The sequence below is a fragment of the Zingiber officinale genome, chromosome 11B, assembly GCF_018446385.1.
Source record: "Zingiber officinale cultivar Zhangliang chromosome 11B, Zo_v1.1, whole genome shotgun sequence".
Classification (NCBI taxonomy): Eukaryota; Viridiplantae; Streptophyta; class Magnoliopsida; order Zingiberales; family Zingiberaceae; genus Zingiber; species Zingiber officinale.
Window position 1 is genome coordinate 17,918,173 of NC_056007.1, and position 72,089 is coordinate 17,990,261.

General features: G+C 41.2%; 1 pseudogene; it reads right to left on the reverse strand.

Annotated features, from left to right (window-relative positions):
* Positions 1–45,700: 45,700 nt before the first annotated feature.
* Positions 45,701–45,772, reverse strand: LOC122035600 (annotated as a pseudogene).
* Between the last annotated feature and the right edge of the window lie 26,317 nt (positions 45,773–72,089).

Sequence of the window (72,089 nt, forward strand, 5' to 3'; positions counted from 1 at the left end):
AAGAGGTGGATGTGGTGCCGACATTAGACTGAAGAGGGGCGCCGGCCACAAAGAGAGAAGAAGATTGTGGAGAATTAGAAAGTTAGGTTTTAGGGGCCACATCCTACTCACTTTTATAGACTTGCTGTCGGTTACAAGGAAAGAAAAGTTAACAAAATTTTGTTTAGAAAAAATCTAAACAAACTATGTTAAACCAAACCAAGTTAAATTAAACCAAACCAAGTTAAATTAAACCAAACCAAGTTAAGTTAGACTAAACCAAGTTAAGTTAAACCAAACCAAGTTAAACCAAACCCGGTTATGGATGGGTGGATGCGAGGCTTTATATATAGAGGCTACAACAAGGACCTAGAGGAGGAATTGGTTTAGGTCTCCCGATGGGCTTGGGTTTCCCGTGTTCGCCCCGAACACCCAACTCAAGTCCATCAATAATGACCCATATCACTAAAGGATTATTATTGAACTACCGCACCAATCCCATATTACAATATGGGCTCCTTCTTATCATGAGTGCGTTAATCTTTCTGTGTTTAAATTTGACTTTAAATTTAAATTAGGGTTTACCTTACCCTTTACCTTTGGAGCTCCCCCTTGACATGAGTCTCCATTCTTCCTCCACTTCTTTTCCCACATCTTCAAATGCACCAACTTCTTGAGCTCTTTCTTCTTTGGGCATTTGGTGTGGTAGTGTCCCATGTCTCCACACGTGAAGCATCTAATGTGTTTCTCCTCCTCCTTTTTCCTACAACTCAAATTAGATTCTAAATGAATTGAATTGAGTTTAGGAGATACCTCTTTCTTACCCATAGGACATCTACTCTTATAATGTCCTTTTTCATTGCACCTAAAGCACACAATGTGATCTTTTGATTTCACTTCGGCGGAGATGCTCACTAGGTTGACTTCTTCCAAGATTTCTTGGAGCAATCCCAATGATTCGTGCGACCATATGTTTTGGTGTTTGGGCAAAGAGTTTAAGTTAGGTTCACCCTTGTATTTGATATGCGTATTTGAGCTGTGCAGGTTTGCAAGATACACATGTGACTCAGGTTGATGGCTTCGGGTCCGGTGAAGGATGGAGCATCCGAGGGACTGTGGACAAGGCAGCGAGAACAAGGGCCGAGGAAAGCGACTTCAAGGCATACGCGAAGGATGACATTAGGGATGAGCCGCGGGCTTGAATGCATCCGAGGGACGAGAGCCAAAGGAAATAGGCTTGAAGGCAGAGGTCAAAGCTGCAAAGGAAGCGTTAAATGAGTCGTAAGGGTGAGGGCCCGAGTGCTGAGAGAGTGTACTCGGAGTAAAATCCTAGTTTTAGGGTTACTGTAGCAGTACTGTAGCGTTACTGTAGCAGTCGACTGCATGTTTTAGCAGTCGACTGGTACAGTCGACTGCGCAGTCAACTGGGTGCGAACAGAATGGTTCTGTTCGTTCGGTTAGTGTGGAGCAGTCGACTGCTAGTTTTAGCAGTCGACTGGTATCAAGCCGTTGGGATGTAACGGTCGAATTTCCACAGAGGGCAGTCGACTGCATGTTTTAGCAGTCGGCTAGTAGGCGGAGGTTTCTAATCCGCGACCTATATAACCAAGCCTTGGGAGCTTGGTTGAGGTTGACGAAATAGAGGTGGTTAATCTCTATTAGTAGTCTACCTGTGCCCTAGCGTTAAAGGAGTCCTTGGTGCGAGTTGTGGTGAGGTTTCTCCACCCACAAGGAGGTTGAGTTAGCCGAAGTTTGCTAGGGACTAATCCACCGACAGATTGAGGGATCGTCCACCTTACGGACACGTCGCGGAGTAGGAGCAAGTTATCTCCGAACCACGTAAACGAATGTGTTAGCGGTTTGCATTTCCTTTCTTAGTTTTAGTCTTTCTACTTGTTTGTTTGTATTTCCGCTTGCGCACTAACATTGTAGAAAGAAGCGAGGATTTGGGGGTGCCGTCTATCTAACCCCCCTTCAAGCCGGCCGCCGATCTCCCAACATGTAATATCCCGGTTCTGAGATTCTGGTTAAGTATGACTTAAAAGGTTAGATGGTACTATCCATATCATCAAGGTGCACCTTCCTTTTCGGAAGCCCAAACTTAAGAACTCCAAATTTAAGCGTGCTTGGCTTGGAGAAATCTGAGGATGGTGACCTCCTGGGAAGTTTTCTAGGGTGCGTGCGAGTGAGGACAAAGCATGCTGAAAGGACCTCCGGTGGTCTGTGGAGCTAGTCGTCAACCCGATGGGCAATTGTGGTGGCGTTCCTGGTTCGGTCCGGGTGGGGCCTGCCCGGGACGAGGCGTTACACATGCCCCATGTCTCAGCCGCTAACACAACCATGCCTAGTGTTGGCCAAATACAAGTCATGTTCAACAATCTCCACCTTGACAAGTATCCACGCTTTAGGAGAACCATGAGCATATGAGAATAACTCCTCTTGGAACGCCAAGTTTAGGTTGCCTCCCTCTAGCAGCTAGAGAAATGGATCAAGTTCAAACAATGTTTGAACTTTCTGCAGTAACTAGTTTTGTCAACATATCTGTAATATTTTCAGAAGTGTGAATCTTCTCAACTAGTATTTCTCTAGAAGATATCAACTCTCTGATCTTATGAAATCTTATATCAATATATTTTGTCCTCGTATGATACACCTAATTCTTCACCAAATAGATAGCACTCTAGCTATCACAATACACCTTGACTCCACCATGTTGAACACCTAGTTCTCTAACTAATTTGTAACCACAACACTTTATTGGCTGATTTAACTACTGTCATGTACATTGATTCAGTAGTAGATAATGCAACTATAGGTTGAATCATGAACTTCTAATAGATAGGTCCTTTTACCACAGTAAGCACATACCATATAGAAACCTTTTGCCATCTATATTCCCTACATAGTCTGCATCCACATATACTGAAACTGAAGGATCTCTCTATTGTCTATTAAACATGATGTCATAATCTATAGTATTCTTCAAGTATCTAAAAATCTACTTAACTACATCCCAATATTGTCGACAAGATTTGCAAGAAACTTGCTCACCATACTAACATCTTGCACCAAATTAGGTCTTGTACAAACTATAACATGCACCAGACAACCAACTGTACTAGTATAGGGAACCTTCGATATGTCTTGGATCTCCTCATCTATCTTTGGGCATTGTACAAGAGATAATTTGAAATCATGTGCCAAAGGTATATTTACAGAATTTGCATTTTTCATGTTAAATCTGTTTAACACCTTCTCAACATAAATTCACTGAGATAACCATAATCTCCCAAAGGCTTTGTCTTTGTGTATCTCCATCCCAAAAATCTTTTTGGCCACACTCAAATTCTTCATGTCAAATTCCTTGCTTAGTAGATACTTTAACTTGATGATCTCCTTCATGTTCTTTATAGTAATCAGCATATCATCCGCATATAGTAACAAAAAGATGAGTGAATCATTGTCAAGGCTCCTCACGTAAATATAGCAGTCATACTCACATCTTGTGTATCCGTTTTTACCATGTAAGAGTCAAAACATTTGTACCACTATTTTTAAGATTGCTTTAGCCCATAAAGTGGCTTGATTAATTTATAGACAAAATGCTCATGTTCGGGCTGACTAAAATCTTGTGGTTGTGACATATAAATCTGCTCCTCCAAATCACCATGAAGAAACATTATCTTCTCATCCATTTGCTTTAACTATAAATCATGATGTACTACCAAAGCTAACATCACTCTGATAGATGTATCTCAGACCACTGAAGAAAATATCTCATCATAGTTAATATCCTACCAAAGCTAACCTTTTGCTACTAATTGAGCCTTGAACTCCTCATCCTTTTTTGAGATGACTTCTTTCTTCTTATATGCCCACTTGCATCTTATAACCCTTTTACCTTTACGAAGATCTTCCATATCCAATGTTTGGTGCTTTTACAATGACTCTATCTTGTCTGCCATAATACTCATCCACTTGTCCTTCTTTGAGCTGCGTATTGTCTCCTAAAAAATAGTATATCTCTGCTTTTAGAACTAAGTATATAAGAAACCAAGTCCTCAAAACTATACCTAGTAGATGGTTTGATTGTACGTCTAATCCTCTCTGTGACTATAGTCTAATGCTCCATGTGCTTTGAACTAACTTCATCAAGATCATGAGTTTCTAGCTCTACCTGCACAATATCCTTTTATTTGTTGTAGTTTTCTAGTATTTATTTTTCTTCTTCCTGAGTATGCAGTAACATGACTCTTTCATCAAATATTATATCTTTACTAATCACCACCTTATTTGACTTTGAATATCAAATCTTGAAGTCTTTCACCCCTTTTTGATAACCTAGAAAAATACAATATTTTAACTTCACATCCAGCTTTGATCTATCTTCACTAGATACATGTATGTAGGTCGGACATCCAAACACTCTCAGACTAGAGTAATCAACCAGATTTCCTATCTATACCTCCTCTGACACTTCGTCATCTAGTTCTACCCTTGGTAATTGATTAATCAAGAAATATGTCATATTTACTACTTTTGTCCAAAAGTTTTTCGCAAGCCCTGCATTGAACTTGAGACATCAAACTCTCTCAATTATCGTTCTGTTCATCCTCGCAGCTACATCTTTTTGTTTCGGTGTCTTTCGAATTGTGAAGTGTTTCTTAATACCATGTTACTCATAAATTCCTAAAACTTCAAATTTGTGTACTTAATATCATTATCTAATCTCATATATTTGAGTTTCCTTTTGGTCTAATTCTTTACTTAAGTTTTTCACATCTTGGACTTTGAGAAAGTTTCTAACTTGTTATGCATGAAGTACACCCAGACTTTCTGTGAGTAATCATCGATGAAGCTCACAAAATATAAGTGTCCACCATGTGATGCTATATTGGTCGGCCCCCAGAGATCTATATACACATAGTCTAGAATTCCCTTTTTCTTGTGTGGAACTATTTTGAACTACACTCTAGTTTGTTTTTCAAGAACACAATACTTGCAAAAGTTGAGTTTGTATACTTTGACACCCTTCAATAAATCTCTTTTATAAAGTGCCAACATCGCATGATCACTCATATGACACACAATTGCATATACCATAAGATTATATTATCTGATTCAGATTCTATAGTGACAGCTCCACTTACAACTATAGTACCTAGCAATCTGTAGATGTTCCCTACTAATTTATGCCCTTTTATCACCGTCAGAACTCCTTACTAACTCTTATTACTTTGCTCATAGATTTATAACAACAGTTGCTTGTTAGAGTGTATACTAAAAGCCTAGCTTTTGTAAACATTTATTTTGAAATAAAGAATCACATTGGTCAAAAATGTCTACATGCTAAGTGTAGTTGTTCAATTAATTTATATTGTAGATAACATAGTGTGTGTTGTCATACACAGAAGATCATGTTATTGGTTCTTTATAAATTATAAACAGTAGCTCACGACTAAGATGGATAGAAACAAACCATTGGAATAGTCATAGTGTAATTTAGTATTAGTTTATCTTAACTATAAAATTACACTAGTACACTTTGAGTGTATTGAGTAGGACTATTTAAGGTAAGTTCTTTTTATACTAATTTATTAAAAGAACAAGACCTTAGTTATTATGGAAGTGTGTGCTCTTAATCCTAATATAATAACAAGCACATATATTTAGTATTTATTTCTTTGACTTATCAAAGGGTGAGATTTAGCTTGATAAATCAATATGCCCGATAAGTTGGGAAATGATATTACTTATAGTGTGCGTTGTTGATTATAGAAGGAAACTGTGTCCTAGTAATCTAGGTTGATAATGTCCCTAAGAGGAGCTCATAAGGATTGTCATGTTAAACCCTGCAGGTGGACTTAATCTGACATGACGATAAGGTTGAGTGGTACTACTCTTGGACTAAGATATTAATTAAAAAGAGTTGTCAGTAACTCATTTAATTAGTGGACATTCGACATCTTAAACACAGGGAGACAAACACACTCATAATAAGAAGGAGCCCAAAATATAATTTGGGATTGGTGCGGTAGTTCAATAATAATTCTTTAGTGGTATGAATTATTATTGATGAAATTAAGTTGGGTGTTCGGGGCGAACACGGGAAGCTTAGTTTCATTGGGAGACCAAAATCAATTCCTCCTCTCGGTCCCTATCATAGCCTCTTGTATATAGAGAATTATACCCACCACATACCCACTTCTTACCCACCCTTAGGTGGCCGGCCAAGCAAGCTTGGAGCCCAAGCTTGGGCTGGCCAAGCCAAGGGTTGAACCAAGTTGGGGGCCCGGCCATAGCTTGGAGCCCAAGCTTATTGTGGCTGGCCCTAGTTAAATTAAAAGGATTTTTATTTTAAAATTTTTCTTATGTGGATTCCATGATTTTAAAAGAGAGTTTAAAATTTAAATCTTTCCTTTTATAGCTTTCTACAAAATATTAAGGAAAGATTTGATATCTTTCCTTATTTGTAGATTAAAATGAAGATTTTAATTTTGAGAAAATTTTCCTTTTTTGTAACCATGTTCATGATTTAAAAGAGAGTTTTAAAATTATAAATTTTTTCCTTTTATAAGCTTCTACAAAAGATTAAGAAAAGATTTGATATCTTTCCTTATTTGTAGATTAAAAGGAAGATTTTAATTTTAGAGAAAACTTTCCTTTTTGGAAATCATCCACATGTTTTAATAGAAAAATTTTAATTTATAAAATTTTATTTTATAACCAACCATGAAGGGAAAAATTATTATAGAAATTTTTTATTAAAAATTTCCAGAAACAAATTAGGAAGTTTTAATTCTTGTGTTAAAACTTTCCTTGCTTGGAGCTATGAGGTGGCTTGCCATGTTGATTTAAGAAAAGGAAATTATTTTTAATTAATTAAAATTTCCTTTTCATGACAAAGAAAATAAGAAAGTTATTATTTAAATTTTTCTTATTTGCCAAGACCAAGGATTATAAAAGAGGGGGTAGAGGTGCCTCACAATTTACACAACTCTATTATATTTTCCTCCCTCTCTTCATTGGTGGTGGCCAACCCTAGACCTTGCTCTTCTCCTCTTCTCTTCTTCTTTAGTGGTCGGTTTCATCCCTCTCTTGGAGCTCTTGTTGGTGGCTGGTTCTGGCTAGGAGAAGAAGGAGAGAAAGGAGGCTTTGTTTCTAGCATCCCTTGGAGCTTGGTGGTGGTGGCCGAAACTCTTCATCTCAAGGAGGAGTGCTTTGGCCGAAACTTGCAAGAAAGGAAGAAGAAGGGTTTGGGTGGTTCTCATCTCGGTAGATCGTTGCCCACACAACGTCCGAGATAAGAAGAGGAATACGGTAGAAGATCAAGAGGTCGTTGCATACAAAGAAAGGTATAACTAGTAATTATTTTCCGCATCATACTAGCTCTTCTTTGTATGAATTCCAAACACAAGAGGCATATAATTCAAGGTTTCAAATTTGTTATTTGTTATTTGAGTTTGTGTTTTTTTGTTTTTAGAATTTGTGATTTGATTATTCTTTTTGGTTAAACCTAGGGTTATATAAGGAAATTAAATATTAGATTTCATTGAAAGGCTTTGTCTAGAAAGTGGTGGTTGCTCCCATATCCAAGAAAGCCTAGTGCCTTGACATGTTTAACCTGGAAGTCGATTTCTGAAATTAATATTTAATTGAATTTATAACATAGGTGGATTTGGATCAATAATGTTAAGCATCGTTTGCGATCCAAGTCTAAACCATTAAGAACAGATAAGTTAAATTTAGAATCAATAATGTTAAGTTCCGTTTGCGATTCCGAATTTAATTTCTTTAGAACATAATAGGTTGTTAGGATAGGTTCGACACTTGTACAAAATTTTTGTACAGTGGAACCGGTACGATCTTCCTAGGACCAACTAACACTGCTACCATCCAACATGTCCAATAAAATCAAGTTCTTTTTTAGATCTGGTACATGTCTAACATTCTCTATTCCAATGACTCTACAAGATGCATCATTTTTCATCATATCAGAACCAGAATTAACTAATCTATAAGTGTCAAACTAATTCTTTGTTAAGTATCATGTGATAAGAACGATAAATTCATGATCCAAGAATCTATTAATTGCTTTGAACTAGATAGAACAGAAAACATATCACCATCGTCACTCTCTAAATTTTCTTCCTCCGCTATGTTTGTAGACTTTGATGAACCATCTTTACTCTCTGCATTAGTTTTATTTCTCTTTGGATGATCTCTCTTGATATGACCCTTTACTCTGCACTTATAGCATGTGATCTTCTTTTTTTTCCTCGATTTAGATTAGGCCTTATTATCATTATGGACCCATATCGAGTCTTGCTTCTACCAAGTTCCTGGTTACCTCTCACCATGATCCATTCACCTTGTGATGTCTCATCACTAGATTTCTTCCATTGATGAAATCCGAATAGAACACTTGTGACTTCCTCTACCTTGAGAGTTTTCTTCTCCCACATAAGAGTTGTAACTAAATTCTTGTACATAGGAGATGATAGTAGAGAATTCAACAACATAGAAGCCTTGTCTTCATCTTTGATCTTCATATCAATCCGTTTCAGATCACTCACGATTTGATTGAAAATCATAAGCCCAAATCTATGCCCTCTAACATCCTAAGCCCAAATCTATGCCCTAGCGTAGATCTATGCCCTCTAACATCCTAAGTCCAAACAACTTATGTTTAAGATAAATCTTGTTTGTCAGAGATTTGGACAGCAATTTCTGTTAAACTACCACCGGTGATTCCTTGTTCATAACGTGATATCGCTGATTGCTACTTGGAATACCGTCCTAGTTCGTCTGTACAAAAATTTGTACAAGCATAGAACTATCCTAGATACTCATGTGCTCTACTGAAGTTAAATTTGGATTACAAACGATGCTTAACATTATTAATCCAAATTGTCCTTTAGAAGTTAAACTTGGATTGGGAACGAAACTTAACATTCTTACTCCAAGTTTAACCAATGTAATCTTCCTAAGTTAAACCATATTTATTACAAAAGTTATCAAATATCTATTTCAAAGATCGACTTCCAGGTTAAACATGGCGAGGCACTAGGCCATCTTGGGTATGAGATCATCCACCACTTTCTAGACAAAGCCTCACAAAGAATTTGGATATTTAACTTCTTACAGTAAACTAGGTTTAACTTTAGAGACCTCAATAGAAACACATTATCGAAACATGAAATCGAAAAATAAAATCGATAACAAAAACGATAACTTAAAACCGATAACCTCTTGTGTTTGGTTTTTCTAGATCTATACAAAAGATGAACTAGTTATGATGTAGAAACTAATAACTAGTTATACCTCTTGTAGCTTATAGATCTCTTGATCTTCTGTTGTATTCCCCTCCTTCTCTTGGACGTCGTGTGGGAGACGATCTTCCAAGATGAAATCCACTCAAGTTTCTTCCAAGGCTTCCAAGATCCGGCCACCAACTATCCTCCAAAGGATGCTAGACAAGAGGGCTTCATTCTCTTCTTCTTCTCCTTCAAGTAACCGGCCACCAAGAGACTCCCATAATTGATGCCGCCGGCCTCCAAGGAAGAAAACAAAAGGAGAAGAGAAAAGGAATAGGGTCGGCCACCAAGGATTAGAAGAGAGGAATAGAAGATGTGTTCTTGGGTGAGGCACCCCCTCCTTCTCTTTTATAATCCTTGGTCTTGGCAAAAAAGGAAAGTTTTAAACATAATTAAAACTTCCTAATATTCCTTGCTAATGACTAAAAAGGAAAGTTTTAAAACAAAAAAAATAAAACTTCCTTTTATACTAGTCATGGTCGGCCATCTCCTTGTGCTCCAAACAAGGAAAGTTTTAAACACAAAATTAAAACTTCCTTGTTTGTTTCCGGTAATAAATTTTAATTAAAAAAATTCTCTTTTAAATCCCTTGTAGGTTATAAAAGGAAAATTTTATAAATTAAAATCTCTCTTTTAAAACATGTGGATGGTTACCAAAAAGGAAAGTTTTATCAAAAATTAAAATCTTCCTTTTAACTACAAATAAGGAAAGATATCAAACTTTTCTCTTAAAAGCTATAAAAGGAAAGATTTAAAATTTAAAAACTCTCTTTTAAAACCATGGCTTCCACAAAAGGAAAGATTTTAAAAATTAAAACACCCTTTTAATTTAATGTGGCCACCTTGCTTGGGCTCCAAGCTTGGCCGACCATTAATCTTGGCTCCATCCTTTGGCTTGGCCGGCCCTAGGTTGGGCTCCAAGCTTGGCTTGGCTGGCCACAAAGAGATAGGTAAGAAGCTTGACTCTAAGTGGATATAAGGCTTTATAAATAAGAGGTTACAACAGGGACCGAGAGGAGGAATTGGTTTTGGTCTCCCGATGAACTTGAGCTTCCCGTGTTCGCCCCGAACACCCAACTCAAGTTCATCAATAATATCTCATTCCACTAAAGAGTTATTATTGCACTACCGCACCAATACCATATTATAATATGGGCTCCTTCTTATTATGAGTGTGTTAGTATCCCTGTGTTTAAGATATCGAATGTCCACTAATTAAATAAGTTACTAACAACTCACTTAATTAATATCTAGCTCCAAGAGTAGTACCACTCAACTTTATTGTCATGTCGGACTAAGTCCACCTGCAGGGTTTACATGACAATCCTTATGAGCTCCTCAAGGGGACATTATCAACCTAGATTACTAAGATACAGTTTCATTCTATAATCAACAATACACCATATAAATAATATCATTTCCCAACTTATCAGGCCTATTGATTTAACGAACTAAATCACACCCTTTGATAAATTAAAGAAATAAATATTAAGTATACGTGCTTGTTATTATATCATGATTAAGAGTACACACTTCCATAATAACAGAGGTCTTGTTCTTTTTAACAGTCAGTATCAAAAGAACAACCTCAAATGATCATGCTCAATACACTCAGAGTATACTAGTGTAATTTTATAGTCAAGATAAATTAATACCAAATTAGACTACAACCATTCCAATGGTTTGCCCCATTCCATCTTGGTTGTGAGCAACTATTTATAATGTATAAGGTACTGATAACATAATCTTCTGTGTGACACCACACACCATGTTATCTTCAGTATAAATTAAATGAACAACTACACTTAGCATGTAAATGTAGACATTTGACCAATGTGATTCTTATTTCAAAATAAATATTTATATAAAAAACTAGACTTTTAGTATACACTCTAATAGATATATCATGTCGTTTGTTAGACAAAGTTTGATCATTACCATCACCTTCGCTTGAAGTTCTCCTAATCTGTCTTCTCTATACTATCTGATTTCTTTTCATCTAGTGTCTTTGTCATGCCTTATTGCACCAGCAAATCTTTAACCCTTCTCTATCACAATCCGAATTTTTAGTTCTATTGAACTTCACTATATCAAATTTTGCAGAAGAGATCCGAGACATAATGACTTGTGCTCCGATACTGGTTGTTGATATTATGTCATAACAATATATAGTGAAGAAAACTACAAAGAAGAAAGCCAAATAAGAAAAGGAATCGAGAGAGGAGAGAAAACGAAAAATTACCGTAGTTCGGCGATGTGTCTACTTCACAAAATGGTCAATAACTCTCTATTAGAATTAGATTTAGAGTTATAATGATCTTATTTATACAACCCAAGCCATGTATGATATTTTGGACTAAAAATACAAGTAAACCTAAAATCTTGTAACTCCCGTTGCCTCTAGTATAAGGCATGACCAAAAAGTACCCCTAGGCATGCTCGTGGCACGAGCGTGTCTGTTTCCTCATACCCAAACACGGTCAACTGTGTTCGATAGCACAACTTAGTCGTGCCCTCCAGAATGACTGTGGGAAAGACTTCTCTGAAACTCATCAAAAACTTATAGAACTTGGCATGGCTCGGTTGTGCCTCCCAACACGACTTTATGTTGTGCCTCGTACCTTAGCGGATGACATAGCCTGGCTTGGCCGTGTCATGCCTCCCATCACGATCATGCCCCCATGTCTTAGTAGCTAACATGGGTCTGACTGTGCATGCCAGCATAGTCGTGCTCCGTGTCGGTCAAATGCAAACCATCTTCAACGAAGGGTATTAATACCATGGATCATGTGTATGACATGATAAACTATCATGATTGTTGGAAAAGAAAATGAAAATGAATAAAATTATATGAAATTAACACACCGAGGGTGAAAATCCAAGACATCAAACTTGGAATGAACAAGTTATTTGAGTAAAATATGATATCATTCATTCACAGAGTCTAATATCATCAATCCCACAATAAAATATATATAGATAGATAAATTATGGAGTGTATTTTATCATAGTATAACGACCCTTTATATGTGAGAGGTCAGACATCAAACTAGTATTTTATATTCATTGAGATTTAACCGTAAAATCTATTAAAATACAGATATCAACTATATCAATCCATCAAAGGTCAAAACAAACACATTAATGATTGTTGATTGGAACAAGCAACCATTAATTGATCCCTAGGTAACAGATCATCGAATCATCCTTCAACTTTTCCCTCATTCTCTTGTTGTTCCTATTCACCGCTGTTTGTTTCTCTGTTCTTTCTTTGTCTTTCTTGTCATAATGTTCAATTACAGTGTTCCATTTGCAATAACCAATACTTGATTAATAAATTGAATGAGTCGTTGTTTCTTAAGAAATAAAGATCCATTCGAATCTCTAAACACGGTTAGAGATAGGATGAATCTAGTTTCAAAAAATTATATTTATCACAGGACTTGGTTGTGCTCAGTAGAGCTCCTACTTGGCTTCCGAGTCATCTTGTAGTTTGCCCTCCCAACAACCCAACTTGACCTCCCAACCTCTCGACTCACCACCCAAGTCACTTGATAGTTTGATCTTCTGACTCAACCTCTCAAGTCATTTTGCAACTCAGCCTCTCAAGTTGTTTCGTGACTCAGCCTCCCGACTTACCAACTCGGCTACCCGAGTGTCTTAGCAATTCCACCTCCTTACCTCCCTACTCAGCTTCTCGAATCATTTGGGAACTCAGCCTCCTAAGACGATTAACAGATCATTTGTGGAATGATCAATTAAAAGATGATTGAATTCGCGTGAACAAATCGTTCTACTTGCATACTGCAGGCAAATTAACTGATAGACAATAATCATATGTAATAAATGCCAATTAAGCCCTTGGACCTCCGGTGATGTTCCCAAGCATCTTGAAGTTGAGACTCAGTTGTGGTGCACGGTAGAGAAATTTTCCTCCAGTGAGTAGCCATCTTGAGAACACGGGTCGTCTAAATAGACCTCCTGAGAACGCAGGCCATCTGAGAAATGTTCCTCCAGTGAATAGCCATCCAGCGCTTCATAATTTATCTGGGTGGCTAATCAAAACTTTCAGTGGGGTCAATCCGATCATCGCTAAAATTAATAAGAATTAAATACCTTGTACCAACTAAATAAAAACAATAATTTACCTAACTAGATAGGTAAGTTTTCAAAATTATCAAATCACGTAGGTTAATTTCAAAATTATCAAATTACGTATTCACTTTTTGTTTTATCCCTAGTGTAAAAATCAACCGACTGATAAAAATAAATTAGTCGAATCGATTTCTACTTGGAAATCAATTGATTGGTTTTTAACACCAGTCGAATCGATTTCTTTCTGTGCCAAATTTTCTAGTAAATCAGTCGACTGATAATGAAAATCAGTCGAATCGATTTGCTTTAGTATCAAAGTTGGTTCTGGGCAAAATCGATTGATGGACCAAGGAATCTCAAATTGGCATAAAACTAGTTTATATGTATTTGTCTAATTAATTCTCCTGATTATATGTATGCTCTCAAATATTAATTTGACCAAATATATTTAGAGTAATGATTTTTTGAACACAAATGAAAATAGTCGAATCAATTTTCAAAAAATCACCACTCTAATTATATTGAGTTAAATTTATGTTTGAGGGTATGAATATAATCAAGAGAACTAGATCAACATATAAGAACCAGTTTCATGTCAATCTGAGGACGTTTGATCTTCCCAAAAGCGGCCAATGAACCTAGACAACTCAAAATGACATGTAACTAGTTCTTATATATTTATTTAGTTCTTCTTATTATCTCCATGTTCTCAAATATCAATTTAGCTCAATGCATTGATAATAGTGATTTTTTTAACACTAAATTAGATTTTTCTAATATATTCATATTCAAAAAATCACTACTCTTAATATATTAAGTTAAATTAAAATTGAGGGCGTGAATATAATCAGAAGAACTAGACGAACATATATGAACTAGTTTCATATCATTCTGAGTTATCTAGATCTATCAAACATCAATTTGACCCAATATATTGAGAGTAGTGATTTTTTGAACACGAATGTGTTCAAAATATCTAAGTCATATTAAAAAAAACACTGCTCTTGATATATTAAGTCAAATTGATATTTGAGTGTATGGATATAATCAGGAGAACTAGACAAGCACATAGGAACTAGTTTCATGTCAATCCAAGGACATTTAGTCGATCAACCATTTTGTCCAAAATTGGCTAATGGATCTAGACAACTTAAAATGATAGAAAACTATTCATATGTGTTCGTCTAGTTCTCCTAATTATATATACATGCTTTCAAATGTCAATTTGACATAATATATTGAGAGCATTTATATTTTGAATACAAATTAGATTTTTTTAAACATATTCATATTTAAAAAATCATTGTTCTGAATATATTAGGTCAAATTGACGTTTAAAGGCATGAATATAATTAAGAGAACTAGATAAACATATAGGAACTAGTTTCATGTCAGTCTGAGTTCAACTAATGGACTAAATGTCCTCAGATTGACATAAAACTAGTTTCTATGTATTCATCTAGTTCTTCTAATTATATTCATACCTTCAAATATAAATTCGACTCAATATATCGAGAGTAGTGATTTTTTAAAAATGAATTAGATTTTTTAAACACATTCGTATTCAAAAAATCATTGCTCTTAATATATTGGTCAAATTTATATTTGAGAGTATGAATATAATTAGGAGAATTAGACAAACACATAAGAACTATTTTCATGTCATTCTGAGTTATTTAGGTCTATTAGTTGATTTTGGATAAAATTGACTGATGGACTAAACGTCCTCGGATTGAGATAAAACTAGTTTCTATGTGTTCGTCTAATTCGTGTTCAAGATATCACTGCTCTAGATATATTGGCTTAAATTGATGTTTAAGGACATGGATATAATCAAGAGAACTAGACAAACACATAAAAATTAGTTTCATGTCAATCTGAGGTCATTTGATCCATCAGCCAGTTTTGTCCAAAATCGATTTTGATACTAAAGTAAATCGATTTGACTAATTTTCATTATTAATTAACTGATTTTCTCGAAGCTTCAGCATATAAAGAAATCGATTCGACTAATGTTAAAAGTCAGTCGATTGATTTCTAAACAGAAATTGATTTAACTAATTTATTTTTATTAGTTAACTGATTTTTATATGACGGATAAAATGAAAAATAAATATATTATTTGGTAATTTTAAAACTAAATACATAATTTGATAATTTCAAAAATTTATCTATATGATTAGTCAAAAAGATGAAATAAAAATAAATGCTAATTAAATTCTGAGCAGCGGTCATCATTTGCCTTGTCAGTGTTCAAATTTTTGACCAACCTATATATATTGAGATAGATTATTAAGATTGTTTTTATGAACCTAAGGTATTTCTTAATAATTTAACAGTTCAAAATTTTTAAAGAAATGGAAAATAAATTTTCTAGCATGTTTTTTGGTGAAGGCTAACAAGAAGCCTATATATATTATAATAATATGTTAATTTTATGTAATTTTTAGTACAGAGAGATATATACAATTAACTCGTATAACTAAGAGATCAAGTTGAGGTAGAACAAAGATGATATTTCAACATTCTAGTAAACTCAAGGTGACTTAGTCAAAGTGAATTTTAAGTTTGGTTAAAGAAATAGATTGCGGTTAAAAGGGTTTTGCTATCATAAATGATGTTATATAAAAGTGAAAGTCTATTTCAATATACTTCGTGCACTCACAAAATCATTGAATCTATAAAAGCTTAGAAGTTGTTGTTTGCTAGAGTTCAATACTCTGCTTTCATGTGAGTGCGTATGTGCATACTACGAGAAAGATAGGCAATTAGTCATTCCCTTCGGATAAAGGACAACTACAACTAATGCAACAATGGAAATAAATAAAAGAGTAACTACTATCTTAGGAGTATCCATTCCATGGAAAGCAATTAAAGCCAAACGACAAACTACTCTTAAAAATTGGAATTCGAAGTCTTGGTACCATAAACCTAAACTAGTCTTCTCAAAATAAGGTCTTTGCCTCTGCAATATCATATATAAATTTTTAGACCCATTTGTGAATCTCTCTAAGGTCGTTTTTATATCATTAAACTTTGATATCAAAACTTTTCCTTTCTAACTTATTATTCTTAATCCTAGGGGTTTTATGCCCACCAGCTTGTTTGTTGAGTTAGCCTTAGACTAACTTTCCTAAGTTTTTGTTGCAAGATCTTAGAATTGGATGACGATGATAGTCTCTCATCTTCATTATTAACCCATTTGATCCTGTCCGAAATCGTAGAGACGGAAAGCTAGAGATGTGGCTGCTCTGTTGACTGGATGTAGAACACGCTTTGATCTGCAAGCACAAGAAACGTCAGTGCCGAACCAGGGAAGGGGTCCCCGATTTTGGCCCTCCGATGCTCAAGTCAGTTACCGACACGAAGAAGAAGACAGAACAATAGTAGTACACACGCAAACAGTGAATAATGCGTACCTTCGTTGGTGTACGAACCCCCATTTATATAATGCCCTGGTGGGTGACGTGTGCGTTTTTCGAGGCATGGACACGTTCTCCCATTGATCGGGGTTACGTTCCCCAATTGGTCCTGGACACGTGGTCATGGACATGTTCTTCAATTGGTCCTGGACATGTTCTCCAATTGACTGTGGGCACGCCCTCTAATTTGTCGCCATACGATCCACCTGTTGACCATAACCTGTGTTGGCGATGCTATCTCCCAAAAGGATATCCTGAGATAAGTCAGCGATCCCGCTAATCGGTCAAGCGAGATAGTCGCTCGACCCAGTACTCCTCCGCTCGGCTGGACTCGGCTACTCTTCCATCCGACGACGAGTCTTGATAGTATGTTCTCTCCCGACTAGAATAACGCTCTGGTCATCTCAACGCTCCTCTGCTCCATGATGAACTTCTGATGATCTTGGTTGCATGAGCGCTTCACTTGACCCATCCCTTTACTGGTCGGGCAAAACATGCTCGATTGGCCCATGATGTAGAGCTCCACTCGGATACCCTTTGATGGGCCTATTAGCCCTCTAGTGTTGACCTCCTTGACTTTGACCTCCATATCCTCCTTTGGCCCACACTTAGTGGGCCTCCTTTATCACCGCATCACAAGCCTTCCCCTCAAGTCTAGTCAAATGAGGCTGCAAGTCTGACTGACTGGACAAGTAGTGCATTTGATAACCTCCACCAATCGAACACTCTCTGTGCTCTGGATACTGGTCGGCTAATATATACTAATCTTCATTCAGATGTAATGAGCAACGAAGTTTGGGCACTGACTCGGCGATTTGACTCGCCGATCGGCCATTCCTTTTTGTCTCAAACTTGTGATTGGCTCACATTACATCATCGCACTGCTTCATATGTTGGCCTGGGCGTGTAGCTTCCGCTCGGGTCATACCTCATAAGTTTGGTGTTGGATCGGCAGCTTGGTTGTACCCTAGTCGGATATCTGTGTCGATCGGGATGGTTGACACCAACACTTAGCGAATTTTTTCCTTTCCCTGTGCTCTCTCGGACGAGCACCTAGTGATAATAGCTAACGTCATCTAAATTTCTGGAAAACTGTGCAAATCCTCAATAATTATGGCCGAGCACGTGGCCATGCCTTTTAATTAAGTCCCATTAATGCTTTCCCGTAGCCAACTACCACACGCCCCACTTTCTGCCGCTGCACATTTGACGTGATAGGCGGATATCCGCTGATAATGTGATAGATGCCTTTTCAAATTCTACGGCCAGATTTTGTCCTAATTTTACGCAACCCTTGATCGGACGGCTATGGGTGATCGACCGCGAAGTTCATAAACCTACCTTTTGCTCGTCGTTGTCTTCACCGTGCCTTGCACTTTCGTCCCCGAGCAATCTCTGCGACGCCTCCTCTCCTCATCTTCGCCGACGTCCTCTTCCAATAAGGTTCCTCTTTCTTTTCTTTATCGAATCTTTGCCTTGCTTCTTCTCGCCTTTCTGGTTTTCGATGGCTGATTCTCCACAACCTCCTATGCCTGTCCCTGGACTTTGGTATACTTCCATCGAGTCCAAGTTTGACGGGGATGACATAGAAAAGATGAAATCCACTTACCATTTCCCTCTTCTATCAAGTTGTTATTCCCTCCGCTTACGACCGACCACATGAATCGTCAGTCGGCTTTTTGACCTTCTTCAAGGACCAGTTTAGTGCAAGCCTTCGATTTCCCATTCATCCCTTCTTTTCTGTCATCTATAAATATTTTCGTATCAATTCATGCTGAACCCCTTTAGGTTGCTATGTGGGTAGTAGTTCTCTTCCGCCTGCATGACCTTCCCTTGACATCTCAAGTCTTCCATTATTTCTATTACCCTAAATTGTCTGAGTCGGGGACCTTCTTGTTCTAAGTCCGAGTGAGCTTAGTTTTCTTTGATAAAATGTCATCCTCCAATAAGCATTGGAGGGAACATTACTTTTTTGTTCACTTTCTCGAGTGTCCCGACTTCCCGATTGGATGGCAAATGGAAGTGATGAAGCAACCGTCGCTCAGGAGATACTGAAGCTGATCGAATTATCTCCAAGCAGCCTCCATCTTAGCAAGTTAGAAGTATCACATTCACCGGCTGCTATTGGAGGGCGTCCTTTACATGTTCGGCTTAAGCTCGATCCGAACACGGCTTCTGTCCAGCCTAGGTATGCTCTTTCTTCTCTTTATCTTTGAATCTAACTGATTTTTCTTTCTTTTTTGTAGCCCACATTCTGTTGAGGGCACGTCTCGCTGGCAAGAGCAGACTTGTGGATGTCAAGATCAATGCCACAGGGGTGGCTGAACAGGAGTGTCACGGCCTATAGCTGGTCGACAACCATGAAGATCCTCTCAGCTAGATAAGCGAGGCTCTTGCATCGATCAGCGAGGGTGGAGCGAGTCAGACGATGGCTAGTGGGGCAGCGGCCGCTACAGCTGACCTTCCTTCAGAACGGCCTTCGATGTTACCGATCGTGGTGGCTTCGGAGTCGGCCACTTTTGGTGAACTCCTGGAATGGCGCAAGAGGCATCGTGGGGAAGCTTCCTCCAGCTCTGCCACATCAGCCCTGCAAACACTCGCCTGAGCCGACTCACACCCTGCCTTTGAGTGAGATGAGACATCAACGCTCGCTCTTCTCGAGCAAGGAGCTGCAGTGCTCCATACTTCCCTATTATCCAACCGGACGTCGTCGCTATCTGGGCTACCACCGAGGACAATCTGTGTGCTATTGATCGCCTACATGCCACCTCTATCCTCGGTAGCAACATAAGTGTTTATCATCCGATCGTCCCCAATGGCCAAGTCCACGGGCAAGGTGACTTTGGAGCCCTCTGGCCTGAGTGGCCAGAGACAAATAACGACCATCATCTATTTGCCTACCGATGAATGGTGCAGTCCAAGCAACATTGCGTCTTGCACCCTCGAGCACCAGATTTGGATCCAAGGGCCGCTAGCATAAATATGGTCCGATGCCAGGGTCCGTGTGGAGATTATCTCTCTAGGGGAATTAGCGAACAACCATACCCAAATGACCACTGGGGGTATATATACTGCCTTTATATTTACTTGTTGTTGCCCGCTCAACCCTTACAATCTCCTTGTCGCTGTAGTACTAGGTTGAGAACTTGGCCATATGCTAGAGGCTAGCATTTCTGGAGCATGAAGTCCAACAAATGAGTGCCTCGAGTGGCAAGTCGATGGCTTCTCAGGCGCGTTTAGAGTAGTTGATTGCCGAGGGGATCCAATTGAGGGCCGATCTATAGAAGAACTCTGAGTTGCTGAGGCAGAGAGGAGCAAGAGCGCCGAGCAGGATTCTTAACTAGCGAGGCTTAATAAGCAGGCCAGCTCCTTTGAGGCGAAGGTCAATCCGACCAATGCCAGGAAGCTCCGAGCCATTGAGGACTTGAAGATCAAGAACAAAGAGGCTTGGATCCTGACTCAGATCCTGAAGGAGGCGGAGGCAGCTTTGAATGTCGAGTAGGATACCCGATCGACTGAGCAAGCAGCTGGCCACTAAAGATGGCGAGCTAGCTTCTATGAAGGCCGAGCTGGAGGCCTCCTGAACAACCTTGGAAGTTTATCAAGGCGCAGAGTCTAGTCGGTTTGAGATTCTGAAGCGGGATTACCTCCAATCGGGCCCTTCAATGACCAGCTTACTGACCGGGTGCTCCGCCTCTTCAACCTTGCCATTGATGGGACACTCGACCAGCTAAAGGGCAGTGGCTATATTCCAACCTCAATGACCAATAAGGTCATCAGTCGAGACAAGCTGACCGAGTCACTGCCTGATGACATGCTGGATTAGCTTGAGTGATCCCCGCCCACTGCGAAGCTCACCTACTTTTGTATCGTCTCTTGCTACCTTGTAGAATATTTTCTAAGTGTTAATACATGATCACCCATTCGACGAATATTTGTTTAGTTGCTTTCTACAGTGTTCCCTCATGCATTGTCGTTTGGCGTTTCTTCCCTTTGTTGGGGTTTGCATTTGTTAATGAATGCATTGCCGCTCGGCTCAAGTAGGGCCATGAACCATTTATCATTTTTTGAAAAATTTCTAAGTATGGTTCCCTGCGCTCCTGGTTGTCGATATAACTGGCCACTATGTTGTTAGAGTAATCACTCTAGTCTAGCCAAACGACCTCATTTTAGCAGAGAACTGTTGCTTCTAGGAGTAGCATATTTCCTTGTCAGCCTTATTCTCGGCTTATATACTCCTCGATCAGCTTTATTTGTCATGGACTTGGGTTTAGAGCAACTTCTTGGCCTATATTCATCGTAGACTCTGATTTATAGCCACCGCTCGGCTGTTGAAGGCATAGACGAGGGTTTATAGTCGCCGCTCGACTGTTAATATACACTAGGATTTAAAGTCGTTGCTCGACTGTTGAAGGCGTAGATGAGGATTTATAGTTGTTGCTTGACTATTGATGAACACTAGGGTTTATAGTCGTCACTCGACTATTGATGTAGATAAGGGTTTATAGTCACTGCTTGACTGTTGGTGAAGACTATGTAGGAGGATCGGTGGCCGGCTTGAAGGGGGGTTGGATAGACAGCATCCCCAAATACTCGCTTCCTACGTATTTGCTAGCACAACAGAATACAAACAATACAAATACAAATACGAAAGCTAAAGACTAAGACTAAGAAAGGAAACGTAAACCGCTAACACATTCGTTTACGTGGTTCGGAGATAACTTACTCTTACTCCACGACTGTTCGTAAGGTGGACGATCCCTCAATCCGTCGGAGGATTAGTCCCCGATAAACTTCGGCTAGCTCAACCTCCTTGTAGGTGGAGAAACCTCACCACAACTTCAACCAAGAATACTTGGACACAAGAGATCCTTGAGCACTTTGGTGACTACTAATTAGGCTTTAACCAAATCTAATTTCGTCACCTTGGCCGGCCATCCCAATCTCCTTCTTATAGAGCTTGGAAGAAATCAGCAAGCTGATTTGCCCGTTACCAGTCGACTGGTGTAAAATACCGAAAATAGGCGAATAATCGTAAGGGAATTTTCCGGAATTTTTAGAAATTTTTCGGGAATTTTTCGGAGCTCGTATGGACAAGTTCACGGGGATAAAAACGGGGTCCGGAAAAGCCTGTTTAGGCTACCCGATTTAAGCGAGGAAAAGATTATATAAATATATCCTTTTCTTTTTATTTCTTTATTTTCTTTTCCTTTGCTTTTGTAGCCGAACCCGAGTCTTTCCCCTCCCGACGCCGATTTCCCTCTCAGCCGACTCCTCCGAGCCCTAACCGCCGGCCACTCGGCGGTTTCCTCTTCCTCCTCCTCTTCTTCTTCGATCCTCTGCCGCCGGCGACGAGAGCAGCACCGCCGCCTCACGAGACATCGCTGCCGTTCTCTCTTCTTTCCTCTGTGTCACCACTGCCGACGCCGACGCCTCTGCCCTAGTTGAGCAACACTGCCGCCGATCGAAGCCTCTCTTCATCTTCCTCCTCAGCCTAGCATCGGCTGCTGTCCCTCTCTGCCCTAACGTCGTGATCCTTGCATTCTCCGTTTGCACAGTGCCGACGCCGACCCACCTTCACTGGCCACCAGGTTCAGCCGTGCCCTAGGTCTTTCACCGACACACCTCTGCTCGGGTGGTTTCCGGCCAGGAGCAAGAAGGGTCAAGTTTTGTTCTTCCTGCTTGGTCCGATTGTTTACAGTAAGGTAAAAGATTAGGTGGTCAGGTGGATTGTGGTTTGATTTGTGGTTCCATTTATTGAACTCAACATGATCTCAATGGGAAGGATTTCAGCAGGGGGATTCAGTTCTGTGGGGACTTCGTTTGGTTCTAGCAGCTCTCCAGTGAGCAGTTCCTTTTGTTCCAGCATCAAGAGGGGCTGTGAATTGAGGTATCGTGTAAATTTTGATACATGATGAATTAGGTTTAGGTATAGAATTGGATTTGGTATTGAATTTAATCCATTGCTTGTTTTGTTACATGGGAATAATCCATTTCTAAGGAATGGATAAGATTATTAAATAGGTTTGGAGATTTTTATTTAGCTATATAGCTAAATACCTTATCTGTTTGATATCACAGGACTTTGACTCGAGACGGTGTCTCGACGAGGGATCTATTTTGGATACGACCTTTCTATTTTATCGGAGGCGGGTACTTTTGACTTTTGTTGTCTTTGATATGCTTAGTAATGGAATTAACATGTTTCATTAATTATGTTTCTTATCTATTTCGGTTAATCACTACCCAAATCTTGGTACATATTTGATTGATTGATTTGTTTATATCCCATGTATACTTTACCTGTCTATACATGCTTATAGGGGGTAGTGATATGCCATGCTTGACCCTGTTCAGGACCTAGGTTTTATACCTTCTGTATACCTTTGGATTGTTTTGGATTCGTTGACCTATGATGCACTTTTCTATATATATGGATTAGGTCAGGATGTTTATATGGTTATTGCCATGCATCATTTGCATGATTGCATGCTGTGCGATAGTCCGCTCCATTATTGCTGAGCACATCGCCAGTTACATGGATCTGCACACACCACCACTCATGGGTTAGTGGTCGATTCAGCAGTGTGTGTTGCAGTAGGGACTTGTTAGGCACCGTTGGTCCACTCATGGGTAGTGTGACACAACGTGTTATCAGGGATTCCTCCCGTCATCGTGTACCGGGAGTTGAGAGCATTGTGCTCCCCCATCTATGATTTGGGGTAGGAGGATAGGTGTACTCCGACAGCATCCCGTCCACTCGGTCACTCATCAGGAGTAGTGACGACAGAGTGCACGGTTGTCACAGCCCTACCCACTCGGCCTCACTTTTGTATGAGATGTTCGACTCGCGTCAGGGGTGACCAGGACGCATCATTGGCATCATATGCATGATGCATTTATTGCTTGTGTTTGTGGTTGCTGCATTTATTTGCTGCATATTGTTTGGATACCTATGGTTGACATGCATACAGGATTCCTATACCACTCGGACTGTTTGACCTTATACTCAGGACCTGGTTAGTACATTCTGCATTTACTTTTATTCTTATCAGGAGACTGTACGCATGATTAGTGCTAGGTGTTGTTTCTTTACTTTGCATATCAATTGTACCTGCTGAGTGTTGGACTCACCCCGCCTCCATTGTTGTTATTTTCAGGTTGATGCTGTCAGGAGGGAGTTCCAGTCGCTGGTCCCCACAGCACGTAGTGCTACTCCTCTGCTGGTTTTTGAGTTGTTGTTTCATTCTAGCTTTTCGCTATCAGACTTTGTTTTAGTTTTGTTTTGGACTTACATATGGATATTATATGGAATCTTTCTGTTGGATGGACTTTTAGTATGTTTTGGATTTACTCTACTACATGCCTGCCTGGACGGCAGAAGAGGTAAGAAAAAAATCGGATTTGGGCTTTACGAGTGTAGTTGAGTAGGGTTGATTTCGAGTCAGAGTATTACTATGTTGTTTATTTTTATTAACTGCGTGGTTGTGACAGCCAGAGGCTGAATACATATATAAACTGCGTGGTGATTGATTTTATTTACTGTTGTTATTCCAGCCGCCTGTGGCTGAGGTATTTGTGAGATGTAGAAAAGTTTCAGATTGTCCACCGTACAGGGGAGATGCTGCCGAAATTTTCTCGGACAGGGACTCCTCTGGGGCGTGACAATTTAGTGGTATCAGAGCACAGTTTTACGATCTTTTGTTTCTTATTTTGGATTTTTGAGATTTATCTGATACCAATATATTTGGTATTAGAGCGGGTTATGATACCTGCTTTTGGTGTTCTGGAGATTTATCGGATACCGGTTGTTGGTATTCTGGATATTTGGGTTAGCCAGGTTTGCGAGGCAAACTGGGCATTATCGGATTTTCGATATGGTTATGTTTCGGATTTCCGTGTCGGATTTATTTGGATTTCCGGCGATATGTACGTTTGGAATTTTGAGGTCAAATTGGGGACTGGACAGCGACGGAACAACTCCAGACAGCAAATAGGTATGTTGTTATTTTATGATTGTTATATTGGAAGTAATATCTGTAATTTAATTTAACAGATATGAGACGATCCACACGTATTGCTGCGAGACGTGGTGCTGGACGACCACGTGGGAGGACCACGGGATCTCTGGATATGCCAGAGATGCCCACTGTTAGTGAGCCTGTCAGTCAGGGACAGATTCAGGATGCAGCGGGAGCATCGGGCTCTCAAATCCCGATAGCTCCTGTGGAGATACCTACTTTGGCCACACCGACGGTATCCACGCCTACCCTGTTTACCGTACCATCAGGTGTACCATTGGCGTACCCGACATTTGCTCCAGAGCAGCCTACGACGTACTCGGCACCACCGCCACCTGGACCTACAGTGTACCCGACACCAGTGGCACCTGTACCCCCAGTGCCTACAGTAGCAGCAGCTGCTCCACATCCGGTACCTTTTCCTACCGTACCTCCAGTTGCCACCACTTTTGTTCCCCAGGCAGTACCACCGACGGCTTATGCTCCGGTATATACAGTAGCATCGGGAGTTCCTCCTCCGGTTTATTCCGCGGTACCACCTGTAGTATCAGCTCCAGTGTTTTCGCCAGTTCCTGCAGCCGTCCCGACACAGCTCACTGATATTGTCGCTACACGAGCTAGGATTCCAGCACTGGCCGAGTCGATGAAGACTCGTTTCACTCTTTTCCGCGGAGATCTCGATCCGAGTATGACTCTGTCATGGATAGAGACTATGGAGCAGACTTTTTTCTATATGGCTTGCTCCGAGTGGGAGAAAGCAGAGCTGGCTGCCTATCATTTACGGGATGAAGCAAATGCCTGGTGGATTACTCAGCGTTCTATTATTGGTGAACGCAACGTCACATGGATCAGGTTCAGAGAGGCTTTTGAGAGCCGTTTCTTTCCACTATCCTATCAGATGGCTCGCCGACAGGATTTTATGAGTCTGAGGCAGAATAATCGCTCAGTGACTGAGTATAATACTGAATTCCTCCGGTTAGCTCAGTTTTGTCCAGAGTTAGTTGCGGAGGACAGAACTCGCATGATGCAGTTTATACAGGGATTGGATGGTTATCTGCATGTACAGCTTGCCGGATTAGGGATTACATCTTACTCTGATGCATTGAATCGAGCTTTGATGATAGAGTTAGCTCGGCAGACAGCATATCCTGACAGGAAAAGAAAGCATACGGGTCAGACATCAGGGCAGGTTCAGCAGACTCAGGCGACAGGACAGCCTCAGAGTAGTCACAGACAGTCAGGTCAGAGTTCTTCTGGGTTCCCGATTTTCTCAGCAGAACCGGCAACCACCTTCCGGTGATACTCATTGTTTCAGATGTGGATCCAGAGATCACCTCACCCCAGCTTGCTCGCTGGGAGTAAACTGCCCGGGCACCTGAGCCAAGATTGTCGGCTTAGCACACGACTTCGAGGGTCAGTCGAGGGGCAGTCTAGTCGATCGAGGGCATATCGAGGCGGCCCAATCTTCACAACACAGGGAGCAGCCCCTCCGCATTTGGCATGCTTGGGCAGAGTACTCCAGTGCCCCAGAGTTTTGCTCCAGGACCATATCATCCGACTCAGGCGTGTCGACTCGGTCCCCCCACGATCCACCATCCTCTCGCCTTATCGGCACATAGTCCACGCCTCGGGCGGATTCTACCCACCGCAGTTGCCACCTCCTCCTCCGCCAGAGACCGGTCGTGTTCATGCGATTACAGAGAGGATGCTCGGTGGGCCGACGGATCCGTTTTCCGCGATGATTTCTATTTATGCATTCTTCGCGATATTTTGATTGATATTGTAGTTCGCATTCTTTTATATCCCGTACCTTTATGCGGGAGATTGGTAGATTACCTACTGTTAGGTTGCGGCGATTGATTGTCTCCCTACCGTCCGGTGATACTTTAGACGTCACCCAGGAGATCGGAGTGGGCCCGTTAGACTTAGGCAGCATGCTACTTACGGTAGATCTTCTAGTATTGGGGATGAGCGAGTTTGATGTCATTCTTGGCATGGATTGGTTGTCTGTATCATGCTACCGTTGATTGCCGACGAGGGTGGTCACCTTCCGGCCTCGAACCAACCCTCGTGGAGTTTCACCGCATCGAGACGACGGCATCTCGATTATTTTGGCGATTCAGCGCAGAAGCTCTTGTCTCACGGTTGTCATGGTTTTATTATCGTTGATCGATCGAGGATGAGTAGTTCAAGCTCTCCGATGTTCCCGTAGTCCGGGAGTACCCGGATGTATTTCCGGAGGAGTTGCCGGTTTGCCTCCCGAAGGCCAGTGGCTATTGAGCTGATTTCGGGAACCGCGCCGACATCGAAAGCTCCGTATTGTATGGCACCAAAAGAGTTGAACGAGTTGAAGGTTCAACTCCAGGAGCTTTTAGACAGAGGATTCATTCGCCCTAGTGTTTCACCATGGGGGTTCTCCAGTTCTATTTGTCAAGAAGAAAGACGGCACCATGAGGTTATGTATTGACTACAGGCAGCTGAATTCAGTGACCGTCAGAAATAAATATCCATTACCACGGATTGAGGATTTGTTTGATCAGCTCAGAGGTACATCAGTGTATTCTAAGATTGATCTGCGATCCGGATATCATCAGCTGAGGGTCAGAGACTCAGATATTCAGAAGACAGCTTTCCGTACCAGATACGGTCATTATGAGTTTTTGGTAATGCCATTTGGGCTTACCAATGCTCCAGCGGTGTTTATGGACTTGATGAACCGCATATTTCTGGAGTATCTGGATCAGTTTGTTATCGTTTTCATTGATGACATATTGGTCTACTCTCGTTCCGAGGAGGAGCATGCACAGCATCTTCGCACAGTCTTGGAGATTCTTCGACGACATCAGCTGTACGCGAAGTTCAGCAAGTGTGCATTCTGGCTATCCTCAGTCGGTTTTCTGGGACACGTGGTTTCTAGCAGAGGTATTTCAGTTGATCCTCAGAAGATCGAGGCTGTCACCGGTTGGGAGCAGCCGAAGTCAGTTCAGGAGATCCGCAGTTTTCTGGGATTGGTCGGATATTATCGACGTTTTGTCGAGGGCTTCTCGCGTATTGCTATGCCGCTGACACGTCTTACCAGGAAAGGCGTGAAGTTCATATGGTCCAAGGATTGCGAGATCAGCTTTCAGGAGCTGAAGCGGAGATTAGTGTCGGCTCCAGTTTTGGTTTTACCTTCTGGAGAGGATGGATTTGTACTTTACACCGATGCGTCTCTACAGGGTTCTGATGCAGCACGGCAGAGTAGTCTCTTATGCTTCTCGTCAGCTGAAGGAGCATGAGAAGAACTACCCAGTTCATGACCTGGAGTTAGCTGCCATCATCTTTGCTCTGAAGCTATGGCGACATCATTTATACGGTATCACATTTGAGATTCTCACTGATCATAAGAGTCTCAAATATATTTTTACTCAGAAGGAGCTTAATCTTCGACAGAGGAGATGGATGGAGTTCCTGAAGGACTACGATTGTACCATTAGCTACCACCCGGGGAAAGCTAATGTGGTTGCGGATGCACTCAGCAGGAAGTCCAGAGGGACTTTGGCTTGCCACCGGACTTCAGTCACGGACTTGATTCAGAGTTTCTCGGAGTTAGATCTTGAGGAGCAGGGACCGACAGAGTAGGGTATTCTTGTTACCATGGTTGCTCAATCGTCGATCAGGACGAGGATCCGAGAGGCACAGGCTAGTGATCAACATTTGCAGTTTATTAGCAGTCAGATAGCTTCCGGGCAGCAGACCGAATTTACACGAGACGAGGAGGGTATCATATACTTCCGAGGCAGATTATGCGTACCTCAGTATCATCCGGTCTTACAGGAGCTACTTCAGGAGGCACACCGTTCTCGATTTGCGATCCATCCAGGCGGAACCCGTATGTATCGAGACTTGAGGCATTCCTATTGGTGGAACGGCATGAAGAAAGACATCACGGATTTCGTAGCTAGGTGTCTTGTTTGTCAACAGGTGAAGGCTGAGCACCAGAGACCTGCAGGGTTACTTCAGCGGATTCCTATTCCTGAGTGGAAGTGGGATCACATTACTATGGACTTTGTGGTAGGGTTGCCGAGGACACGACGAGGCCATGACGCGATTTGGGTAATCGTTGATCGATTAACCAAATCCGCGCACTTTTTAGCGATTCGAAGGACTGATCCCCTGGATCGATTGGCAGATCTGTATTGTCGAGAGATTATCAGACTACATGGTGTTCCGTTGAGTATTATTTCGGATAGAGATCCACGGTTCACGTCTCGTTTCTGGCAGAGTCTGCAGCAGGCCTTGGGTACACAGCTCCGTTTCAGTACAGCCTTCCATCCACAGACAGATGGACAGTCAGAGCGGACTATTCAGACTTTAGAGGACCTGCTGAGGTCATGTGTTATGGATTTTGGAGGCAGTTGGGAGGACCATCTGCCGTTAGTAGAGTTTGCTTACAACAACTGCTTCCATTCGGCTATCCAGATGGCACCGTTTGAGGCGTTGTATGGTAGACCTTGTCGGACACCCATCCTTTGGGATGAAGTTGGAGAGGCCCAGTTGTTGGGACCTCATAGAGTTCAGCAGGATGCAGAGTTGGTCCGTACTATCAGACGGAGGATGTCAGAGGTGCAGGATCGTCAGAAGAGTTATGCTGATCGGAGACACAGACCACTAGAATTCTCTGTTGGCGACCATGTATTTCTATGAGTTTCACCCACGAAAGGGGTGAAGAGATTTGGCCTCAGAGGTAAGCTAGCTCCGCGGTACATTGGTCCTTTCGAGATCTTGGAGAGGATCGGAGCGGTAGCTTACCGATTGGCACTACCACCGTCCCTGTCAGGTGTTCACGATGTATTTCACGTATCGATGCTGAGGAGATACGTGCCTGATCCGACACATGTGCTGGCAGATATTCCAGTTCCAGTTCAGCCTGACATTACATATGAGGAGGTTCCGGTACGGATTCTCGACCGGAAAGAGCGTCAGTTGCGGAACAAGACTATCCGGCTGGTTAAAGTCGGATGGCAGCATCATTCAGACGAGGAGGCTACTTGGGAGCTTGAGGATACGATCCGAGCTCGATATCCCCATCTTTTCACTTGAGGTATGTGATTTATTTACCGTTCAGCATTTATACTCTTTATCTGTTGTTAGTACTTGCTGATGGTAGATAACGAAATTTGGGGACCAAATTTTTATTAGTGGGGGAGAATGTAAAATAACGAAAATAGGCGAATAATCGTAAGGGAATTTTCCGGAATTTTTAGAAATTTTTCGGGAATTTTTCGGAGCTCGTATGGACAAGTTCACGGGGATAAAAACGGGGTCCGGAAAAGCCTGTTTAGGCTACCCGATTTAAGCGAGGAAAAGATTATATAAATATATCCTTTTATTTTTATTTCTTTATTTTCTTTTCCTTTGCTTTTGTCGCCGAACCCGAGTCTTTCCCCTCCCGACGCCGATTTCCCTCTCAGCCGACTCCTCCGAGCCCTAACCGCCGGCCACTCGGCGGTTTCCTCTTCCTCCTCCTCTTCTTCTTCGATCCTCTGCCGCCGGCGACGAGAGCAGCACCGCTGCCTCACGAGACATCGTTGCCGTTCTCTCTTCTTTCCTCTGTGTCACCACTGCCGACGCTGACGCCTCTGCCCTAGTTGAGCAACACTGCCGCCGATCGAAGCCTCTCTTCATCTTCCTCCTCAGCCTAGCATCGGCTGCTGTCCCTCTCTGCCCTAACGTCGTGATCCTTGCATTCTCCATTTGCACAGTGCCGACGCCGACCCACCTTCACTGGCCACCAGGTTCAGCCGTGCCCTAGGTCTTTCACCGACACACCTCTGCTCGGGTGGTTTCCGACCAGGAGCAAGAAGGGTCAAGTTTTGTTCTTCCTGCTTGGTCCGATTGTTTACAGTAAGGTAAAAGATTAGGTGGTCAGGTGGATTGTGGTTTGATTTGTGGTTCCATTTATTGAACTCAACATGATCTCAGTGGGAAGGATTTCAGCAGGGGGATTCAGTTCTGTGGGGACTTCGTTTGGTTCTAGCAGCTCTCCAGTGAGTAGTTCCTTTTGTTCCAGCATCAAGAGGGGCTGTGAATTGAGGTATCGTGTAAATTTTGATACATGATGAATTAGGTTTAGGTATAGAATTGGATTTGGTATTGAATTTAATCCATTGCTTGTTTTGTTACATGGGAATAATCCATTTCTAAGGAATGGATAAGATTATTAAATAGGTTTGGAGATTTTTATTTAGCTATATAGCTAAATATCTTATCTGTTTGATATCACAGGACTTTGACTCGAGACGGTGTCTCGACGAGGGATCTATTTTGGATACGACCTTTCTATTTTATCGGAGGCGGGTACTTTTGACTTTTGTTGTCTTTGATATGCTTAGTAATGGAATTAACATGTTTCATTAATTATGTTTCTTATCTATTTCGGTTAATCACTACCCAAATCTTGGTACATGTTTGATTGATTGATTTGTTTACATCCCATGTATACTTTACCTGTCTATACATGCTTATAGGGGGTAGTGATATGCCATGCTTGACCATGTTCAGGACCTAGGTTTTATACCTTCTGTATACCTTTGGATTGTTTTGGATTCGTTGACCTACGATGCACTTTTCTATATATATGGATTAGGTCAGGATGTTTATATGGTTATTGCCATGCATCATTTGCATGATTGCATGCTGTGCGATAGTCCGCTCCATTATTGCTGAGCACATCGCCAGTTACATGGATCTGCACACACCACCACTCATGGGTTAGTGGTCGATTCAGGCATAGTGTGTTGCAGCAGGGACTCTGTTAGGCACCGTTGGTCCACTCATGGGTAGTGTGACACAACGTGTTATCCGGCAGGGATTCCTCCCCGTCATCGTGTACCGGGAGTTGAGAGCATTGTGCTCCCCCATCTATGATTTGGGGTAGGAGGATAGGTGTACTCCGACAGCATCCCGTCCACTCGGTCACTCATCAGGAGTAGTGACGTCAGAGTGCACGGTTGTCACAGCCCTACCCACTCGGCCTCACTTTTGTATGAGATGATCGACTGGCGTCAGGACGCATCATTGGCATCATATGCATGATGCATTTATTGCTTGTGTTTGTGGTTGCTGAATTTATATGTTGCATATTGTTTGGATACCTATGGTTGACATGCATACAGGATTCCTATACCACTCGGACTGTTTGACCTTATACTCAGGACCTGGTTAGTACAGCATTCTCCTGTTTACTTCAGATGCATTTTTATCTTTCTTATCAGGAGACTGTACGCATGATTAGTGCTAGGTGTTGTTTCTTTACTTTGCATATCAATTGTACCTGCTGAGTGTTGGACTCACCCCGCCTCCATTGTTGTTATTTTCAGGTTGATGCTGTCAGGAGGAAGTTCCAGTCGCTGGTCCCCATAGCACGTAGTGCTACTCCTCTGCTGGTTTTTGAGTTGCTGTTTCATTCTAGCTTTTCGCTATCAGACTTTGTTTTAGTTTTGTTTTGGACTTACATATGGATATTATATGGAATCTTTCTGTTGGATGGACTTTTAGTATGTTTTGGATTTACTCTACTACATACCTGCCTGGACGGCAGAAGAGGTAAGAAAAAAATCGGATTTGGGCTTTACGAGTGTAGTTGAGTAGGGTTGATTTCGAATCAGAGTATTACTATGTTGTTTATTTTTATTAACTGCGTGGTTGTGACAGCCAGAGGCTTAATACATATATAAACTGCGTGGTGATTGATTTTTATTTACTGTTGTTATTCCAGCCGCTTGTGGCTGAGGTATTTGTGAGATGTAGAAAAGTTTCAGATTGTCCACCGTACAGGGGAGATGCTGCCGAAATTTTCTCGGACAGGGACTCCTCTGGGGCGTGACAACTGGTCCTTGCACCAGTCGACTGGTGCCAGCCCAACGGCATGCCAATAACTATCTATCAGTCGACTGGTCCTTGCACCAGTTGACTGGTGCCTAGCCGTTCGGGCACAGAAGCTTTCTGTGCTCACAACTAGTCGACTGGTCCTAGTACCAGTCGACTGGTACAACCCTAAACCTAGGGTTTCCCATCCCGAGTACATTTCTATCGCACTCAGACCCTCACAACTCACTTAACTCTTCTTCACAGCTTTGACCTCTTGCCTTCAAGCCTACTTCCTTTGGCTCTCGTCCCTCGGATGCATCCAAGCCCGCGGCTCGTCCCCAATGCCATCCTTCGCGTATTTCTCGAAGTCGCTTCCCTCGACATTTGTCCTTGTTGCCTTGTCCACGGTCCCTCGGATACTCCATCCTTCACCGGACCCGAAGCCATCAACCTGAGTCACATGTGTATCCTGCAGTCCTGCACAACTCAAGTACACATATCAAATACAAGGGTGAACCTAACTTAAACCATTTGCCCAAATACCAAAACACATGGTCCCACGGACCATTGGGATTGCTCCAATAATCTCTCCCTTTTTGGTGTTTTACAATACGTTTAAGTTAGGGAAAATAAATAGCAAAGCAATATGCTAAAAACAATGGACTTACGATGCCAAGGCTACACACTTGGACTTACTCTACCGAATGGACTTACGTTGCCAAGGCTACACACTCGGACTTACACCGCCGAATCAAAATGTAAACATGCATTGGAACCTATCCCAAGGCTCCCCTACACCTAAGATCCCCAATGAGCTAGGATTTTACCACAAGGATATTTAAGAACCTATCACAAGGCTCCCCCTACGCAAAGGCACTTAAGGTTTTCCCAACTAAACCTTACTTCTCCCCCTTTGCCTAACATCCAAAAAGTTATCCAATAATATCCCAATTGTTGAAAACTTATCATCCAACCTGACCCTAAACTCATGCATTTATCCCCCATGGATCCCATACATCTAAACGAGTTGACATGGTCAAGAACAACATTAAAAAACAGTATCAGGCTGGTATCAGTCGACTGCCCCAAGTACCAGTCGACTGCCCCCTTCGACACAACCCTACAGAAGCATACTTTGGTCAAAAAATACTATTACCAGTCGACTGGTATCTGCACCAGTCGACTGATACCCTATTTATGAAACAATCAGCCTTTTCAGGCCAACTTCAGAAATGCACTAGAAATTCTGTAGACCTCCAAAAATTTATAAATTTTATGGAGAGGTCTATTGTACCCTTGTCTACCTGATAAAAATAAATTACAAAATGTATCTATCAGCAATCCCAAGATTGACATAAAATCCAAAACTAGCTAAATGGTTCAATCAAACCTTGACCTAAAGTCCTAGTTTTGACTTCCTCTTGATGTATTTGCCCATACCAACCCACAATGCATCCCTAGCATTGGTTTATATGACATCTATACATCCAAAACCAATTATCATGCTATATGACTTCAATGTCATATTTCCTTGCATGAAACACAACCCAATTGTGCCAATTCCCTGAGGTTGAGACTCAAATCCATCTCCAAACCTTTTGTACACTCCATGGCTCCTCTAGACTCCCAAGTAGTACCCACCTGAGATCCATTTTCCATGGGTCCCAAATTGACTCTTTGAGCTCCCCCTAGAGCCCTTAGCCTTAGCCACCTCCCTAGGTGACTCATCCACAATCGCTAGGCCACATCGGTGCACCTCCGGTGACACTTGGCCCACAAACCTAACCTTCTTAACCTTAGACACCTTGTCCTTGGTTAATTTTTCCTTACCTTTAAATGACTTCCCCTTGCCATTTATTGACTTCTCCTTGCTATAGTCATATGCAACCCTAGCATAAGACTTTCCCTTAGCATTGGAGATACTAGATCGGTATCCCAAACCTGATCTATTGTTGTTGGGTCTTTGGCTACCCAACACCCTACCTAAACCCTTAGATCCAACATTGAATCTTTCTAGGGTTTTCTCCAACTTATCAAGCTTTGCCTTCAAAGCTTGATTTTCCCTTTTTAGGTTCCTAAACCTAGAGTCAATATGTCCATATTGGACATTCCTAGACCTACCCTTTCTAGGCATGTGTCTCCCCTTCTTGGGATTAATGCCTTGGGTCTCCTTAGGTCTACCATTTCTAAATTTATCATGCATAGATTTCCTAGGGTTATGATCCACATTTACCCTACTCCTATCATGATATCTAAATCCAAAAATTTTCATTGCTACATAATGATAATCATTATTTTTCCTAGCATGCATGGGAACATAAGAATTTGAATTTGAATTACACTTCAAACTAGGGTATACCTCCCTTACCCTTGAAGCTCCTCCTTGACTTGAGCTCTTCTTCTTTTTCTTCTCTTTCTTCCATTTCTTCAATTGCGCTAGCTTCTTGATCTCTCCCTTCCTTGGGCATTTTGTGTGGTAGTGTCCCATTTCTCCACACGTGAAGCACCTAATGTGCTTCTTCTCCTTCTTCTTCCTACAACTCAAATTAGATTCTAAATAAATTGAATTGAGTTTAGGAGATACCTCTTTCTTACCCATTGGACACCGACTCTTGTAGTGTCCCTTCTCATTGCACCCAAAGTAAGTGATATGATCCTTTGACTTCACTTTGGTGGAGATGCTCACTAAGTTGACCTCCAAGACCTCTTCTTTACTTGTCTTGGACTCTTCTTCGACCTTTGAGGATGTCTCCTCATCCATACTAGTGGATGACCTCTCTTCATCCTCCTTCTCCTCGGTCATGACCGAATTCACTTCCTCTTCTTCTTTTGATGTTGAATTGGTCTCCACATCTGATTGGTCCTTCTTCTCCTCTTGGACCACTTCATCCTTTTCTTCGAATTTTTCCTCTTCGTGTGTAGGCATGAGTTCTTCCCATTGAACCTTCTTTATTTTGCTCCATAAATCATGGGCGTTCTCATATTTACCTACGCGGCTCATCACGTCATTAGGCAAAATATCAATTAATATAGATATTACATTGTCGTTTGCCTTTAACCGTCAGGTTTGCTCCTCCGTCTAATGTCGTGGTCGAAGTTTCTTCCCTTTCTTGTCCTTCGGGACTTCGAACGGCTTTTTGACCACCATCATGGTGTCCCAATCCGTGTTGAAGAAGGCTTCCATCTTCATCATTCAAAATGTGATGTCCCCAAGGCTTCCTCCTTCAAACTTTGTGTAACACCCATAGGGTCTCTAATAATTCATGTAGATTTATGCATGATTAGTATAGATTAATGCATGATTAAAATAAGCCTTAATAATTCAAATAGATTTATACATGATATAATATGGGCCTTATGTGGATTCTTCTTTAGAAAATAAAATAAAAAGAACCAAAAAGAGGCATGATCAAGGATTGAACCTTGGACCTCTTGGTACATGATTTCATGTCATAACCAGTAGCCCCAGCAGGGGTGTGCTGATATGAAAAGAGGGGAATTGTTGTTAAAGGTAAGGAAGTGGAGACCCTCTTTACTAAGGAGGAGAACTCCAAGCTTCCTTCCTCTTCTCACAATGAAAAGAAAGTTTTTACTTTCTCCCTTCATTAAGGATGAGTAAAGGAAAAGGGAAGGAAAAACTCATGTTTCCTTCTTCCATTCTATTGGAATAAAAGGAGGAAAGAATGAAAATTGTCATTTTTGTTGCTCTCTTTCTCCTTCCTCCTTCTCTCCACCGAAACCACCTCCTCTCCCTCACCATTGACGAACCAAGCAAGAAGGGTTGCCCTCTAGGAAAGGCTTCACAACCAAGGATTTCTTCTCTTAGAGAGTGAAGCAAGGGATGTAAGTATCCTCTCACCTGCAGTACAATAGTTATCGTACTCTTTCCGTTTAAAAAAAAAAAAGTAAAAAGGGACTTAGGGATCTCCTTGCAAGTTTTGGCTAAAACAAGAAGTTGTGGTCACTTAGGGTTGTCAAGTTACAAATTATGCTACATGTTGTATAAATGAAACCTAGATCTTTACTTAGGTTTCGGCCAAGATAGGAGACAAGGCTTAGAGTAAAACTTTGAGACCTAAACATGATTGTTTATGCTCCTTCATGACATATGATATATTACATTCTGTTAGTTAAATCTTTTCATGCTACATGTTGTATAAATGAAACCTAGATCTTTACTTAGGTTTCGGCCAAGATAGGATACAAGGCTTAGAGTAAAAACTTTGAGACCTAAACATGATTGTTTATGCTCCTTCATGACATATGATATATTACATGTTGTTAGTTAAATCTTTTCATGCTACATGTTGTATAAATGAAACCTAAATCTTTACTTAGGTTTCGGCCAAGATAGGATACAAGGCTTAGAGTAAAACTTTGAGACCTAAATATGATTGTTATGCTCCTTCATGACATATGTTGTTAGTTAAGTTTTATGCTACATATTAGATAAATGAAACCTAGATCCTTACTTAGGTTTCGGCCAAGAAGGATTAGAATAAAATTTGAAGCCTAAACATGCTTAATTATGCTCCTTCATGATACATGATCTATTATATGTTGCTAGATGAGTTCTCATGCCACATGATGTATAAACAAAACCTAGAACCTTTCCTTAGGTTTCGGCCAAAGATGAACATGAGGTCTAGGACAAGATTTTGAGACCTAATTATATTTGTTTATGCTTCCTCATGATATATGATTTTCTATGAAATGTTAGATTGAAATTCCATGTCTTATGTTGCATGAAAACCCTAGAAACCCTACCCTTAGGTTTCGGCCAAGGTTGAATTAAAGGTTTAAAGAAAAGTTGTTGACCTAACTATATTGTTTGATGCTTCCTCATGACGTATGCTTTCTTATGCTATGTTAGGTTAAATGTCCATGGCTTATGTTACATGAAAACCTAGAAACCCTATCTTAAGGTTTCGGCCAAGTTAAGAAACAAGGTTTAGGGCAAAGTTTTGAAATGAAAACATGTTGTTTATGCCTTTCATGTTACATGATCTTTTGTATGCTATTAGTTAAGAGTTTTATGCTCCATGTGGTGTTAAAGATTTAGAACCCTTACCTTGATGTTTCGGCCGAGTTGGAAATAAGGGCTAGGGCAAGGTTTTGAAATCTATTCATACTTGTATATGCTTCCTTATGATGTATAATCATTATTATATGGTTGGTTTAAGTTTCATGCTTCATGTTGTATTTAAAAGTTAAATGCATCACATTTAGGTTTCGGCCAAGGTTGAAATTGTAACTTAGGGCAAAGTTTTGAAACCTAACTATGCCTAATTATGCTTCCCTATGAAATATGATGTCTTATATGTTGTTAGCTTCATGCTACATGTGGTATTGAAAGTTGGAACCTCACCTTTAGGTTTCAGCCAACAATGAATTAGGGTTGGTAGGAAGATCAAAACCCCCAACCATGCATGATAATGACTCCTATGATGTGCTATGATATTTAAGTCTCCATGTTGTATGTTATATGCTTTATGTTATGTGCACTGATGATATCATGTTATGTTTCTTTAGGATATGCTTTATGTTATGTGCACTTATGACATCATGATATGATTCCTTATGATATGCTTAATGTTATGTGCACTCATGTTATGATTCCTTATGATATGATTTATGATATGTGCACCTCATGCTATTATGATATGTTTATGAAAGGCTTATGTAAAATGAAAAGCCTAAGAGATGCTTCCCTTGAGATGGGATCAAGAGCACTCTTCATGATATGACAAAGAGATGCTTCCCTTAAGTTGGGATCAAGAGCTCTCTTCATGAAATAACAAGAACATGAAATGCTATGATATGCTATGATATGACATGCTATTTTACTTTGTATGGCTTGTACCAAGGGTGGGCTCCATAAGCGCCCCTAGACCGACGGACTATGAACGGGTCTAGTAAAAAGGGATGGACTCCTTAGTACGACCCTAGGTCGACGGTCGTAGTACGGACCTAGTTCCCTAGTAGGTTCGGGGCTAGCTACCCTGTCCTAGGGATTACGCGCATTCATGTATGTATGTGGTACAAGCCGGGCCCTCATGTTGAGATTATGTTAAAGTATGTATACGATATATGTTTATAAAAGGACATCTTGCACATACTCATTCATGATTCATGTTTTCAAAAAGAACATCTTGCATCTACGAGCTCACAATATATGTTTTCCCTTATGCTTCTTTAAGATGCTCTTGAGATATGTCCATGATATGATCTTATGTTTATGTTCACATGATATGATATGATCTTATGTTTATGTTCACATGATATGATATGATTTTATGTGTATGTCTCACATGATATGATATGACTTATTGTTATGCTCTCACATGTTATGTTAGGATTTACCAAATGAACATGCTATTACTTTATGTTCATGCATGAATTATGGTTTTTGTGAGTTGGAAAGGAACTTACTAAGCCTATGGGCTTATAGTTTTCTTTATGTTTTCTTGTGCTGCAAAAAAAGGAAAGGAATGGCTGAATTAAGAGGAGCAGCAGGAAGGGCAAGTGTGTGTGTGGCAGTGGCATGGTGGAAGAAAACAAAACTGCTATATGTTTTATGTTCTAAGTTTTGCATATGAACCATGTGATGTTTTTATGCCTTGATAGTACCTTAACTAGTATGGATAGTTCTGCACTTATATCCTTTAGGTTTCATACTAGTATGCTTATGATATCATGAATTATGTTTCCAGTTGTTGGCATTAAATTATGTAGTATGCATGAATACTAATATGTTTACATGTTCAGTATGATAAGCCTGATGTTTACTGCAGTTAGTGTAGAAATAATAAAGAAAAAAAAAATTAACAGCTGTTTCCGCTGCCATGAACTTATATTTATGCACGTATATAAGTATGTAACCCCGCCCCTCCTTGAGCAGTGGGAGGCCGGGCGTTACACTTTGGAGGTTCAATCAAGCCGGTCATCTTCTTGTAGTTGCTCTTCTCAGCAGTTAGTCCGGTGAAGTGCAAACCTCGCTCTGATACCAACTGTAGGAGGATCGGTGGCCGACTTGAAGGGTGGTTGGATAGACGGCACCCCCAAATACTCGCTTCCTACGTATTTGTTAGCACAGCGGAATACAAACAATACAAATACAAATACGAAAGCTAAAGACTAAGACTAAGAAAGGAAACGCAAACCGCTAACACATTCGTTTACGTGGTTCGGAGATAACTTACTCCTACTCCACGGCTGTTCGTAAGGTAGACGATCCCTCAATCCGTCGGAGGATTAGTCCCCGATAAACTTCGGCTAGCTCAACCTCCTTGTGGGTGGAGAAACCTCACCACAACTTCAACCAAGAACACTTGGACACAAGAGATCCTTGAGCACTTTGGTGACTACTAATTAGGCTTTAACCAAGTCTAATTTCGTCACCTTGGCCGGCCATCCCAAGCTCCTTCTTATAGAGCTTGGAAGAAATCAGCAAGCTGATTTGCCCGTTACCAGTCGACTGGTCCTTGCACCAGTCAACTGGTGCTAGCCCAACGGCATGCCAACGATTATCTATTAGTTGATTGGTCCTTGCACCAGTCGACTGGTGCCTAGCCGTTCGGGCACAGAAGCTTTCTGTGGTCACCACTAGTCGACTGGTCCCAGTACCAGTCGACTGGTACAGCCCTAAACCTAGGGTTTCCCATCCCGAGACATTTCTCTCGCACTCGGACCCTCAAGACTCACTTGACTCTTCTTCGCAGCTTTGACCTCTTGCCTTCAAGCCTACTTCCTTTGGCTCTCATCTCTCGGATGCATCCAAGCCCATGGCTCGTCCCCAATGCCATCCTTCACGTATGCCTCGAAGTCGCTTCCCTCAACCCTTGTCCTTGCTGCCTTATCCACGGTCCCTCGGATGCTCCATCCTTCACCGGACCCGAAGCCATCAACCTGAGTCACATGTGTATCCTGCAGTCCTGCACAACTCAAGTACACATATCAAATACATGGGTGAACTTAACTTAAACTCTTTGCCCAAACACCAAAATACATGGTCCCACGGACCATTGAGATTTCTCCAACAGACTAGGGTTTATAGTCACCGCTCACTATAATAAAAATGGCCTATAACAACGAATATTATCTGTTGTCGTAGGGTCAAAAAATCGTTGTAACTGACAGCGTTGTAAAAGGCATTGCCCTACGACAACGGTTTTGAATCTGTTGTCTTTGTAGACATTTGACAACGATTTTTATCCGTTGTTATTTATATGCTTAAAAAAAATTTCTCTTTTATGACAACATTTTAAAACCGTTATGGTAGATAATTTCAACAACAGATATAAACCATTATGGTAAACCCTTTTTACAACATATATAAATCATTATGGTAGGTAATATTTACTCGTTTTGAATTTTACAGCAGTTATAAACTGTTGTAATATATAATTCTAATATGTTTTACAACGGATAAAACTGTTGTCTTTTATCGCTTTTCACAAAAACATTCCATTGTAGTTACATATTTTTTACAACGTTTCTAACTATTGTCTTTAATGTTCATGTTGTAACATGATAATACCAAACAACAAATATGTTTTTAATATAACCAAACCACCAATACAAAACTAAATATTTACTATATTAAATCCAAAATAAACGTCCATAAATCATCTTGTAGTCATATATATACAAAATATACAAAATGAGTTGTACTCATCAAACTTAGTAGTATCAAACCATAAATCACATGTTTTCCTTTACTGTTCTCCATATGGCTTTTACACATTAGCAAGGCAATCTACAACCTAACAAAGCTCACTCCTTGCATCCAAAATCTTAAGCCTCACGAATTGCCCGAGTTACGTACCTGCAAGAGAAAATTAAACAAAACTTATCAAAGAAAAATATAAAATATAAGAAAAAAAGAGAATTGTAGTAAGTACTGTATGAACTGTAACCAAAGAATAAATATTTCACATAGCTCTAATATCTGAACATGAGAGAAGGATTTCCAAAATTCCAGGACAACACTCAATGTCTACAAAACGGAAGTGAAAAATCTATATAAAATCTACATAAAATATAAAGCAATTCCAGGACAACACTCAATTCCAGAATTCTAGATTTAGATTTATTCATATAAATATACATAAAATACAAGCAATATAACCAACTTATAGTCTAAGAAATAAAACTTATGCAATACAAGCAATTAACCAACTTAGAGTTATCTTGGTAACTTCCATTGGAAAACTTATGCACGTAGCTTTAAATTCGCAGAATAAGTTTACTTTGCCAGTGGCTGTCTATTAAATCAATGAGTTTCATTGACCTTGCCATTGAGTTAAATTTCTTTGTATTGGGATAAATTTTATTTGAACATGAGACATGTAATATAAAAAACTTCGAACTTAGAAGAAATGAAACGTAATTGATGTTTAATCGGGCCAAATTTCAAGATTGCATTAGTTGCATTAGTACCATCTCCTGAGAAAAGATATATAATCAGTTGCATTAGTACTATCTCCTGAGAAAAGATAACCAAAGAAAATAGGCATGCATGTTATAGAGAAAATTCAGAAGACCACATGTTTTGATTTGGAGCAAGTCTATATAAAACATGCACTATACATTACCCTCCAATGCAATTGCTGACATGCCACGTAAATGACTTTCAACAGACTCTGCATTTGAGGCAGCTTTAATTGCCCAAGGCGACAATGATAGCATATAAATAGGTAAGTACGAAATCCTGATCTTTATAATAAAGGAAGATGCAATATAAACTAATGATATTTTTTTTTCAAGATTCAATGAATACAACATAGACAGTAATAACAAAGTAAACTAGTATATTTGACAATAATTCAATTTTATGCCAGACATGATAAGGGACATAGCTAAGTATGAAATCCTGATCTTTATAATAAAGGAAGATACAATATAAATGAGCACTAAATCACTAAAGTAACAAGAAAAGTACCTTTGAAAATTCGTCATCTGGAACTTGCAGTTTCTTCTGAATGCATATCTTGACATTGGCTAAAGTTTCACCTTTCTTAATGACTAATGATCCTGAACTCGCTGCAATAAAACAAAAAAACATGAAGTTCTTAGGGAGGTTTGTCTTTACAAGATATGTAGAGAGGTAAAAAGTAATCATGGATCTGTATAATAATGCAATTATCTAGCGACTCTAGTTTTTGGGATAATCCTTTATCGTATATAATAAAGCAATTGGAAATATGTCTCTATCAGTGCATAGAGAGTAAAGCATGTGGACATCTATATAAGGCAATTAAGTAAGAATGGGAAAAAGTTTCAGTACAGGTAAAAAAGAAATCACACAAGAATTTGCTGGCAGAGAATATAAAATACACTAGATGGTAATTATTACCAAAAGATAAATGAATTACCTTTGAGGTAGATGATAAAAGTTGCATTTATTGGCATCATGTGGATTGGCCTGCACACCGATAGATTATGGTCTCGTCAACCATTACATTTATTTTACAAGGATTGTGGTAACTTAATCGGCTGATTCAACTTTGTCCCCAACCCATGCTTTATGGATGTCTTTCTGCTCTTCCAACTCGGTTAGTTGGACGTCCAACACCTTGCATTAGCTTGAAATGGTGGCATCTTACCACCTTAATCAACAAGTAATGACTCAAATGGTTGAATATAGAAGCTGAAGTTCATAAGATATGAAATCCTTCTGAATTCATTGGACAAGTCCTCTAAAATGAAATGGTCATATTTTTTGTATTCTATCTTCATTTCCTCCTATGGTTAGATGATGCGCGTAAATATTATGATCATTTATGCATGTTTTAACGCACATTCACTTGCCTTATACGTATATATTCCTTGCATGATCGCCTCTTTTATCATGTATTCATCATATATACTCTTTTGTTCAGATATCTGCTCTTTGTTTGGTTTTGTGTTGACAGGGACAACTTTTGGAGTGAAAACGGTGATTGTCGACGCACCGGAACAAAGTAGAGAGCACGAACGTGTAACCTTGCACGGTCGTGTGGCCAATCCAGAGAGGGATCAGAGCACGACCGTGCAACCCTACACGGTCGTGCCTCACAACCAGCAACCAAGCAAGGAATGACCATGCAACCATGCACGATCATGCCCTCCCATGACCGCAACCATGCAGCACACGGTCGTGCAACCCTGCACGGCCGTGTCCCAGGAGCCAAGCCCTGAGTTCACACGACCGTGCCAATTGGCACAGCTGTGCAGCGTAGCCAGAGATAAAGAAGGGCATGGTCGTGCCATACTTACACGGTCGTGCCGCCGCAGCCGCGCCCTAGCCTATAAAAGGGTTTTAACCCTTTTCCTCAAGGGGGAGAGCGGGGAAGTGAGACGTCAATAGGAGAATCACTTTGGTACTGTTCCACGCCATCCAGGACATCGGTCCAGTGATCTTTCATCACCACATCAACTCCAGAAGCAAAGGATTGGATCTGAAGATCACTCGTCATCGTTGGATAAGCATACTTCTTCTTTCTCTCTTCGTGTTTGAGGATTGTATGTTTAAATACACCATGTCTTCAGGTTTTTCTTCGGTGTCTATGGAGTAGAGTCCTTGTTCTAGGATGAGGGAGTAATTGTGGATTGGTTTTGATGTAAGACTCGTATTATGCTTATATTCATTGGATGATTTCGCTTGCTTTGTTTCAACTACTCGATCTCTATATCATGTTGATTGATTGTGTAGGAATTGTCAACCTCGTAGAGGAAATATCTTAGATTGTACACCCGAGGGGCCATAGTGACAGGGGTAACCCGTTCACGGACATCTAGTGTTCTTCCTTGAAAGGAGAGGCGACTCCTCCACAACGAAGTAAGAGACCAAACTAAGCTCCTTAATTCTATCCTTGATAACATCAATTAGAGTTGTGTCCTTGTGATCTACCGAGGCGTCCTAGTGACAGGGGTTAACCGTAACAAGATTTCATAGGGATCGTCTTTGTTTGGTGCTTAAGGATAGTTGCTTTACCTTCTGGTGAATGCATGCTGATGGAAAATGAGTATAGGATAGTATGTGATACATCAATACAACCACAATGAAACCGAACTGCTATAACTCTTCATAAACCAAGTTGATTACTTCTCGTTGCTAGTTCTCGTTTCCGCTTCTCAATCTCTTTTCTTAGATTACTTACAACCATAGATAGTGTAGCTAATCGTAAGTGTGTCATCACTAGTGTTTATAACCAGTCCTCGTACGATCGATAATCTTTATTACTGATGATGAATCCGTGCACTTGCGGAATTGTAACAAGTTTTTAACGCCGTTGCCAGGGATTGCGTCTATAACATTAGTGATAATCATATTAGATTATACTAGACTTTGTTTTCTTTTCCTTTATCTTTCCTTTTTCTAATATTTTGCATTTAGAGATAAATAATTTTATTCTTTCTTTTCTTTACCTTCTGCATTTTTATTAAAACGTCAAAAATAATATTATTTCATCTCTTCTTCTTTACTATATTTCATATTTTATTTTTGCATGCGAAGAGTTAATCTTTCAGGACAACTTCTACCGTTCGATCCAGAGATCGATAGGGCCTTCTTGAGAAGAAGAAACCTTCAAAAAGCATTTCAAGCAGTACAAGAATCTTCAGAGATGACTGATAAATTATTGAAGGATTACGCAGCACCTTATGCACGAGGGGTTCGGTCTAGCATCACTTGACCACTAATCGAAGCTAATAATTTGGAAATCAAGCCTGCAGTAATTCACATGGTTCAGCAGAATCAATTTAGAGGAGGACCGCACGATGATCCAAAACACCACTTAGAGCTTTTCTACGATATCTGTGGTACCATGAAAGTGAACGGAGTCCCTCCAGAATCAGTAAGGTTATTGCTCTTCGGATTCTCCCTAAAAGATAGAGTCAAGTAGTGGCTAAGTTCCCTTCCAGCAAATAGCATTACATCCTGGGAGCAGTGTGAGCAGAAATTCTTGGACAAATTCTATCCACCAAGCAAAACTGCTCATATGAGGAATTTGATTGCAATCTTGAAACAGATAGACTCAGAATCATTATTTGAAGCCTGAGACAGGTTCAAAAGGATGCTGAGACAGTGCCCCCATCATGGCCTTGAGAAATGGTTGGTTCTACACACCTTTTACAATGGAATCGACTATCACACGAAGGTATCCCTCAATTCTGTAGCAGGAGGAGCACTGATGAACAAGAGCCTTGATGAAGCTGAAGAGATCATAGAGAATGTGGCACAGAATCATCATCAGTGGGCATCAGAAAGATCTAGTGGTTCTTTCTCAAGGAATCCAATAAAAGTGTCAGGAAAATTCGACGTAGATGCAATCACTCTCATGTATGCAAAGCTAGACGCTCTGACCAAGAAGTTTGAGGCCATGGGAAACAACAACAACACGACCAATGTGATAGTTTGTGTTTGCGAAACTTGCAGAAGTACGGATCATGCTCAAGATACTTGCCCCCTAGGGCCAATACAAGCACAGATAAACCAACTTGAGCAGTGTGATGCGATAGTCAGCTATAACCAAAGGCAAAACAATCCGTAATCCAACACATACAATCTAGGTTTGAGGAATCACCCAAACTTCTCATACCGGAACAATCAGGACCAAGGGCCAGCAAAACAAAGCTATCAACCTGGACAACAGAGCTACTCACCTAGGCAGTAGGGCTACTCGTATGGATAATAGACTTTTCAACAGAAACCTTCACAATTGTCCAGAATTGAAAAGATGCTTGAAGAAGCTCTCTCAGAGAAAAATGAGATGAAGAATGAGATCAAGCTGTTAACTCAAAGAATGGAAAATTCTGGAAAAAAAAAATTGCAAGACAGCCAGATAGCCCAGATAGCCTAGTCCATCTCAAGAGCACAGGGAACATTTCCTGGGAAGCTAGATATAAACCCAGTGGAACACTGCAACCACATCGAGCTGAGGAGCGGACAAACTGTGGGAGACCCCCAAATCATTACTCAGAAAGGACCTGACTCAGAGGAAGAGCCCTCTTCCCTAATGCCCAATCAGACCCAGAACAAGGATGGAGAGGAGGTTACTAAGAAAGTTGAAGGAACTCTTCAAATTCCCCCCACAAAGTCAGATGATTCCTTTCCCTCAGAAACTGATAATATCCCAGAAGGATGAAGAGTTCAACCGATTCCTGAAGAAGATTAAGGAAATTTGCGTAGAAGTACCACTGATAGATACACTGCACCAAATGTCGAAGTTCATAAAGTTCTTAAAGGGTATTTTATCTAACAGGAGGTAGAAGGACGACTTCGAGACCGTAGCATTAACAAAGGATTGCAGCATTCTACTTATGGCAAATATTTCACCAAAACTTCAGGATCTAGGAAGTTTTTTCATACCGTGTAAAATTGGTTCTGAACTCATACAAAGAGCTTTCTGCGACTTGGGGGCCAGCGTTAGCCTACTTTCATACTCTTTATGTAAGAAGCTGGGATTCCAGAATATTAAACTGACTACTATAGCACTGTAATTAGCTGACCATTCATGTAGATACCCAATGGAAATAGTGGAAGATGTTCCAGTAGAAGTGGATGGATGTATCGTTCCCACAGATTTCATTATCTTAGATATGGAGGAGAATCCCAAGATACCGATCATCCTTGGAAGACCATTCCTTGCCATAGCTGGAGCCATCATTGATGTGAAAAGTCACAAGTTATCCTTGGAGATCGGCAAAGAAAAGATTGAATTTGATTTATCTGATTCCTCCATCTGCGACCCCTCTTCTCAGGGAAATTCTAGCAAGATCAACTTACAAAAAGTCAAGGAGTGCAGTTTCCATGAGAGTTCCCCTCCAATGAGCAATAAGAAATACATTTGTCTTGCACGAGCGAAACTAAAGGCGTAGACTAGAGTATTAACCTTAGGAGAAGAGCCATGCTTCCACGGGTTTAGTCCACATTAGCTGAATCGGGGTCGAGCTAAAGACTTAAAACAAGCGCTTCTTGGGAGGTAATCCAAGGGTTTTCGTTTTAGTTTATCATTCCATTTATCATTTTATTTCTTTAGTAAGTTCGAGTAGAGTACTTTTATTATTTATTTATTTATTGGGTATTCATTTTTAGGATGTGTAGAGCCCCCATGAGCTGGCCGTGAGTATTTCATAGGTGTGGGGACGTCAGAGGAACCAAAATGGCGAAAGACGAGTCACCGTGAGCTTAAAGGAGTCGGCCGTGTGACCCCACATGGTCGTGCAAAGCCAACAGAGGGATGAAGGCCATGGGTCATGCAACCTTGCATGGTCGTGTGGCCTCTGCAGAGAAAAGAAGAACACAGCCTGTGCCAATCGGCACGGTCGTGCGAGACCGCTAGAGAAGGAGAAGATTCAGGCCGTGCCAATTGGCACAGCCATGCGACATATGCAGAGAAGAAGGAGGAATGGGTCGTGCCGATTGACACGACCGTGCGACCTTGGCCGAGGGGAGAAAAGAGGAGGTCGTGCCAATCTGCACGACCGTGCAGAATCCCACCTAACCCGACCGTGTCTATAAGACACGGTCGTGCCCCTACCCGTGTGTGCCACCTACTCCTCCAAAAGCCCTAATTTCCATCTTCTTCTCTCCCAAAAAGCCTTCTCCTCCCCACTACACCTCATCAAACCCTAATTCCCACCTCTAGAGCTCATTTTTGGAAAAGGAAAAAGGGCGACACACGATGAAGGTAATGAAAATGAGTTCAATATTATTTTTAGAAATCATGAACAAAAAGCTAGATATGATTTCCTTGTCGCTAGAAAAATTATATGCACTAAGTATATAGATCCCATTACTATGGATATGCTAGGAATTAGGGATGATGTAGATTGGATGATTAGTTCTTTAGATTGGAATGATATTATGTATGCTCATGCGCCGACTTACCCCCGCCTAGTCTGTTGGTGCAGTGAGCACCAGATGATCGAACCTGAGTTTTGATTATGGAAAAGGGCTCAAAGTTAAGTGGTGGTGTTATCTAACAAAGTTCATGGAGCTTGCAGGAAAGTCCTAAGTGATACTTAGGCAAAAGTCCTAGCTGCGGTTAGGCAGGTGAAAACCCTAGGGGGTGGTAACCCTAGGTCATAGGGGGTGGTAACCCTATGCGGAAAGTCTTGGCAGGTCGATGGCTTCAGGCAAAAGTCCTAGGGGGTGGTAACCCTAGGTGGAAAGTCCTGGTGTCGCGAACCAGGTGAAAGTCTGAACTGGCCGGTGAAGCGGATGTTCAGCAGAAAGTCCGGAAGCATCGAGTGCTGAGCAAAAGTCCAGTCGATCTGGAGGATCGTACTGGCAACAGGTAAATCTCCTGAGTGGAGTAGGTGAGGACGCGTTCCCCGTAGAGGGAACAGTAGGCGTCGGGTCGACCTAGGGTTTCCGGTTGGAAACCCGAAGTCAGACTCGGACAGTCCGGAGACTGTCTATACTTTATTTTTACTGTGCTAACTTTGTTTTGCAGGGTATGTGTTTTGGGACTAACACATTTTGCAGGAACAAAGGAGCAAGTTACGACTCGGATGAACAGTGTCCGAGGCGCCTCCATGAAGCTTGGAGGCGCCTCGGGTGCGAGCCAGGAAAAGGCCAGCGCAGCAGACTGGAGGCGCCTTGAATGGAGTTCAAGGCGCCTTGGACCGGAGGTTGGAGGCGCTTTGGATAGGCTGAAGGCGCCTTGAACCAGATAGAGTTCGACCAGGTCAGTGCTGATCCACGCGGGTGACTCGGCTCGTTCAAGGCGCCTTGATGAACAGTGTAAGGCGCCTTGAACCCTCTTTATAAGGGGTCTCGACCAGCAGCTCTGGACAAGATTTTACAAGCAATCTTTCTGTTACAAGCTGCTCACGAGACGATTCCGAAGTGCTGCTACGAGACACCGACGACCCGGAGCTCCGAACTTTCTTTTCTACTACTGTTGTCGGTATAATTTTAATTGCAGTTACATTTTGTAATTAATCTGTAATATTCATACGAAATTATAGTTGTTGCCCACGGAAAGCGATCAAGGATCGCGGGCCTTCGAGTAGGAGTCGACCTAGGCTCCGAATGAAGTAAACGACTGTGTTCTTGTGTTTGTTTCCTTTATTCCGCTGCTTTAATTACTCTACGAACGTTTTACGATTCCGATAGTCGAACAAAATAGCCACGAGCGCTATTCACCCCCCCTCTAGCGCGTCTCGATCCAACATAGTCCTTGAATTTTTGAGCTCGATTGATGTTAAATTTTCTTCTGAGGATGACTACGTAGGGATCATAACTTTTAGGATGATGAATAAAGAAGTTTGGTGGACTTTTAGTGATTTCAATAATTATTTTGGTTTACCCATTGGTGTGCCCGTGAATTTGATGATGAAATAAGATGGAATGAATTTTGGACGTCAATAACCGGATCAAAAGACCTTTATGAACCATCTAGAGCCAAGGCATCCCGCATGCAAAACCCAACCTTTATATACCTTCACCGAGTGATGAGCAAAACGATCTTTGGTCGAGGAGAGAGTGATGGGGTGGTTAGAAAGATAGAACTCTATTCTCTTTGGGTGATGTTGAATAAAGTCGATTTTGATTCCGGATTTCATTTCTTGTAAACTTTGTTGAGGGTAGCTAAGGCATCTTCGGGGATGATAGTGTTTGGTGGATTGATCACCCAAATAGCATTCAATCTGGGTTGTGAGCTTGATGGATTAGAGGTGATTCATAGTAATGACAAGATCGATATCGATTCTTGTCTTGCTATGAAAATGATTTGTTGGGATGAGAATGGGTTTGCCTTCCCTAGAAACAACGATTTTCCATTACCCCTTCCTTGCCTAAAGCGCACTTCAGTTCGCGACCCCGCGAACTGGGTGATTACTGATTTACAGCCTGAGACTGTACCCTCCATTATAGAAGAAACCAAGTACCACCAAGAGTCCTCGTCATCAGGATTCCCGCAGCCTTTTGGACATCCAGAACCTCCTAGGCACTCTTTTGCATATGGCACGAGACCCTCTAGGTTTGATTTTTCTGACTTCTAGGCCTCTTTAGACTCCCTTCATGAGAAGCAAAATACCCAACAATTATTGTTGGAGGGTCGCTTTAAGTTATCTGATGACCAGTTTAGGGAGGTACAGGATCATTTTTAGTTTACTAGGGACTTCCATAGTCAGGTGACAGGGTTCGTTCAGGATTATGAGGTTGACCAAGAAAGAATAAGAAATTTTATGGATGATATGAATATTACTAGACAACAAGTAAATGCCCTTTATCAATATCATCAACACCTTGCCCATCTTCCTGGTATGCCAAGATTTCCCCGTGGCACACATCGAGGACCCCCTTCTCCCTCACCCCCGCCACCATATTGATTTCATCGAGACGATGAAAAGTCTAAGTCAAGTGTTGTGTCTGTCTGCACAACCTTAGTCGAGTCGAGTTTTCTTTTCTTTTTGCATTTTATTTTGTTTTGCATATTTTATTAGTCTATTTTGTTTATTCACATTTTACTAGTTTCATATTTGTATTTGCATCTCATTTGCACTTTGCTTTGTTTATTCGCATTTTATGAGATTCATATTTCTAGTTTTGAGGTATATCTGAGAACATCAAACCTTCTACTTTTTCTGCTACTTGTCCGATAGCAAAATAACTAGCATTTTCTTAGTTTATGTGTTGTCAAGATAGTGTTAGTATGTTTAGTGTATCTCCTTTCTCTATCTCTAGTAAAATGAAATAAGCTAAGTATTATACGGAGTTTGGTATAAGTTTTGGCCTAACCTTAAGGATCTTATTTACACTACACTTAAGTATTTAAGCTTGAATAGTAGAAATATTTTGGAATAGTTATGATTCATCCAAATTATTTAGTACTTTTGTTCCCATGGTGATTTCTTATTTACATTTTGATTACTGGATGACCTCGGATCATGGAAGCTCATTTGGAAAAATCTAAATCCCAACATATGCATCCCGCATGTGTGAATAGTGCTACATTATAGCACCAATATATATATATATATATATATATAATGAATAAGGGATAAAAAATAGTTGTCGTGAGTGGAAACTAACAATTCACCCCTTTGAGACCGAGTTAGGTTATTAGAGAAATCAATGTTATGTTTCTCTTGATTCCGAGAAATATCCTTTGAGACCTTGTGTAATTTAAGAAAAATGAACCAAGTGTGTGGCAGGTAAGTGTCTATCATTGGAAACATTAGGAACTCAATTGTATGATGACTTAACTAGGATAGAAAATTGAAACTTCAAGAGTTTGAGCTACTTATTGCATCGAGCACAAAGAACTTATGCTTAGGTCATACTTAGGTAACTCCACAATCTTGCTTATAAATGAAACTAGTTGATAGAGTTATGCGAATACACTGGGGATTATGAAACACTGCCAAGCGCTCATGAACATAGTTTGTAGCATTTTTCTTGAGGACAAGCAAAGGTTCAAGTCTGGGGGTGTGATGTGCATAAATATTATGATCGTTTATGCATGTTTTAACATATATTCACTTGCTTTATACATATATATTCCTTGCATGATCGCCTATTTTATCATGTATTCATCATATATACTCTTTTGTTTGGATATCTGCTCTTTGTTTGGTTTTGTGCTGACAGGGACAAATTTTGGAGCGAAAATGATGATTGTCAACGCACCGGAATAAAGCAGAGAGCACGACCGTGCAACCTTGCACGACCGTGTGGCCAATCCAAAGAGGGATCGGAGCACGGTCGTGCAACCCTGCACGACCGTGCCTCACAACCAGCAACCAAGCAAGGAACGGTCGTGCCCTCCCATGACTGCAACCATGCAGCACATGACTGTGCAACCCTGCACAGCCGTGTCCCAGGAGCCAAGCCCGGAGTTCACACGACCATGCCAATTGGCATGGCCATGCAGCACAGCCAGAGACAAAGAAGGGCACGACCGTGCCATACTTACATAGCCGTGCTGCTGCAGCCACGCCCTAGCCTATAAAAGGGTTTTAACCCTTTTCCTCAAGGGGGGAGAGTAGGGAAGCGAGCCGCCAATAGAAGAATCACTTTGGTGTTGTTCCACGCCATACAGGACATCGGTCCAGCAATCTTTCATCACCACATCAACTCCAGAAGCAAAGGATTAGATCCGAAGATCACTCGTCGTCGTTGGATAAGCATACTTCTTCTTTCTCTCTTTGCGTTTGAGGATTGTATGTTTAAATACATCATGTCTTCGGGTTTTTCTCCGACGTCTATGGAGTAGAGTCCTTGTTCTATGTTAAAGGAGTAATTGTGAATTGGTTTTGATGTAAGACTCGTATTATGCTTATATTCATTGGATGATTTCGCTTGCTTTGTTTCGACTACTCAATCTCTATATCGTGTTGATTGATTGTGTAGGAATTGCCAACCTTATAGAGGGAATATCTTAGATTGTACACCCGAGGGGCCCTAGTGACAGGGGTAACCTGTTCACGGACATCTAGGGTACTTCCTTGAAAGGAGAGGCGACTCCTCCACAAGGAAGTAAGAGACCAAACTATGCTCCTTAATTATATCCTTGATAACATCAATTAGAGTTGTGTCCTTGTGATTTACCAAAGCGCCCTATGACAGGGGTTAACTGTAACAGAATTTCATAGGGATCGTCTTTGTTTGGTGCTTAAAGATAGTTGTTTTAGCTTTCGGTGAATGCATGTTGATGGACAATGAGTATAGGATAGTATGTGATACATCAATACCACCACAATGAAACCGAACTCCTAGAACTCTTCATAAACCAAGTTGATTACTTCTCGTTGCTAGTTCTCGTTTCCGCTTCTCAATATCTTTTCTTAGATTACTTACAACCATCGATAGTGTAGCTAATCCTAAGTATGCCATCACTAGTGCTTATAACCAGTCCTCGTGGGATCAATAATCTGAATCTGTGCACTTGTGGAATTGTAACATTAGACTGAATAAATCACCAAAAATAATTGTCCTATACACTTATAGCAATGTAACATGTGCCTATATCATTGTTTGAATAATGCAGAGCCTTTGCATGATCGAAAATATTGTGTCTTTGAAATGTGACACTTATAAGTGCATACAAAGGGGTGTTTTTGACTAGGAGAGTCCAATTCATAATAGAAGAATTTATAGGAAACAAAATACTTCATCTGGATGTACCTTCTCATGACAATTTTGAACCTACAGCTCAAGCACTTGGACTTCCTTTTATCAGCGCATACCTTGATTCAATGGGGACAAATTTCTCCCATGGTGCTAATTTTGCTACGGCCGGATCAACCATCCTAAGACAGAACACAACTTTCTTCCAAACTGGTTACAACCCCTTCTCTTTGGATGTGCAGTTCCACCAGTTTGAGCAATTCAAAATTAGATCCCTGCTAGCTCACACCAAAGGTAAGTACTACACATCTATATACTTTTATTTTGATATAAGAGCTCAAAAAAAATTTATACTGAACCTTGTTTTAGAACTTCTAGGTAATTGTAGCTTGGTTTTCATGCAGGAGCCATCTTTAAAGATTTGTTACCTCTAGAAAAATACTTCTCACAGGCTTTGTACACCTTCGATATTGGCCAAAATGACCTCACTTCAGGCTATGTCAACAACTTGACAACTTAGCAAGTTAAAGAAACCATCCCTATTATCCTTGGCAAATTTACTAATGCTGTCAAGGTATGAGGAAATGAGACATGTTAGAAACACTTACTTTGTATGTACCGACTCTAGATATTGATGATACCTTGGAATTGAGCTGGTGCTAAATGTTTATCAACTTGGTAGGCAATACTTTTGGATCCATAATATAGGACCATTTGGCTGCTTACCTTATGTTCTAGCTTGATACCCTCTTAGAGCCCTAGGATCTCATCGTAGCTGAAGTCGAACCCTAAGTCCAAGCACCATTTGAGCTCCTCCAGGTCACCGTCCATGAGGCTTCTCGTCCTCGCAAGGCTCTCTCCTCCATCAGATCCCCCATCTGACCCTTCCTCGAACTCCACGCAGCCCTCCCACCTCACGCCACCGCCGTTATTGCTACCGTGACCGCGTCTCCATGGCCATGTTGCTTGGACACACCACTTATTCCTGGAGTCGTCCTCTAGATCATGCGGCCTCCGTTGTTGATCCCCCTGGTTGCTCCTGCGCTTGTGGCCTCTGTTGCCCATCTCTCTCCCTCCCCGCGACTGGTTCGCTATGAGTTGTGAAGGGGAGATGGGTTTAGGGCTTGGAGATGAAAGGAGAAGGGGTGGCGGGTTTAAGGCTTGGAGAGGAAAGGAGAAAGAAAAACGTGAAGTAGGTGAAGAGATCATAGGTTGGATGAAAATACTTAGGGATCAAGAACGTAAAGGGGGGAATGCGGCGGCAAAAAATTTCGAGGAGAGGGAAAGAAAAAACATGGCGACAAAAAATGACGAAGGGAAAAAATGGCGAAGGAAAAATAATAACGGTATTCAACAACACTTAATAGACAATGGTTTTCAAAAATAATTGTCGTAATCCCAAAAAAAGTGCACATAGACAACTGTTTTCAAAATTATTATCGTAGCCTTTAAAAACCGTTGTTGTAGCCCCAAAAAAGCATAAATAGACAATGGTTTTTAAAAACCATTGTCGTAAGTCAAAAAAACTGCTAAAAGATAACAGTTTTTGTTAAAACCGTTGTTAAAAAGGTAAAAAGACAATGATTTAGCATTAAATCGTTGTCGTTTGAGTATTGTTGAATGAGGATTTTCTTGTAGTGGCTCGACTGTTAATGTAGACAGGGGTTTATAGTCATCGCACGACTGTTGATGAAGACTAGGGTTTATAGTTGCCGCTCGACTGTTGGTGAAGACTAAGATTTATAGTCGCCGCTCGACTTTTAAATTGGCCAAACGACACAAGAGTCTAGAACACTTAGGATTTTTATTTATTATCTTCCTGCTTCCACAAGACATACACTTACACAAGTATATTCGGATTTAATCACACACCTCTCACCCGACCCTATATGGCTGGAGATGGTTCGCGCTCTAAGGTCGCTTGAGCTTTCTCCCATCCTCGTCTTGTAGGTAGTAGGCTCCCAAGTGGAGCTTCTGAATGGCTTTAAAAGGTCCTCTCCATGGAGCCTCCAATTTGGTGACATCGCTGACCGACTTCACTCTTTTTCAAACAAGATTGCTGACCTGAAATGACCTTGGGATCATCCTTCGGTTGTAGCTCTATTTCATGTGTTATTTGTACACCATTAGCCGGACGGTAGCTTTATCATGCACTTCATCCACCAGGTCAAGCTCTATAAGCCTCCACTCAGCATTTCCATCATTGTAGAGCAGGTCGGACTCTATTTTGACTTCTATTGGAACCATCACCTCACCGCCGTACACCAAGTCGAATGGTGTGATGTCGGTCGCCTCTCTTGGTGTGGTATGATGAGCCCACAGGATGCTTGGGAGCTCATCGTACCAGCTACCTCCAGCATGGTCGATCTGAGCCCGTAAACTCCTAAGGATTTCCCAATTGGTGACTTCCGCCTAGCCGTTGCTATGAGGATAGGCCACTGAGGTGAATACACGCGCTATGTTGTAGCCCTCGCACCATTCCTTGAGTCTTCGTTTGGTGAACTGCCTCCTGTCATCCTAGACAAGTCGGGGAGGGATACTAAACCCACATAGGATATTCTGCCATATGAACTTGATGATCATGTGCTCAGTTATCTTTGCTAGCAGCTCGACCTCCACCCATTTTGAGAAATAATCTACTGTGACAAGTAAAAATCTACGTTGATCAGTTGCCATTGGAAATGGTCCAATGATATCCATGCCCCATTGGTTGAACAGACAAGACACCATGGATGGCTTCATCTCCTCGGTCAGTCGGTGTTGGATGTTGTGATATTTTTGACACGATAAGCAGGTGGCCACTGTCTGAGTGACATCATCATGTAGTGTGGGCTAAACATATCTCACTAACAGGATCTTTCGAGCCAGTAATTTGCCGCTCGGGTGACTTCTGCAGAAGCCCTGATGCACTTCTTGAAGGATGTACTCGACATCCTCTGGTCCGACACACTTAAGCAACGACCTTGAGAAAGCTCTTTTATACAGCTTGTCTCTTATCAGAGTGAACCATCTGACCCTCTTTTTCAACAGGCGAGCTTCTTCCTAATCGGCTGGAATGCTATCCAATTGGAGGAACTCTATCAATGGGCTCCTCTAGTCACTCGGGAAGTTTATTCCATCCATCCTATTGATGTGCGCCACCACTGAGACTTGCTTGGTCGGCTGCTCTATCACGATTGGGGACAATGAACTGGCTAACTTAGCCAACTCATCTGCAATCCGGTTGTCCGAGCGGGTGATCTTCTGTATAACAACTTCTTGGAAGTTTACCTTCAACTTCTCAAAAGCTTCAGCATATAGCCTGAGTCGGGAGCTGCTTATTTCGAACGTCTCCAATAGTTGTTGATCGACCAGCTGAGAATCCGAGTGGATGATAACTTTTACAGCTCTGACATGTCAAGCCACCTACAAGCCAGCTATTAAAGCCTCGTACTCATCTTTATTATTTGTAGCTCGATAGTCTAGCCACATGAACAGCTGCATCCTGTCCTCCTGAGGTGAAATCAAGAGAATGTCAATCCCGCTACCTTGCTGAGTGGATGATCTTGTTAGGATGTATACTATAAGCCTAGCTTTTGTATGAACATCTGTTTTGAAATATTTTGAACTGAGAATCACTTTGGTCAAATATTTGTATTTTATATTTATATATATATCAATGTAGTTGTCCATTTAATTTATATTGTAGATAACATGGTGTGTGGTACCACACAGAAGATCATGTTACCGGTTCCTTATAAATTATAAATAGTAGCTCACAACCAAGATGGATAGGGACAGACCATTGGAACGGTTGTAGTATTAGTTTGTCTTGACTATAAAATTACACTAGTACACTATGTGTGCATTGAGCAAGACCATTTTAGGTTGTTCGATTTGTACTGACTATATAAAAGAATAAAACCTCTGTTATTATGCATGTGCGTCCTCTTAATCCCTATATAATAACAAGCACGTATACTTAGTATTTATTTCTTTAACTTATCAATGGGTGAAATTTATTCGTTAAATCAATAGGCCCGATAAGTTGGGAGATAGTACTATTTATATGGTGTGTTGTTGATTATAGACGGAATCTGTGTCCTAATTATTTAGGTTGATGATGTCCCCTTGAGTAGCTCATAAGGATTATTATGTAAACCCTGCAGGTGGACTTAGTCCGGCATGATAATAAAGTTGAGTGGTACTACTCTTGGAATTAGGTGTTAATTAATTGAGTTGTCAGTAACTCATTTAATTAACGGACATACGATATCTTAAACACAGGGAGTTTAACGCACTAATAATAAAAAGGAGCCCATATTGTAATATGGGATTAGTGCAGCAGTTCAATAATAACCCTTTAGTGGTATGAGTTATTATTGATGGACTTGAGTTAGGTGTTCGGGGTGAACACGGGAAACCTAAGCCCATCGGGAGACCTAAACCAATTCCTCATCTAGGTCCCTGTTGTAGCCTCTATATATTAAGCCTCGCATCTACCCATCCATAACCGGGTTTGGTTTAACTTGGTTTGGTTTAACTTAACTTGGTTTGGTTTAATATATTTTGTTTGGATTTTTTCTAAACAAAATTTTGTTAATTTATCTTTTCTTGTAACCGACGGTAAGTCTATAAAAAGGAGTAGGATGTGACCTCTAAAACCTATCTTTCTAATTCTCCACAATCTTCTTCTCTCCTTGTGGTCGGCGCCCCCTCTTCCACCTAGGGTCAGCGCCACATCCACCTCTTCTTCTCCTTGTGGCCGGCGCCACCTTCAACCCCACCTAGGGCCGGTGCCACCTCCACCAAGGGCCGCCCCTTTCTTACCTTGCAAGGGCCGCCCCCTTTCCTCTCCTAGCTAGGGCCGGCAACACTTCTTCTTCTTGGTGGTCGGCGGCTTGAAGAAAAGGAAGAAGAGGAACACAAGGAAGAAGAGGAAGGAGAGGAAGAAGAGGAAGAAGAAGAAGAAGAAGAAGAAGAATATTAGAAGGTACCCTATCCTAGAGACTCCTTTTTGTGGCCGGCGGTTTTGGAAGAGAAGAGAAGGAGGGTGGTTTTGTTCTTGGTAGATCATCGCCCACATGACGTCCAAGAAGAGAAGAGGAATACGACAGAAGATCAAGAGGTCTTTAGCTACAAAGAAAATGTACAACTAGTTCTTTAATTCCACTACGTATCTAGTTTCATTTTTCTTTGTATCTATTTTGCATATCGATTTTGAATACCATCACAAGAGGCCAGCGATCTTGTATTTCGATGAAGGTGCGCTTTCATCATTTAAGAACTTGCTTGATTGATCGAACACATCTTTGATCGAACGTGCGGGTTGCTAGGAAGAGTTTTGTTCTTGTACAATTTTTTTTGTAGAGGGAAATTAAAACAGAACGGAATTCCAGCACCCTTCAAGTGGTATCAGAGCATGTTTTCTAATTCTGTGTGATTGGTTTTCAGTTAAATTATGCACTGATTATATATAAGTTTAGGCCGGATAATAGTAGGATGTACTAAATAGATTAACTCTGTGGTTGCAGGCATCCTAAATCCAACTATTATGTCTTTTTGTGTGTTTGTATGTGATTTAAACCCTCGGGCATGTCGAGGTGGTTGTGTGTGCATGATTGTAATAATTAAATACAGCCGATTACCGTATTATTATTATCGTTGTTTTACATTCTGTTCGATCTAGATTATATATAAATTCTTTTGTGGAATATAGGATCGATAAATGTAAAATTTTATTTTTGTTACGGCTTGTATCTTTGCTATGCGTGGTGCTATTTTGAGGACTAGAGGTGCGGTCGAGAAGGAAGCGAGATAGACACGACGACTTGATCCATCGGTGACACATTGGAGGACAGCGATCCATTGGCGGTATATTGGAGGACAATGTTGGATGAGACCATAATAGTTGGAAATTTTATTTTAATGTTTATTGCCTTATATGTTGTTTTTATGTGCTGTGATGTGTGTACTGTGATGTGCGTGTATGATTAAAATTCCTCAATTTAAATAACTAAGTAGGAGAGAGATTATTTAAATAAATTCCACAGTCACCATTGTTGATTTGTATGTGATGCATTCAAACTTGCACGTTGGCTTTAAGTGCCTTCCTCCATATCGGATGAGTTTGTTTGCGGATCACTAGATCAAACTTCCTCTATGGATGATTATAGGAAATTAATTAGGTATGTGTGATCTTCTCCATCTGAAGGGGCACAATCCTAATTAATGGACTAAGTATCAAGTAATGGTATATACTTAGGCACATTTAATAGTATCCTCCCCATCGGAGTCACTGCTATTATTTGTGTGACCGAAGATAAACCAACTATTAATTTTATTTGTCATAAAGTTAGGTTGACAAGATAATAAAATTAATGGGTAAAACCTCCTCTTACAAATGTTTGAATTAGTATACGTCCACACTATCGTGGCATACGAAATTCACGGTGTTTTGAGGTGTTGGTGAATTTAAATTATATTGTTTGAGGAATCAATATTATTTTAAATTCTAAAGTTTTGACCAAGTATTTTATTTTGTGATTCTCAGGATTTTAAAATGGCTTTCAATCCTCTTGTTGTTATTTTAAAAGAAAACAAACTTACTGAGCCAAATTATATTGATTGGAAACGAAACTTGGACATTGTCTTAACTGCTAAAGAATACAAGTTCGTGCTTCTTGAGGTCTATCCTAGCGTGCCTGATAAGGATTCAAGTGAAGAGGAGATAGAGAGACATAGGAAATGGGTCAAGGCAGATGAGATGACACAGTGTTACATTTTGGCTTCTATGTCAAATGTGTCGCAATATCAGCATCAGGCCCTACCCACTACCTATGACATGATGCTCAATCTCAAGGAACTCTTCGGACACCAGAATCGAACTGCCAGGCAGGAGAACAATAAAGGTGTATCTTATTCATTAGTTGTTGAAACATGTTTAGCGATGTTATCTACCGGTACCTAGTGTGTAGATACGGGAGCCACTGATCATGTCTACAATTCATTGTAGGGGTTCCAGAAAACTCGATGACTACATGAAGGGAAAATCACCATCTACATGGGCAATGCTACGAGAGTGGCGGCTGTTGCAGTGGGAGATGTTTATTTATCTTTTGATAAGAATAAAACTTTATTTTTGAGAAATTATCTTTACGTACCATGTTTTAAAAAGAATTTGATTTCAGTTTTTAAATTATTTATGGATGGATATTTTGTTTCTTTTGATAACAAAGTGGTTGTCAAGAAAAATAGGGTGATTATCTGTTCTGGTGCGTTGGTTGGTAATTTGTATACTCTTAATCCAATAACTCTCACGATGCAACAAATAGAAATTAATAACACATCTTCTAATTCTAATAAGAGAAAGCAACCTTCGGAAATAAACCAAACATATCTTTGGCATCTAAGGTTGGGTCATATAAACTTGAGTAGGATTCAAAGGTTAATAGCCGATGGACCTTTGGGCTCATTGGTAATGGAAAACTTTCCAACCTGTGAGTCTTGCTTGGAAGGAAAAATGACCAAGAGGTCTTTTAAGGCAAAGGGGTATAGAACCAAAGAAGTGTTGGAATTAGTTCATTCTGATTTGTGTGAGCCTATGCTATCCAGGCAAGAGGTGGTTTCGAATATTTTGTCTCTTTTATAGATAACTATTTGAGATATGGGTACATTTACTTGATGCGCCGTAAGTCTGAGTGCTTTGATAAGTTCCAAGAGTACAAGGCTGATGTGGGGAAACGTCATGGTAAAAGTATCAAGACACTACGGTCTGATCGTGGTGGAGAGTACCTCTTAGGAGAGTTTAGGAGTTACTTATCAGAGATCGAGATTCAATCTCAATTGTCTGTACTTGGTACACCCCAACAGAATGGTGTGGCAGAACCAAGGAATATGACTGTTATGGAAATGGTAAGATCAATGATGAGTTATTCAGAATTACCAAATTCGTTTTGGGGATATGCTCTAGAAATGGCGGCATACATTCTGAACTTGGTACCTTCTAAGTCAATACCCTCTACTCCCACAGAATTGTGGAATGGGCGTAAGCCTAGTTTGAAACACATTCGGATTTGAGGTAGTCCAGCATATGTGCTGAAGGAAGACGCTGATAAGTTGGAATCACGTACAGAAGTTCACTTGTTCGTGGGATATCCTAGAGAAACGAAAGGTGGTTTGCTTTATAGTCCTAAAGATCAGAAGGTCATTATTGACACCAATGCCCGATTTTTAGAAGAGGACTATGTAATGAACCACAAGCCCATGAGTAAAATTATTCTTGAGGAAATAAGAAAGGACGCTTCTACTTTAGTACCAACGGTACAAGATGAGATACCACAAGTAACTACAACACGTGTCACGAATGATGCACAATTATAGGTAGTGCCTCGTCATAGTGGGAGGGTTGTTAGGCAACCTAATAGATTCTTATTTTTGGGAGAGTCTTCGGACTTGATCCCTAGTGAACATGAAGTTGATCCCTAGATATATGATGAAGCACTCTAAGATAAAGATGCAGCATCTTAGCAAAATGTAATGAACTCTGAAATAGAATCTATGTATTCTATTCAGGTCTGGGAGCTTGTAGAACCATCAAATGGTGTAAAAGTCATTGGAATGGGTCTACAAAAGGAAAAGAGGAACAGATGGAAAGATGGAAACCTTTAAAGCGAGGCTTGTTGCGAAGGGGTATACTCAGAAAGAGGGAATCGATAATGAGGAAACTTTTTCACCGATAGTTATGCTTAAGTCTATCCAAATTCTTTTATCTATTGCTGCTCTTATGGATTATGAGGTTTGGCAAATGGATGTCAAGACAACTTTCCTTAACGGAATTCTTGAAGAAAGCATCTATATGAAGCAACCAAAGGGATTCATTACGAAGGGCAAAGAGCATCTTGTATGTAAACTCAATCAGTCCATTTATGGACTGAAGCAAGCTTCAAAATCTTGGAACATCTAGTTTGATGAAGTGATCCAGTCTTATGGATTCATTCAGTGTCCGGATGAGTCTTGTGTATATAAGAAAAGTGATGAAAACGTGGTGGTATTTCTTGTACTATACGTAGATGACATTTTGCTCATTGGCAACAATGTCAAAGTATTGTCAGTCGTAAGGGTATAGTTGTCCAAGCAGTTTGATATGAAGGACTTGGGAGAATGTGGACATATCCTTGGGATCAAAGTAATAAGGGATCACAAGAAAAGGATGTTGTGCTTCTCCCAAGGTTCATACATTGACACTATCCTAGCTCGTTTTAGCATGCAACACTCCAAGAAAGGTTTTCTACATTTTCGGCATGGAGTACCTTTATCTAAAGAGATGTGTCCTAAGACATCAAATGAGATAGAGGAGATGAAGGCAGTTCCTTATGTTTCAGCTGTAGGAAGCCTAATATATGCGATGCTATGTACGAGACCGGATATCTATTTTGTCGTAGGCATGATTAGTAGATATCAAAGTAACCCAGGACCGGGACATTGGACTGCCGTAAAACATATATTAAAGTACCTGAAAAGGACTAGAGATTATATGCTGGTTTACCATGCAGATGATTTGTTCCATGTGAGTGACACGGATTCAGACTTCCAATCAGATAGGGGTAGTAGTAAGTCAACCTAGGAGTATGTGTTTACTTTGGGAGGTGGAGCCATAGCATGGAGGAGTGTTAAGTAGAAATATGTTTCAGACTACACCATGGAAGCTGAGTATGTGGCAGCCTCTGAGGCAGCCAAAGAAGCTGTATGACTCAGAAACTTCTTGATAGAGTTAGATGTGATTCCTAGTTTGTCCAAAGTTATCACAATTTATTGTGACAATAGTGGTGCAGTAGCAAACTTGAAGGAACCACGAGCCCATAAGCAAGTAAACACATTGAGCGCAAGTACCACCTGATACGAGATATCATAAAACGATGAGAGGTTGTTGTCGCCAAGATTACATCAGCAGATAACCTTGTAGATCCTTTCACTAAGACCCTTCTGATGAGAGCTTTTGATAGACATGTTGAGGGGATGAGAATCAAATGTATGACATCATAGTCTTTTAGTATAAGTGGGAGATTGTTGGAATGTATATTATAAGTCTAGCTTTTGTATGAACATCTATTTTAAATATTTTAAAATGGGAATCACTTTGGTCAAATGTTTACATTTTATATTTATATATGTGTCAATGCAGTTATCCATTTAATTTATATTATAGATAACATGGTGTGTGGTGCCACACAGAAGATCATGTTACTGTTTCCTTATAAATTATAAATAGTAGCTCACAACCAAGATGGATATGGACAAACCATTGGAACGGTTGTAGTGTAATTTGGTATTAGTTTATCTTGACTATAAAATTACACTAGTACACTATGTGTGTATTGAGCATGACCGTTTGAGGTTGCTCGATTTGTACTGACTATATTAAAGAACAAAACATCTGTTATTATAGGTGTGCGTTCTCTTAATCCCTATATAATAACAAACACGTATAATTAGTATTTATTTCTTTAACTTATCAATGGGTGAGATTTATTCGTTAAATCAATAGGCCCGATAAGTTGGAAGATAGTACTATTTATATGGTGTGTTGTTGATTATAGAAGGAATCTGTGTCCTAATTATTTAGGTTGATGATGTCCCCTTGAGGAGCTCATAAGGATTATCATGTAAACCCTGCAAGTGGACTTAGTTCGGCATGATAATAAAGTTGAGTGGTACTACTCTTGGAATTAGATGTTAATTAATTGTGTTGTCAGTAACTCATTTAATTAACGGACATACGATATCTTAAACACAGGGAGTTTAACGCACTCATAATAAGAAGGAGCCCATATTGTAATATAGGATTGGTGCGGTAGTTCAATAATAACTCTTTGGTGGTATGAGTTATTATTGATGGACTTGAGTTAGGTGTTCGGGGCGAATACGGGAAACCCAAGCGCATCGGGAGACCTAAACTAATTCCTCCTCTAGGTCCCTATTATAGCCTCTATATATAAAGCCTCACATCCACTCATCCATAACCGGGTTTAGTTTAACTTGGTTTGGTTTAACTTAACTTGGTTTGGTTTAACTTAACTTGGTTTGGTTTAACTTAACTTGGTTTGGTTTAACTTAACTTGGTTTGGTTTAACTTAACTTGGTTTAGTTTAACTTAACTTGGTTTGGTTTAACATAGTTTGTTTAGATTTTTTCTAAACAAAATTTTGTTAAATTTTCTTTCCTTGTAATCGACGGCAAGTCTATAAAAAGGAGTAGGATGTGGCCCCTAAAACCTAACTTTCTAATTCTCCACAATCTTCTTCTCTCCTTGTGGCTGACGCCCCCTCTTCCACCTTGGGTCGGCGCCACATCCACCTCTTCTTCTCCTTGTGGTTGGCGCCACCTTCAACCCCACCTAAGGTCGGCGCCACCTCCACCATGGGCCGCCCCTTTCTTACCTTACAAGGGTCTCCCCCTTTCCTCTCCTAGCTAGGGTCGGCGACACTTCTTCTTCTTGGTGGTCGGCGGCTTGAAGAAAAGGAAGAAGAGGAACGCAAGGAAGAAGAGTAAGGAGAGGAAGACGAAGAAGAAGATTAGAAGGTACCCCATCCTAGAGATTCCTTTTTGTGGCCACCGGTTTTGGAAGAGAAGAGAAGGAGGGTGGTTTTGTTCTTGGTAGATCGTCGCCCACATGACGTCCAAGAAGAGGAGAGAAATACGGCAGAAGATCAAGAGGTCTTTAGCTACAAAGAAAAGGTACAACTAGTTCTTTAATTCCGCTGCGTATCTAGTTTCATTTTTCTTTGTATCGATTTTGCATATCAATTTTGAATACCATCACAAGAGGTCAGCGATCTTGTATTTCGATGAAGGTGCACTTTGATCATTTAAGAACTTGCTTGATTGATCGAACACATCTTTGATCGAACATGAGGGTTGCTAGGAAGAGTTCTGTTCTTGTACAATTTTTTTGTACTGGGAAATTAAAACAGAATGGAATTTCAGCACCCTTCATATCCGTCTATATATATTTTCCAAGTCACGTTTGGCTCGGCTTTTTGGACCTCAGTGACAAAATCAGCTAAGGCCAGGGCCTTGATCGTCATCCTGGGCTGATATTGTATGTCGAACTCACTCAGCTCAGTTGTCCATTTGATCAGCTATCCAGATGCCTCTAGATTAAGAAGGACTCTTCACAAGGTATTGTTGGTCAATACGATGATCGGATGTGATAGGAAGTACGGACGAAGTCTCCGAGGCTAATTTTTTGAGATATGTGTAGTGAGACTCTACATCTTTTAATATATGAATCAGAAAATATATAGGTTGTTGCTCAGAGCTGTTCTGGCGCACTAATGTTGAGATAATTGCATACTCGGTGGATGACAAGTAAATCATTAGTGGTTCGCTAGCGATGGGCTTGGCCAATACAGGCAAGGAGGTAAGGTACTCCTTGAGCTCTTCTAACACCTTATCGCATTCCGTGTCCCACTAGAACTTAGTCGCTTGGCGCAGTATCTTGAAGAACGGGTGACTCTGGTTGAATGACTTAGAGATGAACCTTGATAGCGCGGTGATCCGTCCGGTCAACTGTTGGGTCTCCTTCAAGTTACAAGGCGGGGGCATGTCCTACAGCGCTTTCATCTTGCTTAGATTTGCCTCAATCCCCCGTTCGGTGATGATGTATCTGAGGAAGCGGTCACTTTTCACTTTGAACAGACACTTATTTGGGTTCATCTTTATTTCATATGCTCTTAAGGTTCGGCAAGTTTCTTCAATGTATGCACAAAGGTCAGCAGGTCGGAGGGATTTTATTAATATGTCATCGACATATACCTTCATGTTGTAGCCGATCTACCACCAGAACACCTTGTTCATCAGCCTCTGGTAGGTGGTGCTGACATTCTTCAATCCGAACGACATGACATTTTAACAATAAGTTCCATCAGCAGTGAAGAAGCTGACCTTTTCTTGATCCTCTCGGGTGAGCGACACTTGGTGGTAACCTTGATATGCGTCGAGCATGAAGATCAGCTTGCAACCTACTGTGGAGTCAACCATCTGGTTTATCCTGGGCAGGGGATAGAAGTACTTCGGTTAAGCCTTGTTCAAATCATGAAAGTCGATGCAGACTCATCATTTGTTGCCCATCTTGGACACCAACACGAGGTTGGCGAGCTAGCTTGGAAACTGAAACTCACGGATGTGACCAGCTTCAAGCAGTTTTTCTATCTCCACCCGAATGATCTGGTTCTGCTTTGCACTGAAGTCCCTCTTCTTTTATTTCACAGGTCGAGCATCCGGTCAGACGTTAAGCTCGTGTTGAGCTATACTTGGTGAGATGCCCGAAATCTTGTGGGTCAACCAGGTGAACACATTATGATTTTCGCCTAAGGCAGGTGACCAGCTCTGCCTTCTTATCCTTTGTCAGGTCGGTAGCGATGAAGGTGGTGGCCTCCGATCAGATGAGATGAATCTGGACTTCCTCCTTTTCCTCGTAGACCAGCATGGGAGGTTTTTCCCTGATGACGTTCACTTCCAAGTGAGGGGACTTCCGTGCGGCTCTTGCTTCGAACTTGACAATCTCGACGTAGCATCGTCAAGTAGCCAACTGATCGCCTTTTGCTTCGCCCACCTTGTTGTCCACAGGAAACTTGATCTTCTAGCAAAAAGAGAACACCACCGCTAGGAACTTGTTAAGGGTAGGTTGGCCCAATATAACATTGTAGGCAGATGACGCACCCACCACAATGAAGTTTGTGGTCCTTGTCCTCTTGAGTGGCTCCTCTACGAGAGAAATGGTCAGCCGAATCTAGCCGATCGGCAATACTTCATTGCCTATAAACCCATAGAGTGGGGTCATCATTAGATGCAAATCGCTTCGGTCAATTTGTAGTTGGTCGAACACCTTCTTGAATATAATATTCACCGAACTTCCTGTATTAACAAAGGTTCAGTGAATAACATAATTAGATATTACCACTCGGATGATCAGGATGTTATCGTGAGGGTTCTCCACTCCCTCTAGGTCTCGAGGGCTGAAACTGATCTCAAGCCCCTCGACTTTTTCCTTGCTGCATCCGACAGCATGTATTTCTAGACGTTGGGCATGTAACTTCCTCGCTTGGTTTGAGTCACCACCGGTCAGCCTACCATTGATCATTCCAATCTCTCCCTAAGCAGTGTTGTTTTGGTTCTCCTCCTCCGGAGCCAAGGTCCTAGTCTACTCAGTAGAAGCTCGGGTGGGACTTGTGTTGTTTTTCCTTTGAGGCTGATGATGACGCCGCTCAGATGCCACTCGATCATCATCTCGCCGCCCCACTCTTATGTCAATCCGATGATGGTGATCAATGACAATATCCTCCAGGAGCTGGTTGGCTCGTAATTGGCGTCAGATTGTAGCAATCGCGCATGTTGTCCATACCTTTCCCTTCGCCTCCTTTAGGTGATTGACTGCCACATACTGTACGGTCTGCGTTCTGTGCTCTTGGTGTTACTGTGCTCCTCCTGCTCGGGGTCCCTTGGGTGGTTGATGGCTGCTTGGTGGTCATTGCTCAGGCGCTCCTGCGGACTCGGTCGGCGCCTCCTTTCTTCTTGCTGCTTGGGCCTCTTCCACATTTATGTACTCCATGGCCCTCCTGAGTAGGTGGTTGAAGTCCTTCGACGGCCTTCAGATGAGTGAGCGGAAGAACTCTCCTTCAGTGAGCCCCTGGGCAAAGATGTTTACCAATATTTCTGAGGAGATCAATGGAATATGGCCACCTAGTTGAAGCGCTTAATGTAGGCCCTCAGTGCCTCCTTGGGCCCTTGTTTCAAGGAAAACAGGTTAATGCTTGTCTTATGGTAATGACGATTGTTAGAGAAGTGGTGTAAGAATGCCGCTAGGAAGTCTTTGAAACTATGAATCGAGCCGATCGACATTCGTCTGAACCATTGCTGCGCTGACCCAGAAAGTATAGTGATGAAGACCCAACACTTCACCCCGTCAGTGTACTGATGAAGTGTGGTCGTGTTATCAAATTGGGTGAGGTGGTCATTCTGATCGACTGTTCTGTTATACTCACTGATGGTCAATGGGGTGTAGTGCATTGGCAGAGGGTTGTCCAAGATTCCTTGAGAAAACTATTGATTGATCCTCTCGAGGGAATCATCATTCCTTGGTGTTTTCCCTTTACGTTCATCCCGAATGAGCGCGTCGTCCGAGGAGGATCCTCGTTCCTTATCCATTTGGCTTAGCTCCTCTACTGGAGTGTGGAATAGTGCTCGATGGAAGGGGATCGACATGTGGGGTGCATCTCCGTATATGCCGACTGGCTTCTTACTCTGTCCTAAAATGGATACATGATCCGCTCGGTCTCCATATCCGGTTGGATGACCTGCTGCAGAGGTCTCGGGCTCCTGTACATAACGATCAGCCAGCGCCTGTTGTTGTTGCTCCACTATTTTTGTCGCTCGTGCTTGTATCAGCATATCCAGCTCCTCCTTTGTGAAAGTAACTATGGCGAGTCGTCCAGCGTCTTCCATCTTTGCATTTCAAATTTAGGCTACGTTCCCACAGATGACGCCAATATGATCCTATCTAAAAATCGTGGAGATGAAAAGCTAGGGATGTGACTGCTACATTGACTGGATGTAGACCATGCTCCTATCTGCTGTTGGTGCAATATCCTTCAGGTCAAGGCTGACCTGGTTGACCAAGCTTGAGTCTTGGTTTGGGTTTCGATATTTGACAATGCAGTTGTTCATTTTGGGAGATTGTTTGGTGCAATTCCCCTCTGATCAGGGTCTGATCAGGTTGATTGAAGAAGAGTAAAGTAGGTCAAGGTTGACCAGATACTTGACTGAGAAGTCCTAACTGGGATGTTAGGCAGAAGGAAAATCCTGGTGAGTGAAGCCAGGTGAAAGACCTAGTGAGTGAAGCTAGGCAGTGAGGAAATCCTAGTGAGTGAAGCTAGGTGAAAGTCCTGGTGAGTGAAGCCAGGCAGAGGAAAATTCTAGTGAGTGAAGCTAGGTGAAAGACCTGGTAAGTGAAGCCAGGCAGAAGAGAAGTCCTAGTGAGTGAAGCTAGGCAAAAGGAAAGCTCTGGTGAGTGAAGCCAGGCAGAGGAAAATCCTAGTGAGTGAAGCTAGGTGAAAGACCTGGTGAGTGAAGCCAGGCAGAAGAGAAGTCCTAGTGAGTGAAGCTAGGCAAAAGGAAAGTCCTGGTGAGTGAAGCCAGGCAGAGGAAAATCCTAGTGAGTGAAGCTAGGTGAAAGACCTGGTGAGTGAAGCCAGGCAGAGGAAAATCCTAGTGAGTGAAGCTAGGTGAAAGACCTAGTGAGTGAAGCCAGGCAGAAGAGAAGTCCTAGTGAGTGAAGCTAGGCAGAAGGGAATTCCTGGTGAGTGAAGCCAGGCACGGGGAAATCCAGATGGGTCAAGGTTGACCAGACATCTGGTGAAAGTCCAAGTAGATCAAAAGAATTGACCGGATACTTGGCACGAGAAAGAAAAGTCCAAGTAGGTCAAAGGAATTGACCGAATGCTTGGCAAGAGGAGAAAAGTCCAAGTGGGTCAAAGGGATTGACCGGACACTTGGTGAGAGAGTCCTAGATGGTCAAGGGTGACCGGATGCTAGGTTTTATGTACCAACAAGTCATGGTTGACTGGATGTTGGTTTAGGGGGCTTTGGACTTGCTTTTGGGCAAAAACCAAGATCTGGATTGATCAGCGGATTGATCCAGCAGATCTGGATTGATCAGCGGATTGATCCAACAGATCTGGATCGATCAGCCGATCGATCCAACAGATCTGGATCGATCAGCCGATCGATTGGATCATGCCCAATCGATCAGTTGATCGATCGGGTGAGTCCCCATGAAAAAAACCTCTTTGGATCGATCCGTGGATCAATCCAGAGGTCCCAATCGATCAGTGGATCGATTGGGAGCTGCTGTTTATGCGCGATAAGCCCTGGATCGATCAGCCGATCGATCCAGGCTATTCCAGAGAGCACAGAGGCACTCTGGATCGATCGGTTGATCGATCCAAAGCCTCCCCGATCGATTGGGAGCAATCCAATCGATCGGGATCCGACCGTTGGCGTCGTATTTAGCTGTAGGCGAGCGTTTCCTTCAGCGGAACTTCACCGATTCATCTCAGATTACTTTAGCACTTCCACAGCTTCTCCACAAAGATCAGATCGCCAGTTCTTGAAGGTTCTTAGAGATTTTCCAAGTCAAGAGGCGGATCTAGAGCTAAGAAGAAAGCTAGGGTTAGGGTTTCTATACTCATTGTAAGCTTTTGCTTGTATTTGTGTATCCTTTCCCTTTCTTCTTGTAGTGTGAACTTGTAGGGCTTCTCCGCCTTCGGTAGTTACCGAAAAGGAGTGTTTATTAGTGGAGGTGTGTGTGTGTGTGTGTGCGTGGATCCTTGGACTAGTCACCTCTTGTGAGGTGGATACCAAGTAAAATCCTAAGTGTTAGCGTTGTATGTTTTTGTTTCTTGTATTTTCGCTGCATATCCTTGAAGAAACAAGCAACGACGAGCACCTAGCACGCGACGAGCTATTCACCCCCCCCTCTAGCTACTTTTCGATCCCAACAAGTGGTATCAGAGCGAGGCCGCTCTTCACCGGAATCATCACCGGAAGGGGCAAACAAAACAAGCAAAGCTAGAGGGTGAAGAAGTTGAAGAAATTCTACAAGTCGAAGACTTCATCAAAAGGCTCAACTTCAAGATGCAATTCCAAGATGGACTTGGATTTGACACAAGGGTGGCTCCACCGTACACATCCACAAGCTTCGATTCTTGGAGATCAAGAATCAAAAATTTCTTGATGATGGAGATAGAGCAATGGTTTGCTCTCATGGAAGGATTTGAAGCTCCAACAAACTCCAAGGGCAAGCCTCTCAAGAAAAGCAAATGGAGTCAAGAGCAAGTTCAAAGGAGCAAGGCAAACGATAAAGTGACCAAGCTTTTGATCAACTTATTGCCAAGCAATATTTTGGCTCAAGTTGGAGAATTCAAGGATGCCAAGGAGCTTTGGAGCAAGTTGGCATCAATTCATGAGATCCCCTCCACTGTACCGAATCAAGAGGAATCCAAAGAGGGCGACTCATTGGAGCAAGATCAAGAGGAGGACTCTGAAGTTGAGAGATGCTCAACTTCCGAAGAAGAAGTTCAAGAAGAAGCTTCATCTTCGAGGGAATGCAATGAAGGGAACAATAAGGGAGCATACTCCTTGTTCCATGTACAAGATGATGAAGCCTCCACCTCTAGGATTGAGGGGGAGCAATCTTTGGTAAAACCGGATCAAGAAGAAGGAGAAGCTTCTACATCCGGGTCAAAAGAAGAAGAGGATGATGAAGCTTCCACCTCCACAAGTCAAGCAAAATCAAATGGAG